At 44.7% G+C, this 72,089-nt stretch overlaps 1 protein-coding gene, 2 non-coding genes and 2 pseudogenes across 3 annotated transcripts; 1 reads left to right on the top strand and 4 right to left on the bottom strand.

Annotated features, from left to right (window-relative positions):
- Positions 1–19,240: 19,240 nt before the first annotated feature.
- Positions 19,241–19,313, bottom strand: TRNAA-AGC (transfer RNA alanine (anticodon AGC)). The gene has a single exon. It is a non-coding gene; the product is annotated as a tRNA-Ala (tRNA).
- A 1,608-nt stretch (positions 19,314–20,921) lies between these two features.
- LOC147957760 (uncharacterized) lies at positions 20,922–22,588 on the bottom strand (annotated as a pseudogene).
- A 12,851-nt stretch (positions 22,589–35,439) lies between these two features.
- Positions 35,440–36,584, top strand: LOC147957759 (F-box/LRR-repeat/kelch-repeat protein At2g27520-like; annotated as a pseudogene).
- A 5,242-nt stretch (positions 36,585–41,826) lies between these two features.
- TRNAA-AGC (transfer RNA alanine (anticodon AGC)) lies at positions 41,827–41,899 on the bottom strand. Its single transcript has one exon. It is a non-coding gene; the product is annotated as a tRNA-Ala (tRNA).
- Positions 41,900–42,912: 1,013 nt separating this feature from the next.
- Positions 42,913–56,373, bottom strand: LOC147957757 (uncharacterized). The gene is made up of 5 exons (XM_087535473.1): positions 56,306–56,373; positions 46,171–46,173; positions 44,653–45,106; positions 44,172–44,457; positions 42,913–42,953 (listed from the first exon to the last, which is right to left on the bottom strand). Exons 1-5 carry the CDS (start codon positions 56,371–56,373, stop codon positions 42,913–42,915), a joined length of 852 nt encoding a protein of 283 aa, XP_087391599.1.
- Between the last annotated feature and the right edge of the window lie 15,716 nt (positions 56,374–72,089).

Here is a 72,089-nt window from a genome sequence, read left to right as displayed (position 1 = left end):
AAATCCGGCCTTGCAACCACTCAGGGTGGGATGGATGCCTCTGAAATTTTTGTTGTTCTTCTCTTTCCAGATATTCCAAGCAGTAGTGGCGAAGCATTCAGTGAAAAGAGTCCCTGACCAAGCAACTCGTCCAGCATACAACTTAGCCTGTCTCCCCCACTAGGCCAGCTAACTTGGAGTTTGTCCCAACAGTAGGCACTGAACTGGCAGTCAAAGAAAAGACGCTCTGCTATTTCTCTGGCAGCTCCACACAGCAGACAGTTAAGATCAGTGCCTATGTTGTAGTGTCTCCTACGAAGCATGTCTTTGGGGTTCAATCTATCAGCCATTAGGAGCCAGGGGAAGACTTTAATTTTCATGGCGCACTTGGATTTCCAAATCAGTTTAAACTCTGGGTCAACCTGAACATCTCAGAAGCAGAAGTTGTAATATTTCTTGGCAGAGAAATCTCCCCAGACACAGGACCAGGCATCTATCTGATGGGGGTTCAGACCAACCGAACTGGTTAGCATCTGTAACTGTTTCTCTTGCCTGGATCGACAGTGGCAAGTGGAACAGGTGTTTGAGCGATGCGGAAGTGAGCATAGCTTGAACAGAAATGTCAGGCGAGATGGCAAAAGAAGCACGCGAACATTTTCTGAACTCGTGGACATTTGAAATCATGAACATTTAATTATTTTGCAAACTTTTTTTAAATTAGGAACATTTTTTTAAATTTGCAAGCATTCTTTGAAATTTTGAACACTTTTTTAGAACCCGTAAACATTTTTTGAATCAAAAACCATTTTTATGAACATTTTTCGAATACATGAACATTTTTTTAATTAGCAAACATCTGTTTTGAATTGGTGAACTTTTTTGCAATTCACGGATTTTTCTTAAAAATCGATGAACATTTTTTGAGTTTGTGAACATGTTCAATTATACTAACTTTTATGAATACATGAACATTTTTTCAAAATCATGAACATGGGCCGGCCCAAAATGCCGCGCTGGGGTAGCGAGGGGTGCACGCTACGTCTCGTCCCATCGCGCAACACATGGTATATGTTAAAACTTCACGCTGATAAACATAACATGCGGGTAAAAATAGACCAAAGAAGCCTAGGTTTGAGCACCAAAACAAGTACCAGGCATTCATAAAATTGCCACGATGTACAATACTCTAAAAAACAGCATGCAATTATTTTTAATTTTCCATGAACGTTGAGAATTTTTTTTCAAAAAAAAATGCCTTGTGAAGTAGGTCGCACAATTTCTATGTAATTTTCCAAAAAGTTGGTTACAACTAAAAGTGTTGTCATGCAAAAGGAAAAATTGCCATCCTACATGATCGAGAAAAAGAATCCCCCCTCCCCATGCCACATCAAAGGTGTGTGGACAATTGCCATGGGGATAAACCTAAAATTGTCGCCACAGATAAAAGTAGACACGATTTTGTACCAAAAAATGCCACACATTTTTTTTATAAATTTACATGCGTTAGAAACTAATTTTTCCATAACTTAAAAACATACAAGAAAACTGAAAGATATATGTTTGAACCAAAGTTTTTTAAAATTTGCCATGCGAATATTTACAAACTCTCCCAAAAACCATTTATGGAAATATTTGTGACTATTTGCCATGCAAATATTTACAAAACTCCCCAATAATTCCATCATGGCAAAATATAATTTGTAGCACAGAAATTTTCCTTTTATGTACCATGGGAAATATCTTTCTTTTGGAAAGTGGCAAATTTCCTTCGTTTGTACCATGGCAAATTTACCTAGTGGGACATTGATTTTTTTAGACCATGGAAAATTTACTTCATGAAACACGGTAATTATTATTTTTTGACCATGGCAAATTTACTTCGTGGACCGTGGTATTTTCTTTTTGTGTGTGATGGCAAATTTTATGCATAGAGCAAGGATTTTTTTTTTTGTATCATGGAAAATTTAGTTCATGGGCCATGGCAAAATTATTGAAGAATCCTTTTTATATTTTTGATTTTGTTCTCTAACACGGCAAACTTATTTTTGGCGCCATTGCAATTTTATTTTGTACCATGGAAAAAAATCAATTTCGAAACCTATGCACCATAACGAAAAATTACCATCAATTTTATACGGTAAAAAATGATGGAGTTTTTGTTTTTTGAGGAAAATGAACTAGGGAGGTAGCAAAAACTAACTAGATGGGACTGGCGGATGTCGTTTATTTGCCACTTACATCCCTAGTTTCATCTTACCATTTTAATTTCTTTTCGGCTGATGCTGCTTCGAACCATTTAAATATAGTTTTCCATGCTCGGCAATAATTCGTCCATCGTTTACCATGTAAGCTTACTGCCTGGATCATACGATAACGATCTCTTACTGATGTCCAGCGGAAACCTTTCAGGATGCCATTCACACTAGGACACAATGTACAACCCCAGAATCTATTTGTCGAAGCAGTGCGCCATCCATGTTACCAGATGGTAGCAGTTCAGAGGCAACACCGCCGGAGAGCAGTCTGAGCACAGATATTATAGTGCTTGAGGCTCTACTAGAGACAGAAAGAGATGGTGTGGCTGCCATGAATGAGGTAATCTTTATCTTGAGCTTGGAAATTACGGAATTAGCGGCACGCATTATGCAAGCAACCCAAGAATAGGAGGAAGTAAGAATGTTGCATTTGAAGACGGAGGAGGTCCTGCTGTTTCTGCTATCTGAAGCCCAAGATAATCCCGGTTCTTCTTTAGATACCAGTTGAAATTTTCATTAGATTATTGTACTTGCATGTTGTTTCATGTCTCTGAATGGATTATGTTACAAGAATTTTTTAGGTTATGTTACGGAATTTCCATGTGTTGTAATGATCCGAATTTTTTAGGCGAGGTAATCCTCAGTACTTGTATGATTGACATAAGGTGAACTGTTTTTCGTGTGAGCATATTGTATTGGATGAAATAACTGTTTGACTCAAAGTGTATCCAACCTACTGAATTCGAAGATCACGGCATATCTAAATCATAATCATATATAAAGGTGGAATAAATCTTTGTTGTGGTTTTGAAGAAATAAATAACAAAACGTATAATTATCTATGGATATTCGTAATCGAATACGAATTGGATTTGAATTTAGTTTGCCAGGTCCCAGGGCAAACGTGAATGCTAATTCTCCCAAGTTTTGAACGAAGCGGCTAAACACCCACTATAATTTGTGGGCTGCCCGAAGCAAGTGTTTGCGATATGGAAATTACTGTCTACCCCTGACACTTGACATCCTTATCGACCGGATTTACACTACTGTCAATAGGGGTAGACTAGTAACTTCAATCAGACGTGACACGATGGCCTCTGAGCCCATTCAGACACGGTGGGCGCCAAACGGGGGCGGCAAAACAAACTCTCCTTGTCCGAAATCGATGTAGGCTAATATTTTAAATAGGGGCAGATATGTAATTTCCATCAGACGTGACACAACCGCCCTGCCTGTCAGCCCTGTTCATACACCGTGGGCGCCAACCGTGGGCGGCAAAACACCCTCTCCTCGCCCGAAATAGTTACCGGAAAATATTTGGGAGATACGAGATTACCGTCCTATCCCCAACCGACGCGATGTCCGAAATTTTAAACGGGGGATAAGTTCGTAACTTTCCCCCATTTCAGAGAAGCGCGTCCCAAAGTTTGAGATCCCCCTCCCCTCCATTTCCCCATTCATACACCATCGGCGGCACGACAACCTCCGCACTGCGGCCAGCATCCTCCGTCTACCACCCCATCCTCCACCTTGCCAGAGCCGCTACCCCTACCCCGTCGTCCACTCCAAGAGATGGGCGTCTCTCATCCACGGCGCTGGACCAGGATCCTTTCATCGCCTCCTCTCTCTTCATCGGCGCCGTCGTCCACCTTGCCGATGCCGCTCCTACGACCGCCTCGTCCACGGCAATAGGATATATCCCCCGACCCGGTCGTCTGCCGTCTAAAGTCTTCTTCCCCGCCGCCAACAGCCATCACAACCGCAACACCCTCAACGTATCAGCATAGGCCTACACGGCGTCGCAAGAGAGGTGGTACTCTTTCATATGTGCTTAAGTTATTGATCTCACCCGGAAAATAGATCGTAATTTGTTTACTGTACTTTTCTTGTCCGTACCAAATCGTAGTGGCTAGTTGAAAGCAAACATTGGTTGCGAAGTAGCTTTGTCCGGTTTGCACCTTCAGATCCGCCATGGCACGAGCACTATACTCGTAAAGCTTATGGTTTCCCCCTTTATATTCACTACCATCATCGTAGGTGCTTCGTGTTGTGCTAGCACTGCTCCTCAAGACCTCAACCCAAAGCTTATGTGTTGAAATACGAATCTGATATGATGCTCATATCACTAAAACAAAGAACGTTTAATTGGTCACCTAATGTTCCTATATTCGTTTCGAAAAGCATGTGCACCATCCACTGGCCCAGCTAGTTCCACTTTCCTGATTTTTCTCTTGATGCATAGGGTTTTCCCCTTTTATCTACTCTACTATGATCTGCGTAGGTGCTTTATGTTGTACTAGCATTACTCCACCCTTCAAGCTAAACAACACAACACTCAGAATTCGAAAGCTTAGTTGTTCAAATATGATTGTGATATGATACTGATATTAGTTAACCGACATATTTAATTGGTGAGCTAAAGGTCCCACTTGAGTTTCCAAATGCATGTCGCGACATATAGAGAGACAGCACAATTGCATTTCTTTATCACTTGTTGACCATACTTTCTTGTGCATACCAAATCTTAGTTGTTATTTCAAAGCAAACACCGGTTGCTAACTACCCTTTGCATGGTTTGCAGCTTTAGATCTTCCATCCCACTGCCACGGTCAACACTGTACTCATCATGCTTATGTTTTCCCCATTTTATGATGACCACAATCAGCCTACGTGGTTCGTGTCGTAATAGCACTGCTCCACCTATCGAGCTAAACAAGCTTAGTTGTACAAATTCATATATGATATTATTGCTGATATTAGTAAAACTGAGAGATGTTTAATTGGTTAGCTAAATGTTCCTACTTTAGTTTCGAAATGCATGTCAGCCACATATGGAGAGACCGGAAAGAATAGTATTTCTCTTTGCGCTCTGGTTCATCATGGGTGGCCAACCGACATTGTATTGAAAGACTTGTAATATCTTCAATCTGCTTACTCTTCTACTCTTCTTTAAGATGATACTCTTCTCTTGCAGTCGACTGGTCAGGTCGAGTTGTTCTCCCTTAGTATATTTTAAATCTGTCAGGTCAGGTCGACTTGTTCTTCTTTATTATATGTTGAAGCTATCATCTGCGAAGTGTCATCACTTCTGGAGCTCTCATATTTTGAGTAGTAGGCCACATTATATTAATGCACACAACAAATTACAGCATGCATGGCATCTTTTAAAAGAATTGCAGAGATAGCACAAAGGGGTTTACAGGGAGGCAGTATTGGATTAGAATCACTTCTGCATTACAAAGAAAATCTCACTTGTTTTTATGTTTTCATGCATGTCAGATATTGAACATTATCAAAATGAATATGAGAATGGGCGCATGAGAGGAATATTGTGGAACGATCCACTGGCTATCAAACTTGGCATGGTGGAGGATGGCCTATCTTATTCACCCATCAAGGTGCTTGCTCTAACTTTGCAAAGTTGTATTGGTCGCACATATTTTGCATCTGACCTCTTGCATTACTTCTACTTTGTTACACCATCTGCTTAGTTTAAGCATCATATATGAGTATATGCCATACCTATCCATTTTCTGTACCTATTCCATGTGTTGTCACACTATGTTTTTCTAGTCAAATGTTGTTCTTTCGTAATAGGTGTCCAAAAGGAAGAGGGTGAGTGCAGGTCGTCAAGGAGTACAAACTAGGTATTTGGAAAAGGTAGTGATACATGTTAAATCAGATAGATCAGCAGCCACAGAAAACACAGGCCCAACTGTACCACACTTTACCCCTACTCCAGTGGCCAAACCCCTATTAGAACTACTGGGAGCCCAGCGTCAGGTACTGTCTATGATATCAATTCAAAATTTGAACTCCTAAATTTCTGCTTGTGCCTTACCTTCTCTCTTGTATGAAAACTAATTTCAGATGAATCTCCTTGCTCAAAGGATCATACGATCTCAAAACAATAATGGGCTCTGCATTGCTCTTGTCAGTACCTCTCTCCCTTTTGCCTTGTAACGATGTACTTAATTAATTGCTATTTGATTATGTATCATCAGTCTGCACCTGAGCTTCATTATCCTCTGTTTCTTCCAATATTATTTGATCTATATTTACTCTTTGCAAAATATAGAATAATGGCAATGCTTATAAAGAATTTTCTTTGGGGAATTTATTGAATTATCCTTCCATCAACATGGAGAAGGGCTTTGTCCAGCCCGTGTTAACATGTAATGTAATTTCATCCTTCTCAAGCCTTCAAACTTTGTTCTAGTATAGATTTGGATAGGCATCATTTCCTCCACTGCTGTCTGCTTTGCTGTTTACATCTGATTGGATGTTTGCAACAACTACCAGTTTCAAATTGTAGTTGTAAAAACATGTTCCTTATGCAGAACAGATCCATTTATTTGCTTATATAACTGTGAAACCTGTGACATGTCTCCTTGTTTCTCTTTCAGACTCGTATCTCTTACGCCAGGCAGAACTTTAGGGAAGATAGTGAGCCAAACCATCTTGAGGACAGCGAGATGACCCCAAGGTCCTGTCTTGATGAAGACAGTGAGTTGAAGCTACTCACCAGCAGGTGTGAGACAACCTCTGTGCAGTCGCTACCTCAATCAGTTCGACTTCTTCAGTCTCAACTTAAAGCGGAAAGGCTTGCTTTAGCTCAGCTCCGACTTGAAGTCAAAGATGCAATGAAGATGTCAGAGGACTGCCGTGCACACCATCATGACTTAAATCTAGTGTTGATGCATCTATCGTTGCAACAACTGAGGTCTACTCAGCTTCTTCAGCTGTTTGGGGGGCCCGACCTGGCCAGGCCTAGTGCCTTCTGAAGTGCTCTCAGTTTTGTATATTCTTTTGTCGGCGCATTTATTTGCACTGGTGGCGAATTTTGATGCCCAGCGGATGTAATATGTGTGATGGCCGTGATAGCCTAGCGTAAGTTACTTGCTTATTTATTTCCTTGTTGTCTTGTTTATTTGTTTGCTTGTAGTCATTGCAGTTCTTTTTCCGCGGTTTGCTAGTGGTTGCAATAACCTATTTTTTAAAACTAGGCCACAATAACCATGGGCTAATATTTACTGTAGTGACACTGGGCCTCCTACGGGCCATAGAAACAGTGGGCCTTCTACGGGCCGTAGAATCAATGGGCCTTCTACGGGCCATAGAAACAATGGGCCTTCTACGGGCCGTATCATTAATGGGCCTTATACGGGCAGTATGATCAATTGGCCAAACATGGGCCAATAACAGGCTGCATTATGGCCGTAAACGGGCTAGAGTTGGAATCGTCCGTTCATGGGCCGACGATAACGGGTCATCGTTAATAGGCCGTATTTGATGACGCTATGAAAACGGCCCAACGTATTTACAGACCACAAACGGGCCGACTGTAACCACGGGCTGAATTTGGCCCACAAGCAGAAAGTGACAGTAACGGGTCGTAAGTAAACGAATGCTGGAAATGAGCCCAAGAATAAATGGGCTCTGAGATGGCCGAAAGATAACATGGGCTGGAAACGGCCCAATGGAATAACGGGCCGTTAATGGGTATAAAGTGATACATTGTTCTTTACGGGCCAGTTTCACCACGGGCCGTTAATGGGTGTAAAGTGATACACTGTTCATTACAGGGTAGTTTCACCACGGGTCGTTAGTAGGCCAAGAGTTACATAGGGCCTCATATGGGCCGAAAGACGTCATGGGCCATACATGGGCCAGAAGTGAAAACAGGCTGGAATCATATTGGATGGCCCAGATGACGCTACTCGGCCTAATTTGAATAGGGCGTAATGGGCCTTGGGTTAGCGGGCTGTAAATGGGCTATATGCGAACAGGCCGTTAACAGGCTTTCCATGGGCCGGCCGCCACCTTTTGACCAAGTCAAACGGGCCGGCCCGCCACCTTTTGACCAAGTCAACCGGGCCGGCCCGCCACCTTTTGACCAAGTCAAACGGGCCGGCCTTTTCACAGGAATGGGCCTCTATTGGGCCGTGCCACGTGTCGACGTATCATAGGCGCCTATTTGACCAACTGACGAGCTGACACGTGTTTCGTCTGGCCAATAAGAATTTTACACGTGGAAATTTCCCATTGGTCGGGGCTGTTAACGGGTTATCGGATCCAAAACCCGACCTGATAGCTTAACGGCGTTCCATTACGGTGGATGCCACGTGTTGGTCACCCTTGACGAAAGCACTTCTGTGACGCGCGATTTATCGTCATGGAAGTGGACACTTCCGTGATGATAATTTTGGCAATGTCATAGAATACTTCTACGACAGCACAGGTATGACTATCTTGATTCTGTCATAAATTTTTCATGGATGTACATGCATGACGGAAAACGCGACCTACTGTGACAAACACGTATCATCACAGAAGTGTATTTTTTTGTAGTGTATGTTGTGTGCTATGCTTACTGTCAATGCGTGCTACGATTGTAGTGAAGGAAATATGCCCTAGAGGCAATAATAAAGTTATTATTTATTTCCTTATATCATGATAAATGTTTATTATTCATGCTAGAATTGTATTAACCGGAAACATAATACATGTGTGAATACATAGACCAACAGAGTGTCACTAGTATGCCTCTACTTGACTAGCTCGTTAATCAAAGATGGTTATGTTTCCTAACCATGAACAAAGAGTTGTTATTTGATTAACGAGGTCACATCATTAGTAGAATGATCTGATTGACATGACCCATTCCATTAGCTTAGCACCCGATCGTTTAGTATGTTGCTATTGCTTTCTTCATGACTTATACATGTTCCTATAACTATGAGATTATGCAACTCCCGTTTACCGGAGGAACACTTTGGGTACTACCAAACGTCACAACGTAACTGGGTGATTATAAAGGAGTACTACAGGTGTCTCCAATGGCAGATGTTGGGTTGGCGTATTTCAAGATTAGGGTTTGTCACTCCGATTGTCGGAGAGGTATCTCTGGGCCCTCTCGGTAATGCACATCACATAAGCCTTGCAAGCACTGCAACTAATATGTTAGTTGTGAGATGATGTATTACGGAACGAGTAAAGAGACTTACCGATAACGAGATTGAACTAGGTATTGGATACCGACGATCGAATCTCGGGCAAGTAACATACCGATGACAAAGGGAACAACGTATGTTGTTATGCGGTCTGACCGATAAAGATCTTCGTAGAATATGTAGGAGCCAATATGGGCATCCAGGTCCCGCTATTGGTTATTGACCGGAGACGTGTCTCGGTCATGTCTACATTGTTCGCGAACCGTAGGGTCCGCACGCTTAACGTTACGATGACAGTTATTATGAGTTTATGCATTTTGATGTACCGAAGGTTGTTCGGAGTCCCGGATGAGATCACGGACATGACGAGGAGTCTCAAAATGGTCGAGACATAAAGATTGATATATTGGAAGCCTATGTTTGGACATAGGAAGTGTTCCGGGTGAAATCGGGATTTTACCGGAATACCGGGAGGGTTACCGGAACCCCCCGGGAGACTAATGGGCCTATTGGGCCTTAGTGGAAAAGAGAAAAGGGGCAGCCCATAGCTGGCCGGCGCCCCCCCCTTCCCCAAGTCCTAGTAGGACTAGGAGAAGGGGCCGACCCCCCTCTCTCTCCTTTCCCCCTTGAGAGTCCTAGTTGGAATAGGATTGGAGGGGGGAGTCCTACTCCCGGTAGGAGTAGGACTCCCCCTGCGCCTCCCTCTCTCTGGCCGGCCGGCCCCCTCCCTCCAACCTTTATATACGGGGGCAGGGGACACCCCAAGACACACAAGTTGATCCTTGAGATCGTTCCTTAGCCGTGTGCGGTGCCCCCTGCCACCAAATTCCACCTCGATCATACCGTTGTAGTGCTTAGGCGAAGCCCTGCGTCGGTGGTACATCAAGATCGTCACCATGCCGTCGTGCTGACGGAACTCTTCCTCGACGCTTTGCTGGATCGGAGCCCGAGGATCGTCATCGAGCTGAACGTGTGCTAAGAACTCGGAGGTGCCGGAGTAACGGTGCTTGGATCGGTCGGATCGGGAAGAAGACGTACGACTACTTCCTCTACGGTGTGTGATCGCTTCCGCAGTCGGTCTGCGTTGGTACGTAGACAACACTCTCCCCTCTCGTTGCTGTGCATCACCATGATCTTGCGTGTGCGTAGGAAAATTTTCGAAATTACTGCGTTCCCCAACAGTGGCATCCGAGCCTAGGTTTTATGGTTTGATGTTATTTGCACGAGTAGAACACAAGTGAGTTGTGGGCGATACAAGTCATACTGCCTACCAGCATGTCATACTTTGGTTCGGCGGTATTGTTGGGTGAGACGATCCGGACCAACCTTACGCGTACTCTTACGCGAGACCGGTTCCCTCGATGTGCTTCGCACATAGATGGCTTGCGGAAGACTGTCTCTCCAACTTTAGTTGAACCAAGTGTGACTACGCCCGGTCCTTGAGAAGGTTAAAACGGAGTCTATTTGACGAACTATCGTTGTGGTTTTGATGCGTAGGTGAGATGAGTTCTTACTTAAGCCCGTAGCAGCCACGTAAAACTTGCAACAACAAAGTAGAGGACGTCTAACTTGTTTTTGCAGGGCATGTTGTGATGTGATATGGTCAAGGCATGATGCTGATTTTATTGTATGAGATGATCATGTTTTGTAACCGAGTTATCGGCAACTGGCAGGAGCCATATGGTTGTCGCTTTATTGTATGCAATGCAATCGCGATGTAATGCTTTAGTTTATTACTAAGCGGTAGTGATAGTCGTGGAAGCATTAGATTGGCGAGACGACAACGATGCTACGATGGAGATCAAGGTGTCGAGCCGGTGACGATGGTGATCATGACGGTGCTTCGGAGATGGAGATCACAAGCACAAGATGATGATGGCCATATCATATCACTTATATTGATTGCATGTGATGTTTATCCTTTTATGCATCTTATCTTGCTTTGATTGACGGTAGCATTATAAGATGATCTCTCACTAAATTATCAAGAAGTGTTCTCCCTGAGTATGCACCGTTGCCAAAGTTCGTCGTGCCCAGACACCACGTGATGATCGGGTGTGATAAGCTCTACGTCCAAATACAACGGGTGCAAAACAGTTGCACACGCAGAATACTCAGGTTATACTTGATGAGCCAAGCATATACAGATATGGCCTCGGAACACGGAGACCGAAAGGTCGAGCATGAATCATATAGTAGATATGATCAACATAACGATGTTCACCATTGAAAACTACTCCATCTCACGTGATGATCGGTTATGGTTTAGTTGATTTGGATCACGTGATCACTTAGAGGATTAGAGGGATGTCCATCTAAGTGGGAGTTCTTAAGTAATTTGATTAACTGAACTTAAACTTATCATGAACTTAGTACCTGATAGTATCTTGCTTGTTTATGTTGATTGTAGATACATGGCTCGTGCTGTTGTTTCGTTAAATTTTAATGCGTTCCGTGAGAAAGCAAAGTTGAAAGATGATGGTAGCAATTACACGGACTGGGTTCGTAACCTGAGGATTATCCTCATTGCTGCACAGAAGAATTACGTCCTGGAAGCACCGCTGGGTGACAGGCCTGCTGCTGGAGCAACGCCAGATGTTGTGAACGTCTAGAAGAGCAAAGCTGATGACTACTCGATAGTTCAGTGTGCCATGCTTTACGGCTTAGAATCGGGACTTCAACGACGTTTTGAACGTCATGGAGCATATGAGATGTTCCAGGAGTTGAAGTTAATATTTCAAGCAAATGCCCGAATTGAGAGATATGAAGTCTCCAATAAGTTCTATAGCTGGAAGATGGAGGAGAACAGTTCTGTCAGTGAGCATATACTCAAAATGTCTGGGTATAATAATCACTTGATTCAGATGGGAGTTAATCTTCCAGATGACTGCGTCATTGACAGAATTCTCCAATCACTGCCACCAAGCTACAAGAGCTTCGTGATGAACTATAATATGCAAGGGATGAACAAGACTATTCCCGAGCTCTTCGCAATGCTGAAAGCTACGGAGGTAGAAATCAAGAAGGAGCATCAAGTGTTGATGGTTAGCAAAACCACTAGTTTCAAGAAAAAGGGCAAAGGGAAGAAGAAGGGAAACTTCAAGAAGAACAACAAGCAAGTTGCTGCTCAAGAGAAGAAACCCAAGTCTGGACCTAAGCCTGAAACTGAGTGCTTCTACTGCAAGCAGACTGGTCACTGGAAGCGGAACTGCCCCAAGTATTTGGCGGATAAGAAGGATTGCAAGGTGAACAAAGGTATATGTGATATACATGTTATTGATGTGTACCTTACTAGAGCTCGCAGTAGCACCTGGGTATTTGATACTGGTTCTGTTGCTAATATTTGCAACTCGAAACAGGGACTACGGAATAAGCGGACGCTAGCAAAGGACAAGGTGACGATGCGCGTGGGAAACGGTTCCAAAGTCGATGTGATCGCGGTCGGCATGCTACCTCTACATCTACCTTCGGGATTAATATTAGACCTAAATAATTGTTATTTGGTGCCAGCGTTGAGCATGAACATTATATCTGGATCTTGTTTGATGCGAGACGGTTATTCATTTAAATCAGAGAATAATGGTTGTTCTATTTATATGAGTAATATCTTTTATGGTCATGCACCTTTGAAGAGTGGTCTATTCTTGTTGAATCTCGATAGTAGTAATACACATATTCATAATGTAGAAGCCAAAAGATGCAAAGTTAATAATGATAGTGCAACTTATTTGTGGCACTGCCGTTTAGGTCATATCGTTGTAAAGCGCATGAAGAAACTCCATACTGATGGGCTTTTGGAACCACTTGATTATGAATCACTTGGTACTTGCGAACCGTGCCTCATAGGCAAGATGACTAAAACACCGTTCTACGGTACTATGGAGAGAGCAACAGATTTATTGGAAATCATACATACCGATGTATGTGGTCCGATGAATATTGAGGCTCGTGGCGGATATCGTTATTTTCTCACCTTCACAGATGATTTATGCAGATATGGGTATATCTACTTAATGAAACATAAGTCTGAAGCATTTGAAAAGTTCAAAGAATTTCAGAGTGAGGTTGAAAATCATCGTAACAAGAAAATAAAGTTTCTACGATCTGATCGTGGAGGAGAATATTTGAGTTACGAGTTTGGTGTACATTTGAAAAATTGTGGAATAGTTTCGCAACTCACGCCACCCGGAACACCACAGCGTAATGGTGTGTCCGAACGTCGTAATCGTACTTTACTAGATATGGTGCGATCTATGATGTCTCTTACTGATTTACCGCTATCGTTTTGGGGTTATGCTTTAGAGACGGCCGCATTCACGTTAAATAGGGCACCATCAAAATCCGTTGAGACGACACCTTATGAACTATGGTTTGGCAAGAAACCAAAGTTGTCGTTTCTTAAAGTTTGGGGCTGCGATGCTTATGTGAAAAAGCTTCAACCTGATAAGCTTGAACCCAAATCGGAGAAGTGTGTCTTCATAGGATATCCAAAGGAAACTATTGGATACACCTTCTATCACAGATCCGAAGGCAAGACTTTTGTTGCCAAATTCGGAAACTTTCTAGAGAAGGAGTTTCTCTCGAAAGAAGTGAGTGGGAGGAAAGTAGGACTTGACGAGATAACTGTACCTGCTCCCTTATTGGAAAATAGTACATCACAGAAAACTGTTTCTGCGACACCTATACCAATCAGTGAGGAAGCTAATGATGATGATCATGAAGCTTCAGAACAAGATACTACTGAACCACGTAGATCAACCAGAGTGAGATCCGCACCTGAGTGGTACGGTAATCCAGTTCTGAAAGTCATGCTACTAGATCATGATGAACCTACGAACTATGAAGAAGCGATGGTGAGCCCAGATTCCGCAAAGTGGCTTGAGGCCATGAAATCTGAGATGGGATCCATGTATGAGAACAAAGTATGGACTTTGGTTGACTTGCCCGATGATCGGCAAGCAATTGAGAATAAATGGATCTTCAAGAAAAAGACTGACGCTGACGGTAATATTACTGTCTATAAAGCTCGACTTGTCGCGAAAGGTTTTCGACAAGTTCAAGGGGTTGACTATGATGAGACCTTCTCACCCGTAGCGATGCTTAAGTCCGTCAGAATTATGTTAGCAATTGCCGCATTTTATGATTATGAAATATGGCAGATGGATGTCAAAACTGCATTCCTGAATGGATTTCTGGAAGAAGAGTTGTATATGATACAACCAGAAGGTTTTGTCGATCCAAAGGGAGCTAACAAAGTATGCAAACTCCAGCGATCCATTTATGGACTGGTGCAAGCATCTCGGAGTTGGAATAAACACTTTGATAGTGTGATCAAAGCATTTGGCTTTATACAGACTTTTGGAGAAGCCTGTATTTACAAGAAAGTGAGTGGGAGCTCTGTAGCATTTCTGATATTATATGTGGATGACATATTGCTGATTGGAAATGATATAGAATTTCTGGATAGCATAAAGGGATACTTGAATAAAAGTTTTTCGATGAAAGACCTCGGGGAAGCTGCTTACATATTGGGCATAAAGATCTATAGAGATAGATCAAAACGCTTAATTGGACTTTCACAATGCACATACCTTGACAAATTTTTGAAGAAGTTCAAAATGGATCAAGCAAAGAAAGGGTTCTTGCCTGTGTTACAAGGTGTGAAGTTGAGTCAGACTCAATGCCCGACCACTGCAGAAGATAGAGAGAAAATGAAAGATGTTCCCTATGCTTCAGCCATAGGCTCTATCATGTATGCAATGCTGTGTACCAGACCTGATGTGTGCCTTGCTATAAATTTAGCAGGGAGGTACCAAAGTAATCCAGGAATGGATCACTGGACAGCGGTCAAGAACATCCTGAAATACCTGAAAAGGACTAAGGATATGTTTCTCGTATATGGAGGTGACAAAGAGCTCACCGTAAGAGGTTACGTTGATGCAAGCTTTGACACTGATCCGGACGATTCTAAATCGCAAACCGGATACGTGTTTATTTTAAACGGTGGAGCTGTCAGTTGGTGCAGTTCTAAACAAAGCGTCGTAGCGGGATCTACATGTGAAGCGGAGTACATAGCTGCTTCGGAAGCAGCAAACGAAGGAGTCTGGATGAAGGAGTTCATATCCGATCTAGGTGTCATACCTAGTGCATCGGGTCCAATGAAAATCTTCTGTGACAATACTGGTGCAATTGCCTTGGCAAAGGAATCCAGATTTCACAAAGAACCAAACACATCAAGAGACGCTTCAACTCCATCCGGGATTTAGTCCAGGTGGGAGACATAGAGATTTGCAAGATACATACGGATCTGAATGTTGCAGACCCGTTGACTAAGCCTCTTCCACGAGCAAAACATGATCAGCACCAAGGCTCCATGGGTGTTAGAATCATTACTGTGTAATCTAGATTATTGACTCTAGTGCAAGTGGGAGACTGAAGGAAATATGCCCTAGAGGCAATAATAAAGTTATTATTTATTTCCTTATATCATGATAAATGTTTATTATTCATGCTAGAATTGTATTAACCGGAAACATAATACATGTGTGAATACATAGACCAACAGAGTGTCACTAGTATGCCTCTACTTGACTAGCTCGTTAATCAAAGATGGTTATGTTTCCTAACCATGAACAAAGAGTTGTTATTTGATTAACGAGGTCACATCATTAGTAGAATGATCTGATTGACATGACCCATTCCATTAGCTTAGCACCCGATCGTTTAGTATGTTGCTATTGCTTTCTTCATGACTTATACATGTTCCTATAACTATGAGATTATGCAACTCCCGTTTACCGGAGGAACACTTTGGGTACTACCAAACGTCACAACGTAACTGGGTGATTATAAAGGAGTACTACAGGTGTCTCCAATGGCAGATGTTGGGTTGGCGTATTTCACTCCGATTGTCGGAGAGGTATCTCTGGGCCCTCTCGGTAATGCACATCACATAAGCCTTGCAAGCACTGCAACTAATATGTTAGTTGTGAGATGATGTATTACGGAACGAGTAAAGAGACTTACCGATAACGAGATTGAACTAGGTATTGGATACCGACGATCGAATCTCGGGCAAGTAACATACCGATGACAAAGGGAACAACGTATGTTGTTATGCGGTCTGACCGATAAAGATCTTCGTAGAATATGTAGGAGCCAATATGGGCATCCAGGTCCCGCTATTGGCTATTGACCGGAGACGTGTCTCGGTCATGTCTACATTGTTCTCGAACCGTAGGGTCCGCACGCTTAACGTTACGATGACAGTTATTATGAGTTTATGCATTTTGATGTACCGAAGGTTGTTCGGAGTCCCGGATGAGATCACGGACATGACGAGGAGTCTCGAAATGGTCGAGACGTAAAGATTGATATATTGGAAGCCTATGTTTGGACATAGGAAGTGTTCCGGGTGAAATCGGGATTTTACCGGAATACCGGGAGGGTTACCGGAACCCCCCGGGAGACTAATGGGCCTATTGGGCCTTAGTGGAAAAGAGAAAAGGGGCAGCCCATAGCTGGCCGGCGCCCCCCCCTTCCCCAAGTCCTAGTAGGACTAGGAGAAGGGGCCGGCCCCCCTCTCTCTCCTTTCCCCCTTGAGAGTCCTAGTTGGAATAGGATTGGAGGGGGGAGTCCTACTCCCGGTAGGAGTAGGACTCCCCCTGCGCCTCCCTCTCTCTGGCCGGCCGGCCCCCTCCCTCCAACCTTTATATACGGGGGCAGGGGACACCCCAAGACACACAAGTTGATCCTTGAGATCGTTCCTTAGCCGTGTGCGGTGCCCCCTGCCACCAAATTCCACCTCGATCATACCGTTGTAGTGCTTAGGCGAAGCCCTGCGTCGGTGGTACATCAAGATCGTCACCACGCCGTCGTGCTGACGGAACTCTTCCTCGACGCTTTGCTGGATCGGAGCCCGAGGATCGTCATCGAGCTGAACGTGTGCTAAGAACTCGGAGGTGCCGGAGTAACGGTGCTTGGATCGGTCGGATCGGGAAGAAGACGTACGACTACTTCCTCTACGGTGTGTGATCGCTTCCGCAGTCGGTCTGCGTTGGTACGTAGACAACACTCTCCCCTCTCGTTGCTGTGCATCACCATGATCTTGCGTGTGCGTAGGAAAATTTTCGAAATTACTGCGTTCCCCAACATGTAGGACATGACCACGCAGACGCAAGATCTTAGTCAGGCCCTTGTCGTGTCCGACAGCCAGTTTGCTCCATCGTTTGTCGAGGACTCGCAGCCTATGTCCCACCCTGATCTGTATGGCGCTGTCATGAACCAGGGTGGCTTAAGCGACGAGGCTCTCATGGCAGCTCTCAGCCACCTGCTTGACAACAAGGCCCAGGGTGTTGGGTTCATTGCCATGGCCGAAGCTCACAGGGTGCTGTGGCCCAGGAGCTGGTTGGGCAAGCACTACTACTAGAGTAGTGATGTATGTGAGTGTGCACGATCCCCGACGATGATGGCGGTGGCGACGACGACGACGATGACGATGACGACATACATTTTGTGTAGCTAGGGCTCAAAAACTATTTGATGGTCTGTATATTTTGGTGAGGTGGTATATACTAGCCCCTCACGCTGATGGTGAACTTGCGGTGGTAGGACGACACCCTCTTTTGAATGTGGTGGTAGGTTAACACCAAGGTAGTGCTAGGAAGAACTTGCTATGCCGTATGATCATGCATGTTTTACTTCTCTTCTGCTCCATTGTTGTTTGTGTGCTACTTTACTTGCTACTTGTGTGCTCCATTGATTTGCTGCTTCAACTCTTGCTCTTGTGCATTGCTAGGGCAAGTGGTATGCCGTGTTCATCGGTAAGGTCCCAGGGGTTTATAGTTCATGGGAAGAAGCCAGTGCATATGTGGCATCGTATAGCAACAACACACATAGAGGGTTCAAGGCTAGGCAGGCAGCAAAACAAGCTTACTCCGAGTGGGTGCAAAAGCACGACAGCACTGTTGACAATTACAAGGTTAGAGGTGTCAAGGTGGATCGCCAGTTTGGGCCGAAGATGAAGAACTTCATCATCTTCGCCCAGTTCATCGCCATTGCTATGCTGTGGCGTTGGTGTGCTAGGTGTGGGTAAGCTCACCAACTAGGGTCAAGGTAAGCACAACATGTACGCCGTATGCAACCAAACGCCGTGTTCATGTGCCGCTCGGGCCAATGCAGGCAACCAAACAAAATGCACTTGGATATTACCTAATGCAGGGACACTAGATGCAGGCAACCAAACAACTGGCAGATGGCGTATTAGAGCCTGTTTTTGCTAAACCAGGCTGGTTTGAGAAGTGTATGCGATGCAAGCCCTGTAGCAAACGGCAACCAAACACGTCCTAAGTGACCAGAGAAACCCGAGCGGCATGAGCTACTACTGGCGGGCACTAGGTACCAGAAAAATGTGAGAAACAGAGGAGCACCTCCTCTTTCTCGATTCCTCATGGCTATATCTCACGTTTCATCCCTTGAGCCAGCATTTGAGGAACTGAATTTACTGATGGATACGGTAGCAGAAGCCCACTGGTGTAGATAATAGCCGGTCTTTTTACCGGAATGCTATAATTGTGTCCTGATGTTGATACTGCATTGCCGAGATTTGGCGACTGAATGAACCAAATGCAGAAGAATTTGGATACAACCTGATTATTTCTCAAGGAAACTATTATTCTTACAGTATTATGGAGAAGAATTTGTACAGTACATATGTGCAAAAACAAAACAAAACAAAAAGCAGATATTGGAGAAGTAGAGAAACTATTATTCTTACAGTATTATGGGGATACAACCTGATTATTGCTCAAGGAAAGGCACACCAGGCACGGGATATGCTAAATCGAGCATACAAAGGACGGCACACTAGGCACGCAGCCATGTTTAGAATGTTGCACTGCTTTGGCTTGCAGAAAAGATATATTTGTGCGCATATTTTTGTTTTTACTTTTATGTCTAGAAGGATTTTTCGCGTGTTTGGGAGATTTGGAGTTTGCAAAAGTGAAGTCAAGAATCAAGTTAGTTTTTCTTTACAGAGAATTGCAGAATTTTTTTTGGAGAAGTGGGGTATCGATCCCCATGCCTCTCGCATGCTAAGCGAGCGCTCTACCATCTGAGCTACATCCCCTTTCTGTTCACTGTACAAATCCTTCCGGAGGCAAGGTTCATACAAAAACAATGTTAACCAAAGCAGGTGCAGAACTGCAAATGGACACCCATTTTCACTGAAGACTGTTCAATTTGGATGAAATCGTGACAATGAGTAATTCCAACTTTCTCTTCCTCTCTTATTTTTGATGCAAGATTAGTGGAATTCGTCTTGTACGCGAGATATACATTTCAGACACCGGGGTTTGCCTCCCTTTCACAAAAAGAAAGAAAACAATCCAAAAACATACTCCCTCCTTAAAGAAATGTAGGAGGGTTTAGATTTGTTTATAGAGGGAGTACATTTTAGTGACTCTGCAACGTTTTCAGTGTCCGTCAATGTAACAAGAGAAGCAAAATGTCGTCGTGTGAATGTGCAGAAACCAGTATTATTACAACATTGTGGGATACGATCTGAATTTTGTTCAAAAAATATCCCAGCAAAATGCAGCAAGTCGTGTCCGGGCACATTAGCATCACCATGTTCAGAATTCGATATCTATCAACAAATTCAGTTTCTGCTGGTGTAAAAAATATATATTTACTCCCTGCTGATAGACTGAAACTTTAAGCAAAACAACAGAACTCAATTTCCCACTCAGTGCAAGAACCACCACATTTGTACCGACACCATCTAACAGAGATGCAGCTAGCAAAGTTCAAGTAGTGGCCATTGTCGACGCATTTTTACAGACTAATGGCAAGTGTCATGGTTAAACAGTTTCAGAATTTCAGAATCGTGATGGCAAAGCTAATAGTTTCATATACTGTCTTTTTTTTAGAAAAGGAGGTTAAAACCCCCGGCCTCTGCAATAGTTTCATATACTGTCAGAAGAAGAAACCAAGCCTAGCTAAGCAGAAACTCAAGACTGCATGCTGAGTTTTTCTGAATCCACATCTCAACGAAAGGAACTGGATTCTAATGTCATCGCGTCCGAGGCGGTGACACTTCTGAAGAGGTGGACAGGAAGGCGACTTCTAGGGCGGTGTCTCTCTACTCTGCATCGACATCCGCATACCGCAGCACCGTGTGGGCTGAATTAGCATAAAACTCTTGGACTGGTTTGGGTTTTCATGCGTAACTGGTGCAGCAACAAGTTTAGATAAGAATATAAAAAAGAAAAACACAAAACTCAAGGTTAAAACACAAAATGTTCAGAATTCGATCTCTGTCAAAACACAAAATTCAGTCTCTGCTGATGAACTAAGACTCTAAGCAGAACAACAAAACTCAAGTGCTCAACTCATTGCAAGGACCACCACATTTGTGCTTCATCTAAGAAAAAAATGCTGCTAGCAAAGTTGAAGTACTGGCCATTGTCAACTCATTACAGACAAATATATGTCACGCACCATTTTTCGAACAGTTTCAGGATTTTAGAACCGCGATGCCAGAGCAAATACTTGCCCTACTGTCAGTTGAGGAAAGCAAGTTTAGCTAGCAGAAACACAAGAAACTGCTGGGTTTTCATGAACCCATATATCAACAAAAGGAACTGGGTTCTAATGTCATCATGTCCGAGGCGACGCTGCTTCTGAAGAGGTGGACAGGAAGGCGACTTCAAGAGGTCCTGGCTCTGGTTTCTATCTACTCTGCATCGACATCCACGTACCGCAGCGCCGCGTGGGCTGAATTAGCAGAAAAATAGATAAGCAGTTAGGCATCATGTGTCATAGGTACTGCAACAGGTTCAGATAACACAAGAACAAAAAGAAAGATGATGTACAAAACCTCAAAACAATGTAGAGAATGTGTTGTGGAACAGAACCTGAATTTTGTCCATGCGTTACTCGAAACAATTACAGTAGGCTAAAAAACAGAAATATTTATCTTCTCTGTGAAACTGAACTAGGCAGACTAAACTGGTTTGGGTTTTCAAGTTCCCAAGTATTCCACTAACTAGCTACCGGCACATATATGGTATTAAACAGAATAACTGGATCATCTGAATCAAAGTAGAGCAGAATGGAAAGCAATACTCTCCATATCAAGTTTCAGTGTGGATTTTAGCAACTGTCACAATGTCTACAATCCTAAAATTGTTCAGAGTCTTGAGACCATTACCAAGTCAGAACTCGTAATTAACTGAAACAGATCAGCAAAAGTTTCAAACTAGACCGGTTTCAGTAAATTCTCATAATTTTCAGACTAGCAGAGTACTCCGGCAGAGGAGAGGCAGATTGGCAGTCAACTGAATTGAGAATCAAAATATCCGAACAAGCCAAAGGAGAAGTTTATGGCTTCTCACCAGGCGAGCCGGCGTTGACGACGACGACGCGGAAGTCCTGCTCGCTGCTGGGCAGGTCGACGACGAGTGGGAGAAGGCGGCCACTGCGGGCAGGGAGGCATATGACGATGTCGGGGATGCCCTCCATGCCCGACTCCACGGACAGATGCAGGGCCAGCTTGGTGTTGAGGCGGGGCAAGGACCTCCCATCGAATGGGTACCAGCCATCGGTGATGCTGTCCTCGTCGGCGTTCAGCCACACGTATTCGATCTCCCGCGACGTCAACGTGGCGACGGGGAGGGGAACCTGCAGTTGGAGTTGGGTTGCAAAGAAGGAAAGAACCATCATCACATCAAAGAATCGCTCTCATCCCAAGCAATCGAAATTTACATGATTTGCAATCAAATTCCGATGCATCTTCGCGCAAATTCAACTATCCAAGAACCAAATTCGCGCAAATTCGGGAAGAATCAAGAAGCGGACATGGCATGGCGGACTCACCTCTGTCGGAAGTTCAGGCGGAATCGCCATGGCGGGGATGGGCTCCACGACCCAGTTCATCATCGTGCTGATGACCTGGGTGTCCTCGGCGCTGACACCATTGCCACGGTAGTGGCCGAGCACTTCAGTGGCGAGGAGACATCCCCCGTTGACGTTGCGAAGGTGCACGCCGTCTCTGCCCTGCATCTGGAATATGCGCCATAGAAGGGCATCCCTCTCCGGATCGTGCTACTCGACGTCGCCATCCGAATCCGTATCATCGTAGTTGCGCTGCTCGACGCGGAGCCCGCGGCCGAGCAGCGCCTGCGCATCCGTGGCGGCGAGGTAGCGGCCGTAGGCGGCGCTGCAGAGGAGCACGTGCAGGCCATAATCATCCAGGTTGTATAACTCGACTGCCCAAGCCGAGTTCACCGAAGCCCGGCGGTCCTGGAGGGATACGCTATCCCCGTCCTCGTCGGCGTGGAGGTACCTGCTGAGCAAGGTGCTCCGCAGCCGCACGTGCTGGCCTTCGACGAAGTGCTCCATCGTTCGTCGGTGTTGGACCGCTGGAGAGCAACGGCGTCGGGGCCCTGCACGGCGAAGAGGGGGAGAGGGAGGTGGGGAGGATGGGTTCTTGGTTTCTTGGCGCTCCGGCGAGGGGAAGAAGGGGAGAAGCCAAAGCTGTTGGTTGTCGGTTATGTTCGGGCGCCAAGCCGGAGTATTTCAAGGTGGGTGACGGACGAGAGGAGCTTTCGCACAAATGGGCCAGCCCACTTTATACGAGACCAAATTTCTATTTTTTTCCTTGGGTTTTAGTCAGGGTTTTCACCCCCAAAACACCGATTTGAGAAGCTACATATTTTAAAAATCTTTTTAAAAATTATACGGAAATGATAAATCCCGAACGTTCGGATTTTAAGCACGACAACCCGAAAGTTTTTCATGGCAACTTTAGTTCACGCGAGGTTGTCAAATATGACAATTTTCTGACAAAAAAGAAACGAACTGGGACAAAGTTATCATGTCTTAACAATTAAACTTGCCACCTAGCGTCAACTAAAGTTGCCATGTGGTTTGTTTTTGAATTCAGAACAATGTTTTTGAATTATGATTTTTTAAGTGATTTTTTTTGAAAAGCGTGAAGATTTTATGAAAATGTGAACATTTCGCAAAATCGCAAAAAAAATTCAAATTCTGAATAGGTTTTTGAATTGTGAACAAGTTTTAAATTCCTTTTTTTGAATTGTGAACAAATTTTAAAAAACTTGGTTCCAAACAATGTTTTTTAGTTGTGATTTTTTTTCCAAAATGTGAATAAAACATTTTTTGAAACACGTGAAAAAATTGACGCCCTTCGCCTCCATGAGCTATGCCGTTCGAGTTACACCGCTAGAAATTCATACACACAGATAATCATGAACAACCACACGGGACGCCCAACCTGTAGCCGAATACCCCCCCCCCCCCCCCCCCCCGGCCACAAACAAATGTCGTTCATGGTGTTCTAGAGGGAAACAACCGCCACACCACCATCGCAAACAAAGTGGTCAACATGGGATTTTAAGGGAGTGGCCAACTCGGCCGGCAACAAGCCTGACCTTCCTCCGAGATCATCCCAAATATGATACCAACTGTCACACCCCTTGCCATCGAGACATCGTGACATGAGCCAACACACATAGCTGCACAAATTTTGAATTAAATCAAGAACGGAGAGTAGAATAAAAATTGAAGAGGTAGAACAAACAAGTTTTTCCCCTTCATTTCTTTTCTGCACTGTTCTTTTGTACGTACGACCTAGTCATGTGCCAAGATCGGCTTACAGTTGGACCCCAATTAAACACCCTTACAGTGTTATAGGTTTCGCAGTGCCCATGTTCCTCCTTGCATAGTACGCCAAGGTTTTTCCCCTCATCTTGCATTAGGATTTCGATGCCTCGCCATGAGGTCGCTAACTGCTTTCTTCCCGAGGAAGCCTTGCATAGTACAACATGTTTTTTTGTCAGTTTATCCTTGCCCCTTTCAGATCGTTCTTGTCTTCATGTCATTACTGTAATCGCCTACTTTGCCGAGTTTCAAGGGAACTCCGCAGCGCATTTGCCGAGTTCCACCCTCGACGAACGGACTCGGTTGACTGGGTTGACAATCATTAATATTGTCGAGTTCTTTTTATCGGGAGCTCAGCAAAATGTCATATAACTACTGCCGAGTATGTAAAAGTTAGAACTCATCAAACTGAGGGTGACGGACGGGATATACCGTTAATGGTGATGCCACGTGACACGCATGCTTGCAAAGTTCTTTTTGTCGCCGAGTTTCTTTTAGGCACTGGGAAATGATGATGTTTGCCGAGTTGTTCAATACTACCAAGTTTTATTATTGGTGTACACAACATATGTCCTCCACTACCGATCTCCTGATAAAGGAAACTCGACAAACCTTGAGAACTTGGCAAACACAATTCCAGTAGTGTGTCTAGAGTGTTGGATATTTCAAACTACTCCCTCCGCCCAAAAATACTTGTCGCTCAAACAAAACGACACCGAAGTAGCAGCATTTTAGATTAAAAAGGAGTCAAATACACCACCAATGCTTAAACTTGGCGAGGAAAATCACTTTAATACCAAAACTAGCAGCATACATTAAACTGGTGCCACAACTTGGCTCATCGTGCAAATAAGATGTAAAACTCGTTTGTATATGCATGTGGCACTGCCGAGGCATGACAGTGACGTGGGGGCTCATTTTCAGTATCGGGCGATGTAGACCATGTGTGTGGCGTGTTTTTTTTTGCAAAAACACCCCTGACTTTTATTTTTCATGCAAAAAAGAAAACCTGACAGTTGCGGGACCCGCCTGTCAGCGAAAACGCACAAGTTTTGTTAGAATGAAAAATTACATGCTCGAGGAATCAAACCGCGACCAAAAGCAAACTGATGCGCACAGCTAGCCAACCCACCACGATAACGCTTGAGGTCCTATAAGCATACTCAGTTCTTATATTAAGGACATAAATTAAGAGTTTTAATTCCAACAAAAAATATGCGGTCATGAGGGTTCAAACACGGGACCCGAGGCACACAAGCTTACGGACCTGCCACCCCAACAAAGGCATTTTAGTATCTACATCGGATTGTTACTTTTTATGTCTACAACCGACCGCGCCCATGGGCGAAAATAGACTGCCGTTAGTGCGGCCCATTTTCAACATGTGTTTTGTTTTTCTTCTATTTTGGAAAATTGTAAAAAGAATACAATAATCCTAATTATAAATAATATACATATAATTGTACATACATCTTCATTTGAGAATCTGCAGATGACACATTAGGTTCATTTTTTTCCCATACATCTATTTGTTTTTATTTAATTTATTTTTCAAAACACACAAACTTTATCAAAACACATACAAACTTTTAAAGAAAAATTAAAAAAAATCTAGCATGAAATTTTTATATACTAATGAATATTTTATTAAAAAACTTGTAAAATTTTGAACTTACAAGTATATATATAATTACTTTAGTATTTCTATCTTATATGCAAACATTTTTTAAATTTATACAAACATTTGTATAAGTGATAATCGAATTTTATGGATTTTTGTTAAATTAATAGGTGGGCATTTTTTGGAATTAGATGAGCATATTTTTGTGTAATTTATTTTATTTGTATGTATATTATTTGTAATTAGTATTTCAATATTTTTCACAAATTTCTTAAAATGAAAAAACACAGTGTGTTTTAGCCCATGAGTGCGGTGTATTAGTGAGAAAATGGATAAAAATCGCAACAATGATCAAATGAATGTGGATGCAGTGGCCAGCTCATCTTGTTTTTTGCGAAGTCGCGGGTTCAAACCCCCACGGCAGCATTTTTTTGGAATTATTAAAATTCTTAATTTATGTTGTTTATGGAAAAAATATATAAGAAATGTGTATCCACCTAGGTCATCAAGTGGTATCGATGTAGGGTAACTAGCCGAGCGAGCGGGATGACTCGAAGTCGCCAGTATGAATCTTCAAGGGTGCAATTTTTCATTCTAATGTAAAATTTGTGATGTTTCCCTAACAGGTTGGTCCCGTGCCTGTCATGGTTTTTCCCTTGCGGGAAAAAGATTCGAGGGTGGTTTTGCAAAAATAACACGCCACAACCCTAGTTTACACCCGGAGGTCACTGACAATGGGCCCCACGCCACGCTGTCACGTCTCGTCAGCTCCGCATGCATATTCGAACGAGTTTTGCACCGTATTTGCACACCCAAGCCTAGTTGTGACACCAGTTCAATGTGTGCCGCAAGTTTTGTCACTAAAGTGATTTTTTTTACCAAGTTTAAGCATCAGTAGTGTAATTGACCCATTCAAAAGTTTCGTACTCATACATATATGTGTTGGTGTAGTCAAGGGCGGAGCCAGAAAATTTAGCCATTGGGTTCACTCATTGACTTGGTGTCATGATTTGATACAAATTAACTATGTGTAAAATCTCATAATCAACATCTTACAACAAGAGTATAGCACTAAAAGATAACATCACGAATAAGGGCATGAAGTACCGCATTTAATGCACTTTGCCTACGGCCCATGGGTGGCTTTGAATTATCAGAGCATCTCTAGTGGCTTGTGCAAATGGTGGTCTATACCAAATTTAGACTACCACATGCCAAAAAACGTCTTCAATGGCTTGTCTATTGCATTGTGTAAAATTTAGACAATGTCCAAACCTGCTACCCGTCGTCCACATTTGGACAACCAAGCCACGATGTCTAAATGTAACATCCCAATTTTATTAAATTTGGATGTTAATAGAATCATTCAATGCATATCATATTTCTTTGCATTTTGGAGTTTTTGAAATATTCACATAACAGTTTTCCACTCGAGAAGAACAAATGAGAGGGGATAAGATGACTTCCTCACAATATAAAAAAAAGTGGGAAATTTTATTTTGAATATTATTATTAGTTTTGGAGTTGTTTGGTATTTATTTTATTTGCAAAGAGTGCATTAATTGCATTAGGGAAAATATTTTTAAAATGTTCTATGCTCAAGTTAATGTTCATTAGGCTCTAAATATTAAATAGTTATTTTAGAAATTAATTTAGTGTTTTTATTAATTCAATTGAATTAGTTTTAGGCCATTTTAGTTCGGTAAAAAAAAACATGCACGCACGCGCTGGCCAGCCGGCCCAGCAGCCATCCAGCCGTGCGGTCCACTGGCCTACTGGCCAGCTGGCCCAACCCAACCCGACCGGCGAGGCCGTCCCAGGCCGGCCAGCGCCTCAACTCCCAGCGCCCGAAGGCTTCGCCCTCGCTCGCCCGCTTCTCGTCTCCCTCTCTGTCCCGCTGACCCGTGGGCCCCGCGCCCGTCATCCCCAACCTCCCGCTCGCCCTGCACGGGATCAGGAAGCCCTAGCCGCACGCCGAAACCGCCGGGCGAAGCCCTCGCGGATAAGCTTATCCCTCGATCCCGAGCCCTCTCTCCGCGCCTATAAGAAGCCCTCAACTCCCTCTCTCCGTTCTGCCAGTTCGTTCGCCCTCAAACCACCCGCAGCCGCCGTAGTTGCCGATTGGATCTCACCGGCCGGAGCTCCGTTTGCCGGAGGAGCTCGACGACCGTAAGCCACCCGAGGCCTCAAACACCGTCAAACTACTCCCCATGATTCTTCCACACCTAATTGACATCTTATTTTGCCCCTAGGTTCGCCGGAGACGCGGTTCCCACGACCTGTGCCCTCGCCGGAGAACCGGAGCCGCTGCCCTCTACCTCGCTGTCCCGGACCCCCCCCCCCCCCCGACGCGCGCCGCCACCACCACCGGACCGCCCACCTCGCACCCGTCCCGTCCGTCCTCCTTCCCCGCCGCCGAGGAGCACCGCAGCCGCCGCACCGTCCACGCCCGACGCCTGCGCCACCATCTCATGTTCGTCGTCGTTGCCACAGTGAGCTAACCCCATTTCTGTTTAGTTTTTTTATCGGTTAACCGCGGTTTTTATTTAACTGTGCGGTTTTAGTTAAACCGTGCAGTTTTATTTTAAACCGATGTCGTTTTTTCCTAGTTAGCCGCCGCGGCTGTTTTGCTTAAAGTCCGAGCGTCCGCTGTATAAGCTACGCGGCAAACAACTTTCGGCCACTAGGAATTTGCCACGTGTTAGTGACCTGTTTGTAGTTATTTCTTTTTCTGTTTAGTCCCTGAGTTTTATAGATTAGTCCCTGAACTTCCGTTAGCCGTATCTTTTTAACCGTTGATCCAAATTCGATGAAACCAGCGCCAAAATGTTCATCTCGAATAGCTTTATCCAGAAAGCCAACTTTGAAAACTTTTGGCCAAATTCAAATTTGAACTTCATTCATATTTGAATTCAAACTTCAAATGGCCATATCTCCTACACCGTAGCTCCGGTTGACATGATTCTTTTTGCACCGTGTCACTGTAGCTAAACCCTATCACCTAGACCTTTCTCAAAATATTTTCACACACTAGATTCTGCCCCTTATATTTTTTTACTAGTATGCATAGTATGCACTATACTTCACATCACTTCCTGGACCATAGGCCCATGTTGTTTTACACTTAGAATATTTTTCATGCTAGGGTGATGTTTGTTCATTTAGTTTTTCCGAGACTTTTCCTTTGCATGTTCTTCTTGGTTCTCTGGATTGTTGCTTATGTTTGTTTATCTTCCTTGCGATAGATTGCCCGGAGTGCGAAGCAGAATATTATCAGTCTTTAGAATTCAACCAGCAGTACCAAGGCAAGTTGCATCTTGATCATATTTCATTACCTATGTTTTTATTATGCACTTAGTTCTTTGCGGTAGGACTGCATGGTAGGAATTGATGCCGCATGACTATGCTTTTCACCCAGTAGTTCGTTGAGGTAGGTCTGAACCATATAATATTGTCGCCATCGTTTTACATTATTGATGCTTCGCTAAGTAGACGTGGATTGGGGAGTGATCATCGTAAAGTATGAGTGACAATGTAGTAAATAGGACCTAAGATAATTAATGAACTACCTGGGCGGAAACTTGATGGAATGGTGGCGAAGTACAGTGGGGCACGCATCGGAAATCCATGGTGGTGCACCACTAGTGGACCGTCCGCTCAGGCTCAAAGAGATCAATCGTATTCTCATGTCTAGAAGCTTACGTGTGCAGCCACAAGCCAATATGGGCTCTGGCTTAGTTGAGTAGTTAGTGTGACCCCTTCCGGGATGGGCTAGCAGATGTAGAATGATGTAGGTGTACCGGCCTATCCGTGGGTTAAGGGGAAACATTTTCGAAAGACTATGTCTCGATCTTCCGATCATGGAGGTGCTCGAGTCTTGTGGGGAAAAGTGCACAACCTCTGCAGAGTTTTCAACCTAATCGATTAGCCGTGTCCCCGGTTACGGACAACTTGAGCATCTAGTAGTGGAAATGTCGGGAGATCTCCTCACCTTTAAATTAAACAGTTGGGTTTTAAATGAAACTTGGGGATGGATAGAGTTGGGTTTGCCAACTCATCCTATGCAAATGTGTAGTAGTAGAATAACATCTTCTCTAATAGGGAAAAACTAGCTTTATGCAAAAAAAACTAAACTTAGAACTTTCCACCAGCCAAATTGCATGTACAGATAGGTTCTTTACACTTATGATGTGACTTGCCAGTACATTCAATGTACTGACCTATATGGCTGCAACTTATCACGTTGCAGATATATCCGACGAGGATTAAGGTGCGATAGGTCGATGTTCTACACTCAACCTTGCTCGTGGAGTTGGACTCATTTACTACTTTGCTTCCACAGTATTTGTTTACTAGCTCTATGCCCTATTTTGTAATAAATGTATTGCTCCTGGACTATCGATGTAATAAAGAGATGTGTGTTATTTCTGTTATTTCATCGAGTACTGTGTGTGGTAGCAAGTCGATCCAGGGACTAGCACGGTAAGCACAGAGACTTCGACTCTTATCGAGTCGGGTCACTAAACTAAACCAAAAATGTTGGCTCATGAGCTCAGCCATTCACCAATGCGGAGCAATTGGAGGACGTCGGCAGGGAGGCGGTCGCGCCGGCGCAGGACACGGAGGTCGTTGCGCCTGCACCGCCGCCTCATCAGGGTTGAACCTGTTGCTATTGTTTATTTCTCGTAAATTATATAGGGTGTCGCTAGTGTTGAACCTAAAATAATTTCGCGGCTGGTTTATTTTCTCCTTTATATGTCTTGCGGATGAAAATAAATAAATGAGAACAACTTAGAAATGACCAACATAAGATTTTCAAAAAATATAGCTGCTATAAGATACTATTAAAATATATGAAAGAGAATATAGACATCATGTATATAGACAATCCGCTGGAAAACTTAGGTTGTCTAAAAGAAAATCTTTTTACACCATTGTGTATATGTAGATATAGACTATCAAATTTAGACAAGCCACTAGAGATGCTCTCACATCATTATCTGGATCCTCGAGGAAACCCTTGAACCTGTGTGATAGGACGATGACGGTGCCTTGGTGTCGTATTCATCTTCGAGGGCTTCATTTTTGGAGTTGGGCATTGCCGAGTGCAGTGGAAGGCGATAGTGTTGGCGTCAAGGCCTATGTGGCAATGACGATGGGAGGAGCGATGTCGGAGATGCGGCAAATGGTTGAGGTAGTTGGCTCTTCTTCGGCATGTCAGTAGGATTGCCTTGGCTTGTTTGTTTTTGTGAAGTCGAATCTGCGGTGGTGGGGTCCTGGTGGCATATGATGCTGGACAACAACTGGTCCGCTCGGTGATCTTCCACGGCACCAGCCTTGCCTAGTTCTCTTTCGTTGTTCTTCTTTAGAGTCGGAGTTGCGATGTCCTGTCGCAGGTCACTGAGTTCTAGAGCGATTTTTCGTATGACTCCACATGGCCTTTACAATGTGGGTTGGATCGACAGGTGTCTTTGGTGAAGTCCAAGTTGTTTGTCAAGTTTTGCCGATGGCAATGTCGTCTTCTAGAGGAGTAGTTATGACGATGATGCCTGCATGTTGTCTTGACGAGGCCTTATTTGAAGAAGTGTGTGTGAGATATTTGTGTGTGTCGCTCAACGGTTTGCGATGGCTTTCATCCATTTTTTCTTTAATTAATTGAATAACTCTCTTGTACTTAATTAATGATCAAGGCAAAAAACGAAAATGCCTCCTTTTCCAAAAAATTAAAACCGGATCTGTGACCTCTTTGAGAATCTCCATTTGATTGTTTAGATCAATCAAAGTACGCGGAATAAGAAATTAGAAAGATAGGGCGTTGCACAACAGAGAGAAGATGACTAGATGTGATGATGTGATATCGATAGTCAGCTTCGCCTTGTTCTAGTCAGCCTCGCGTTGTCGCTTCGTCGCTGCACGAAACCTCGAACGGGCCTGTCACAAAGCCGATTCACTTTGTGGGCCTTTGGCCTTTCCATTGAGCGTTGCTTTCAAAATTGATGGGGTCATCTCTTATTTTTTTTGTTGGGTTCAGAGCACATACGTATCTCTATAGCATACGTGACAAGGAAAACCCGTTGGGTTCAGTTGAACCCAATGCCAGTACGCTAGTCATGTTGGACGCCGAGTCGGCTAGACCTAGTCGATGTAATCTGTTCTATCTCTAAATTTAAATTACTACTAGTATAACGCCCCTGCGTTGCCACGGGCTCTTCAAAATTTATAATCAGTATCTTTCATTTATCATCCCCTCATATTGGGTGATTATGGGATGCTCTAATTAGAAACACAACAATCAAATATTAGGAAATTTCACCGAACGAACAACAACGAATAATACGATATCTATCAAACGAATAAAATGAGGTCATATTTTTGGTCCGTCATGCACTTCTGTTGAAAAGTGTCTATCCCTATTAGAATCAACCCACTGTTTGCTCGCACGCAAAAAAATACATCTCTAAAGTGGGGAACCGATCGGTGCCAAAAGGAAATCAAACTCCTATCCAATCTCGACTTCGTGCTCTTCCACTTCCATTGATAAAGATGGGACGTCAAGGGTTTTATCATGATGACCTCGAGCAGCCGCCGACATCCCTCCCCACATCTACCCCTACCCCCTGCTGCCGCTTGCACTGTCCTTGCTCCTCGAGGAAGCTAGGGACACAATGTTCTCTAGGATGGGCATGACCAGATCCACGAGGAGGCCACATTCTTCCATGGGAACCCAACCAAGCACACCACCCTCCGCAACCATCCAATCCCAGCCTAACAAAGTCAAGACCCGCCATCGATCCACAAATCAGGCTCGCCGCATCCAGGTTCACTGCAAGTCTGCGTCGAGTCTGTAGTCGACATCTTGACTTTGGCTATCCCCACGGAAGAATCATCGGATCCTGCTTACTTTTACCATCACTTCGTCTCTTCCCAAGTCAGCGACACCACCCAGCCAATCACCACCACCGCTTGCGGCTTGCCTACATAAAATCATGAGAAATCCCCACGGCGGTGCTGTAAGATCACCTTGGCGACCTCGACAGTGACCGACTGGTCTAAGATCTAAGCTAGCCGCTCTTTGTAGAAACCAATAGAAGTAGGCATGTGACTCAGATTTGTTCTTTGGTGTGCATGCGTTTCTTGCTGCCCACCAGCTCTTGTCTACAACTCGCCTATCTCTGTACCAGCTCTTGGTCTACAACTCGCCTATCTCCATGCTCGAGACGACCAAGCTCGATGCGCAAGCCACATACGTCTGCTAGAGCTATATACAGGCCCTATGATTTTTGGATCACTGGCACTATGGGTGCCAGGACCGGAGTCGCCCTCATCCACCATGTGGATCAAGGAGGCCCACCACCTAGACTCTACATCGCAACATTTTGTGTTTCCTATAAAAAGTAAAGAACCTTCTCTAATAAACATAAATATAACCTTTTGGTTCTATAGTCTCAACTTTCCTACACTCCAATACCAGAAGGATTTCTTGGTTTTATTTAATGACCTTCTTGAATGTCATTCACTTAGAAAGGTAGTAATACAATCTGTGATATTAAGGCAAATTATTAGTCATATTAAAGTGCAAAAGGCCCTATAGGAGTCAAAGCATGACTTTTATGGTTATACTGTAATTTGCAAGATCTGAGATTTATGCAAGTGTACAATTAGAGAAGAGCCAATTAAATAGATTTTCACATTCAGAATAGTACGATTAGCAGTAGCACTTCAATTTTTTCATGTTTGATCAGCTTGCTAGGTGGTTATCACTAAGCATGTTGGAACGATGAGCATAACCTAACTTAGTTCAGTACGTGTTGCTGCAAATTAGTTCAGTACGTACGAAGTTGTTGCTAATTTCAATGCCTGGCTGTTGCAAGTTTCTAATGAAAAAGTACTTCAGGTCAAAGGTCAGGGAATATACACTTTTGTAATCATGGTTGTTTCCTTATAGTGAACAACTTTGATCACCACTTCAGCAGCTACTATCTATAAGAAGACATTAGCTAAGTAGATACAGGCAAAGAAAGCATGTAGGCAAAACCAGAATTAAAAACATCCTTCTCAATGGAGCTCGTGCAGTTCGGAAGACCCTAATCATCGATGAGGGACCCCTCCGATGGTAGCATGGCGTGACAATTGCCGTCAATGACGACACCCAAAGTACCTTGCACAATCCATCGATCCAGTTTGGAACAATCAAGCACATACCTTGCAAAGTGATGTGGATCTGAAGCAGAGGTGGGAAGGTAAAGGCTCAGGTGAGGTGGAATGAGACGTTGATATAGACGTGCACGCATGAGAATAAGGCGGTGCCCAGGATGGATCTCCATCGGAGGAGGCCAGATCCGCTGGGGAGGAGGTCGCTGTAGTACCTGCCATCGGTGCGATGGATCACGGGGCTGGCAGGCAGGGGGAGGGGATAGGAGGGAGCGGGTGGGCTAGAGCGCAGATGGCGGGTGCCCCCGACGACGGCTAGGAAGGATGGTGGAGGAGGTGGATGAGGATGGCGGCGGCGGCGTCTGTGGTTGCGCCTCGTCCGCAGCCGTGCTGGTGGTGGTCGATGCGAGAGCCGTATGGCGTCGACCAGAATCAGGGAGGGGCGACAAAGATTTAGAGGAGAGAGAATGGAGGCGCTGAGCGATGGGAGGAAGGGCCACCGGCGATTGGGGTGGCATCAGATCCGCCCTCCGTGGCCGCCTATTTCATGGGACGAACACCCGTGCTCACCGTCGGGCTCGCCTTCGGCCGCTGCCTCGCCGACATTCACGACGTAGAGCCCCTTCCTCCGATCCCATTTGCCAGGGAGGCAGCGCCATCCTTCATCGCAGAGAACGAGTCCACACTGAGATCCCAACCAGATCATGATTGCGCCTCCCCAAACCGCAGCGGCACATCCCACTCCATCAACGACCAACCTATATGAGGCGGAGGGTCAGTGTAGGACGCGAGCGCCGTCACCATGGATGTGGGGGACGCCGTAGGTGGGAAGGAGGCGGCGACGGCGTCTGTGTTAGGAAGATCGCACGACGGTGGCGGCCTTTACTCGAGGGGATCGAGAGGAGCTGCGTTTGGTGCCGGGTGGGTTCTTTGGTGCGTGCGTGGGGCTGGAGATTGTGATTGGTGATCAGGTGAGGGCGTGCCATACCTGGATCGATAGCCTTACCATACCTGGTGGTAATTTAAATTTATTATCATATCGATATTTCCCGAGTTATGGCCTTACCATACCTGAATTGATAGCCTTTGGAGTAATTTAAATTTATTACCATATAATTACCATATTCAAAATTTCATGAGTTATGACCTTACCATACCTGGATTGATTTATTACTATACGGTAAATAAAAATTTCCTGAGTTATGACCTTACCGTACCTGGATTGATTTATTACTATACGTGGATTAATTATGATTGATTACCATAAATACGTTGGGTATTGCCGGTCAGACGAGAAAAGAGAAAAACTGGTGGGAGGGGCTGGTGGGAGGTGGGACGAAGAAAAACCGGTTGAAAATAAACCGGTTGAAAATAAACCAGTTGAAAGTGGGGGGACTATTCAACCAAGTTGTCCATTAGGAGTAGAGATAAAGGAAAGGAAAACTTTGAAGCCCACCTAGTATAGGGGTGGAGGAAGAAAAGGAAATAGCGCGTGTACGTGAGTTGCGGCCGTCCGGTGAAATCGGTTGTTAGTTTAGCTTTCCCTGCATGCGTATAGTCTCTCCAAGGAGCAGCCAAGCTCCTCGCTGGAAGACGGCGCGGCAGCCTAGGCTGTGTCGTCAAGGTCGAGGCTGCACCAACACATAGGCGCCGCCCTCGCTCTCTCCGTCCATTCTCCAGAGTAGAGTAAATCCCTTCAGCTTTTCTTTTCTAGGAACACTTTTCCAAGCTTCGACGCATCCTACTAAACGTTTGCTTCTTCTTCATCCTCTTTTCTTGTTCCCATCTAGGAATCAGTATGCTCGTCGTCGGCTCGACTGTCTTGGACGACCTGCCCGAGTGGCTCGTCGTCGATGAGATCCTTGTCCGCTTTCCTGTCAAAGACGTACTCCACTGCCGCGCTGTTCGCAAGTCGTGGCGCAGCGGTACTTCCACCGATGCCTTCATCCTCGGCCACCACCGCCGCCAGCACTCGCTCCCCATCATCAGACCCCTAAAGGACACCTACCGCGTCCTCGGAGACTCCAATGATCTAAAGCTGTGACCTGTCCTCGGATACGCATTCGCTACCATTGTACACCGTGCCACCTGTGATGGCCTCCTCATCTTGTCGCAGCAATCCAATTACTACATCTGCAACCCGGCCACCCACAAGTGGGCGTCCATGCCACATCCTCCTCAATGACAACCAAACACCATGGCTGTCAGCCTAGTCGGCTTCTATCGACACCACCCATCTGGAGAACACCGAGTGCTATGGGTGCCATACCCAATAAACGCCGCCGTGAAGGGCGATGTAGCAGTTGAGTTGCTTGAGTACTTCGTCTTCACAGTGGGATCGGACCAGCCAAGATGCATCCAATGGCCAGCAGTTTCAGAACAAAGGTTTGTTCCTGCTATCTGGTCCTACCACCGCCCACCAATCCTCCATCGTGGTAACCTGCATTGGCTAACGGATTTCAACATAATGGTATTTGACACCATATAGCTGAGACATTCCGAAAAATGAGCCGCCCAGCACAACTCGGCGATTGTGTGTCATTGTTGGATACGGGCAGCACCCTTGCTTTGTGTCGCACTGATCATAACTGTGGAACTTTAGATGTTTGGGTGTTGCAGGACTATGATGCCGAGACATGGAGCTTTCAATTTCAGATTAACTTGTTAGCAATGGAGGCATCACCACCGCTTAATTTGAAGGGGATAGACACTCCTAAAATGGCTATGATCAACGAGCGCGAGCTGTTGATTCAGCAGTGTCCTCGCCGTATTTTGCATTGCGACATTGATGGTGTGTTTTTAGGCAATGTAGAAAGCAAATGGCATGGTGACTTCTTGATACTTACTAGGCATCGCCTCCAAGAGAGCATGATTTCAGTTCCATTGTTTGAGCCGCAAAAAGAAGCTGTGAACAAGAAGCCTCCATTCTCCTTTGTGCTATAAGATGTCGTGCTCCATCTTAATGCTTTGGACTACTTGTTTGCTGTGCGCTTGGAGAGTATCATTTTTTTTGTCCAGTCATGTCTACGATTTGGTACTTCTAGTAGGACTGAACACTTTGGATGATGGAATCATTTGGTGCTTGTAATTTTTCATGTTACCTTGAGCATCATGTTGATGGTGTAAACAATGGAGTATCTATGCCATAGAACTGTTTTCCCCATGATTACTTTTAGTTTGCATGTTAAGAAAACACAAAAGGCATGGCGACAATTTTGCGCCCATGATTTTTTTAAATTTTGCAGGAGTAAGTCACAAGATGTGCAATCTTAATCACCTTGTTGTAGTCTGCTGGAAGGCTGGTGATATTTTAGTTAGCTAGGCTGCTGTTAGCTAGTGTTATTTTAGTGTATGGTTGTGGTCTTTTGCTCTTATTGTTAGTGACTTCTTTACTGATATATTTGCTGGCGCCTCCATTCTCACGTACGGCGCGGCAGCCGGACGAGGATGTCGGCGACGACGAGCCACTTGGGCAGGGCGTCCAACACGGCCGCGCCGCCCCTGTCCGGCATGCTGATTGCTCGCTGATATATTAATAATACCTGAAATCTTAAAAGTGCGCACGCGCTCATTGGAGAGAACGAGCGGCCGCTTTGTCACTCGCATGCATACATGCATGTATTGTCTGCTAGTGCATGTGACTACTAGCATTAAATGCGGTCAGACTTGTCACATGTGATGAAAAACAGATCCACGTCTATTTATTTTGGGTTTTTCAAATTTTTAAAAAGTCGTATCTTTCAAACCATACGTCGGAATTTAGATCCGTCTTCACCGTTGGATTTCTCGTGACAAGATCTTTGAAACTAGATCCCACATGGGTATGTTTCGACGAATTTTTTTCGATGCCAACTTTCGTGCTATATGGTGCAACTAGTCTACTGTCCCGACCAACTACCTAGTAGTCGTTGTGCAACCCTCCTCCCTACTCGTGGATGCGTAGTTTTTCACTGTTGGCACACCCTACCCCCACCTCCCCTGCAAGGGATATGTGCAACTTAGTCTATCGTTGAAGCCAACTGCCTATTAGTCAATGTGCAACTCCTTACGCTCTCTATTTGTGGACCTGTATTTTCAGTTGGCGGGACCAACAAATAGAGTTGCACATAGTCTGCTAGGTAGTTGGCCAGGGGCAATCTACGAAGTTGCACATCTCACAGGCAGGGACAGTTGAATGGTAAAAAATTGACATTCATGAGGGTTGTAAAAAGTTTGCATATAAACAGAGTGCTAAAGTTGCAAAACTCACTAGGGGGTGGTTTGGGCCGTGTGCTAGCAGGAAAACTACACATCCATGGGGTACGAGAGAAAGTTGCAAATCACGGTTAGACAGTTGGCCGTGGCAGTATACGAAGTTGCACATCCACTGTTAGGTTGTTGGTCGATGCAGCAAATAGTGAAGCACATCCACGGGCAGGGAAAAATTGTAGATCAACTACTATGCAGTTGGCCTAGGTAACAGACGAAGTTGCACATCTCATTGGAAGGAGTTAGTTTTGCACCATCAATGAGAAGGAGTTAGTTTGCACCATCAATGAAATCTGCATGTTTATGGTATAGGAGAAAAGTTGCACATCCCTGTCAGGTAGTTGCACACCGACGGCTAGGCAGTTGCACAAAACGGAGAGAAAATTGCACAATTTTTTTGTCAAAACATAGCCATGCGGGATCTAGTTTCGAAGAGCATGCCACGAGGGTTCCAAAAGTGAAAACGGATCTTAATTTCGACACGCGGTTTGAAAGTTATGATTTTTTAAAAAACTGAAAACACAAATTAAATGCGTTCACATTTGTTTACATGGATGCTTTGCAATTATTTATACTCTTCACATATGTCCACACATGTTTACTTTTTTTACTACGAGCCAGGAAGACAAAAACTTACCTTTTTCGGACGGCCACCACGGAGTGCTAGTGGGCAACCGGCCACCGGTTAGACGCGTCCATAAATAATAATGAAAAAAACAAGCAGGATACGTGAATCAAAAAGGGGAAAGATAAAAAAATGCAACGGATATGATATTGGTATTAGGAAGCTAGCTAGGAATTGACTGCTTGAGTTGAGATTGTGCCGGCCACGTGTCATCAAACTGGATGGGTCTAAACCTCCAATGAATGAGACTCGGTCAAATTTTTTTCCAGATCCGAGAGGGTTTACTCTGCTTTGGAGGGCGACGGTGTTCGTTCCAGCGTCTCTAGAGGACAGATTTCTGAGACACTTCGGCAAGCAGTGGGCAACTGCGAGCGGAAATCTGGATGCGGAATGAGGAGCACGACCGGCGGTGGGATTCTTTTTCCTGCGCCATATTAGCACCGGTACTAATTGCCTTTGTTAATTAGAGGTGACTATTCAGGGGATGTAGCACAGATGGTAGAGCGCTCGCTTAGCATGCGAGAGGTATGGGGATTGATACCCCACTTCTCCAAGTTTTTTTTTCGTTTGTTTTTTGTTTTTGCAGATCTGAATTCTGTACAATATAAATTGGGAGTCCGCCGGCTGATCCGTATGAAACATCCGCCACCTCGACGGCTGTTTGATGTACGCGCGCGCAGCCGTCCGATCTACTTCTGGCGTGCGGCTAAGTCGTCTTCCCCGACCCATTAATTTTCGAAACAACGGTCGAGTTGTAGAAACAAGCGCTTTGTTGCAGAATAACTTTGCAACATAGATAAGGTTGTATAAACCTTTGCAGTAGAGTTTATGTTGCAGAAAAACTTTTGCAATAAAAAGCATGTTGCGGAATTTTTCAAAAAAAAGATTATATTACATAAAAACTTTTGCAACAAAAGAGCATGTTACGTACAAACTTCTGCAACATGGGTGTTGTTGCGGAAGGAATTTTTGCAACATAGATGGTTTTGCAACATGGGTGGCACGGTCTGGCACAGGCAAACTTCCACTGGTGAAGTTGGAAAAAAATTGTTCGTCTTCATTTTTGTACTAACATAGGTGTTGTTGCGGAAGAAATTTTTGTAACACAGATGATGTTGTAGAAAACAGGGGTCGCACAAAACCATGAGAAATAGTACTGGAGGAACTCATGCAGGACACGTGTCGTAAAGAGGAGAAGGAGGCGGATGCGCGAAAGATCCACCTGTTGAAAACCAAGCATTGTCCTTAAACTAGCTATGCCCAAGGGACCATGCACGTGAAAAAGAAAAACATGCCACGCGCGATAGCACTACCGAATCACGCGGCCGATCGGATGGTGCACCAGGCGGCGGACGCGTGCGTTATAATCAGCCGGATGAATTGAAGACTTTTTCATATAAATTCCTCTACACCAAATATTCCCATCTATAGTGAACACACAAAACAAAGACTGAAATTACTGAAAAATCTGGATTGTCCATCTGGTCTTGCAAGAACCCCAGAAAGAAACTTAACTGGTCAAGTTACAGCAGTTTTCGGCTTTTCACAGGTAAAACCGTCACCGTGTGAGCTACAAGTCTTGATGCAGACATGGATGACTTGAATTTGCATATTTACCAGGTTTATTAGAGGGAACAAAATGGAAACAGAGACGATGCATCTAGAGGTGTTGCTGCGAAAACTGTGAATCAGCAAAATTATGAGTGTGCATGATCCCCGACGACGATGGCGGTGGCGACGACGATGACGATGACGATGACGACGTACATTTTGTGTAGCTAGGGCTCAAAAACTATTTGATGGTCTATATATTTTGGTGAGGTGGTATATACTAGCCCCTCACGCTGATGGTGAACTTGCGGTGGTAGGACGACACCCTCTTTTGAATGTGGTGGTAGGTTAACGCCAAGGTAGTGCTAGGAAGAACTTGCTATGCCGTATGATCATGCATGTTTTACTTCTCTTCTGCTCCATTGTTGTTTGTGTGCTACTTTACTTGGTACTTGTGTGCTCCATTGATTTGCTGCTTCAACTCTTGCTCTTGTGCATTGCTAGGGCAAGTGGTATGCCGTGTTCATCGGTAAGGTCCCAGGGGTTTATAGTTCATGGGAAGAAGCCAGTGCATATGTGGCATCGTATAGCAACAACACACATAGAGGGTTCAAGGCTAGGCAGGCAGCAAAACAAGCTTACTCCGAGTGGGTGTAAAAGCACGACAGCACTGTTGACAATTGCAAGGTTAGAGGTGTCAAGGTGGATCGCCAGTTTGGGCCGAAGATGAAGAACTTCATCATCTTCGCCCAGTTCATCGCCATTGCTATGTTGTGGCGTTGGTGTGCTAGGTGTGGGTAAGCTCACCAACTAGGGTACAAGGTAAGCACAACATGTACGCCGTATGCAACCAAACACCGTGTTCATGTGCCGCTCGGGCCAATGCAGGCAACCAAACAAAATGCACTTGGGTATTACCTAATGCAGGGACACTAGATGCAGGCAACCAAACAACTGGCAGATGGCGTATTAGAGCCTGTTTTTGCTAAACCAGGCTGGTTTGAGAAGTGTATGCGATGCAAGCCCTGTAGCAAACGGCAACCAAACACGTCCTAAGTGACCAGAGAAACCCGAGCGGTATGAGCTACTGCTGGCGGGCACTAGGTACCAAAAAAATGTGAGAAACAGAGGAGCACCTCCTCTTTCTCGATTCCTCATGGCTATATCTCATGTTTCATCCCTTGAGCCCAGCATTTGAGGAACTGAATTTACTGATGGATACGGTAGCAGAAGCCCACTGGTGTAGATAATAGCCAGTCTTTTTACTGGAATGCTGTAATTGTGTCCTGATGTTGATACTGCATTGCCGAGATTTGGCAACTGAATGAACCAAATGCAGAAGAATTTGGATACAACCTGATTATTGCTCAAGGAAAATATTATTCTTACAGTATTATGGAGAAGAATTTGTACATTACATATGTGCAAAAACAAAACAAAACAAAAAGCAGATATTGGAGAAGTACAGAAACTATTATTCTTACAGTATTATGGGGATACAACCTGATTATTGCTCAAGGAAAGGCACACCAGGCACGGGATATGCTAAATCGAGCATACAAAGGACGGCACACCAGGCACGCAGCCATGTTCAGAATGTTGCACTGCTTTGGCTTGCAGAAAAGATATATTTGTGCGCATATTTTTGTTTTTACTTTTATGTCTAGAAGGATTTTTCGCGTGTTTGGGAGATTTGGAGTTTGCAAAAGTGAAGTCAAGAATCAAGTTAGTTTTTCTTTACAGAGAATTGCATACAAAAATTGGAGAAGTGGGGTATCGATCCCCATACCTCTCGCATGCTAAGCGAGCGCTCTACCATCTGAGCTACATCCCCTTTCTGTTCACTGTACAAATCCTTCCGGAGGCAAGGTTCATACAAAAACAATGTTAACCAAAGCAGGTGCAGAACTGCAAATGGACACCCATTTTCACTGAAGACTGTTCAATTTGGATGTAAATCGTGACAATGAGTAATTCCAACTTTCTCTTCCTCTCTTATTTTTGATGCAAGATTAGTGGAATTCGTCTTGTACGCGAGATATACATTTCAGACACCGGGGTTTGCCTCCCTTTCACAAAAAGAAAGAAAATAATCCAAAAACATACTCCCTCCTTAAAGAAATGTAGGAGGGTTTAGATTTGTTTACAGAGGGAGTACATTTTAGTGACTCTGCAACGTTTCCAGTGTCCGTCAATGTAACAAGAGAAGCAAAATGTCGTCATGTGAATGTGCAGAAACAAGTATTATTACAGCATTGTGGGATATGATCTGAATTTTGTTCAAAAAATATCCCAGCAAAATGCAGCAAGTCGTGTCCGGGCACATTAGCATTGCCATGTTCAGAATTCGATATCTGTCAACAAATTCAGTTTCTGCTGGTGTAAAAAATATATATTTACTCCCTGCTGATAGACTGAAACTTTAAGCAAAACAACAGAACTCAAGTTCCCACTCAGTGCAAGAACCACCACATCTGTACCGACACCATCTAACAGAGATGCAGCTAGCAAAGTTCAAGTAGTGGCCATTGTCGACGCATTTTTACAGACTAATGGCAAGTGTCATGGTCAAACAGTTTCAGAATTTCAGAATGTGATGGCAAAGCTAATAGTTTCATATACTGTCTTTTTTTAGAAAAGGAGGTTAAAACCCCCGTCCTCTGCAATAGTTTCATATACTGTCAGAAGAAGAAACCAAGCCTAGCTAAGCAGAAACTCAAGACTGCATGCTGAGTTTTTCTGAATCCACATCTCAATGAAAGGAACTGGATTCTAATGTCATCGCGTCCGAGGCGGTGACACTTCTGAAGAGGTGGACAGGAAGGCGACTTCTAGGGCGGTGTCTCTCTACTCTGCATCGACATCCGCATACCGCAGCACCGTGTGGGCTGAATTAGCATAAAACTCTTGGACTGGTTTGGGTTTTCATGCGTAACTGGTGCTGCAACAAGTTTAGATAAGAATATAAAAAAGAAAAACACAAAACTCAAGGTTAAAACACAAAATGTTCAGAATTCAATCTCTGTCAAAACACAAAATTCAGTCTCTGCTGATGAACTAAAACTCTAAGCAGAACAACAAAACTCAAGTGCTCAACTCATTGTAAGGACCAGCACATATGTGCTTCATCTAAGAAAAAAATGCTGCTAGCAATGTTGAAGTACTGGCCATTGTCAACTCATTACAGACAAATATATGTCACGCACTATTTTTTGAACACTTTCAGGATTTTAGAACCGTGATGCCAGAGCAAATACTTGCCCTACTGTCAGTTGAGGAAAGCAAGTTTAGCTAGCAGAAACACAAGAAACTGCTGGGTTTTCATGAACCCATATATCAACAAAAGGAACTGGGTTCTAATGTCATCGTGTCCGAGGCGACGCTGCTTCTGAAGAGGTGGACAGGAAGGCGACTTCAAGAGGTCCTGACTCTGGTTTCTATCTACTCTGCATCGACATCCGCGTACCACAGCGCCGTGTGGGCTGAATTAGCAGAAAAAGAGATAAGCAGTTAGGCATCATGTGTCATAGGTACTACAACAGGTTCAGATAACACAAGATCAAAAAGAAAGATGATGTACAAAACCTCAAAACAATGTAGAGAATGTGCTGTGGAACAGAACCTGAATTTTGTCCACGCGTTACTCGAAACAATTACAGTAGGCTAAAAACAGAAAGATTTATCTTCTCTGTGAAACTGAACTAGGCAGACTAAACTGGTTTGGGTTTTCAAGTTCCCAAGTATTCCACTAGCTAGCTACCGGCACATATATGGTATTAAACAGAATAACTGGATCATCTGAATCAAAGCAGAGCAGAATGGAAAGCAATACTCTCCATATCAAGTTTCAGTGTGGATTTTAGCAACTGTCACGATGTCTACAATCCTAATATTGTTCAGAGTCTTGAGACCATTACCAAGTCAGAACTCGTAATTAACTGAAACAGATCAGCAAAAGTTTCAGACTAGACCGGTTTCAGTAAATTCTCATAATTTTCAGACTAGCAGAGTACTCCAGCAGAGGAGAGGCAGATTAGCAGTCAACTGAACTGAGAATCAAAATATCGAAACAACTGAAGCCAAAGGAGAAGTTTATGGCTTCTCACCAGGCGAGCCGACGTTGATGATGACGACGCGGAAGTCCTGCTCGCTGCTGGGCAGGTCGACGACGAGTGTGAGAAGCCGGCCACTGCGGGCAGGGAGGCATATGACGATGTCGGGGATGCCCTCCATGCCCGACTCCACGGACAGATGCAGGGCTAGCTTGGTGCTGAGGTGGAGCAAGGACCTCTCATCGAATGGGTACCAGCCATCGGTGACACTGTCCTCGTCGGCGTTCAGCCACACGTATTCGATCTCCCGCGACGTCAACATGGCGACGGGGAGGGGAACCTGCAGTTGGAGTTGGGTTGCAAAGAATGAAAGAACCATCATCACATCAAAGAATCGCTCCCATCCCAAGCAATCGAAATTTACACGATTTGCAATCAAATTCCGATGCATCTTCGCGCAAATTCAACTATCCAAGAACCAAATTCGCGCAAATTCGGGAAGAATCAAGAAGCGGACATGGCATGGCGGACTCACCTCTACCGGAAGTTCAGGCAGAATCGCCATGGCGGGGATGGGCTCCACGACCCAGTTCATCATCGTGCTGATGACCTGGGTGTCCTCGGCACTGACACCATTGCCACGGTAGTGGCCGAGCACTTCAGTGGCGAGGAGACATCCCCCGTTGACGTTGCGAAGGTGCACACCGTCTCTGCCCTGCATCCGGAATACGCGCCATAGAAGGGCATTCATCTCCAGATCGTCCTGCTTGACGTCGCCATCCGAATCCGTATCATCGTAGTTGCGCTGCTCGACGCGGAGCCCACGGCCGACCAGCGCCCGCGCATCCGTGGCGGCGAGGTAGCGACCGTAGGCGACGCTGCAGAGGAGCACGTGCGGGCCATAATCATCCAGGTTGTGTAACTCGACTGCCCAAGCCGAGTTCACTGACGCCCGGCGGTCCTGGAGGGATACGCTATCCCCGTCCTCACTATTTATATTTATATTTATATATATATAGAATTTCTAGTAGAACCAATCATATATATATCATCAATCATGTCTCACAAACCAACATATTAATTCACACATACACACATGTATAGCTATATACACAATTTCTCCTACATATGCATATGTTGCCTTCGGAGCCAGTGGCATTATAGCCTGATTGGTGCCTTCGGAGCACGAGACAATTGGAAGTGGTTCATGACTTGGTCGATGGGGGCGGTAGCGGGTAATAGTATTCTCCCTTCGGATTTATGACCTGGTCGAGCAAAAATCCCGCTATTTCCTCTTGAAGTGCTTGTACGCGCTCCGTTGGTAGGAGCTTGTCCCGCACCTCATTGAACTGTTAAGAAGGAGATCAATATGCATGTGTATTAGTTGTGTGACTAGATATCGATAATGGTGTAAAAATTGTAAATAGTGTTCTGACAAGCGTACCCATTCCTGTCTTTGAGATCTGCTCCTTTCGGACACCATCATGCGAATGTTCTCGCAAACACATTATACACACAGATCAGTCCCCTGCGCCTGCTTCAGGGCCTTTATTACGAGAATGAAATTTAATTTGATTAGATAATAATTAATCAAGCATGATAATTAAAGAGATGGTAGCTAGCTAGCTAGCTATAGTACTACTTAATTACTTACCTTGGATCGAAACCATTTCAGTTGTGGTTTCCATTCGCCTTCCGTGACACTGATGAACCTTGCCCAAGCCCTACCCGCCAACAAAGAAAATGAATAAAGGGGTTATTAAATAGTTCATATCATGAAATGACGAACTAAATAGGCCGAGATATGTAGTTATAAATAATGATTAAAATTACCTGTTGACTATCCCATACAAGATGTTGTAGTTAGCTTTTGTTGTGAGTAGCGAGTCCAGTATTTCAACTGTTCCGGTGTCAACTTTAATGATACACAAGATCCAGTGAAATCTGCATGCACACACGTTTGCATGTCTTAATTAAGTGGGCATATGTAAGCAAAAACATGTAGCTAGCTAGTAGGCAAAAACAGAGAATTTGTAGTACAAGAAAGTGTGACTCACTCGAAGTTGTAAGGAAGTAGTATATCTTCATTGTATTTGAGGCGCTTCAAGAACTCTAGCATGCTCTCCTCTACCTCTTTTTCATAATATGGATCTAATTTCCATGTGTATTGATTAACGGTGTTTGGGTCAATGAGCCCAATGCCATAGCGTCCACCTTTTCTCATTTCATACATCTTCATCCTGCATAATACCACAGAAAAGAATATAGTGAGGATAATTACACGTAATGATTGATCAAAAGGATCACTACAGCTAGCTTGAGACTTAAATTACAGAAAGAAATCACTTACAGACAATAGCAACTGATGATAGATTTGTCGAGTGCGTCTTGATTGTATAACTGAAACAGTTCAGAATACTCAACGGCCACAGCTTTCTCATGGTAGTAATCATCCTTCTTGACATATACCATGAGGGACTCTCGATCGGATCTCTTGCAAATGTCCATGTACCATTGATGCAATTCATACATTCTCGTTGGGAGCTTCTTGACATCTTCTGGCTCGATCAAAGGTTGGCCCCGGACAAATTTCCGTTTTATTTCCTCCTCTGTAATCGGAGGCATGTCCTCGATCTCAAGGAGTTGTCCAACAGTGATCTTGAGTTCTTCAGCCTGCATTATATGCTCCTGGGTTATTACCACATCGCCCACCTCGGGAACGTAAACTGTTTGGCCACAATAATATTGGGCGCGCGTACTGTCACGTGTTGTTGGCGGCACAACAAGCGGGGGGATCGATTGCGCCGCCTGTTTTCCCAGCTGGGCAACGGTTTTCCCGCATTTTTTGACAGCTGCTTGTTGTTTGCTCGAGCTCGAGCTCGCCTCCTTCTGTAGACGTTGTCGATGTAACTTCCTGATGTGGCGCTCATAGTCTGAGTCAACAGGCTTAGGAGCTGGTGGTTGAGCCATACGAATGAAGTGGTCAACTACTTCCACAGGCACTTTCTCCCTTGGCGGCGGTGGCGGTTTCGGTCCAAAATGGGCGTCAACTTCTGCCCGCACTATGGAATTGGTTTGCTCCTCGGTCCTATCGTAAGCCCTCACAGGAAGAGGAGTACTGAGGTTTGGACCATATTTATATCGCTTGGCTCCGCCTGTACTTCCTGTACTATGACCTCGACTCGTACCGCTACGCACCATAGCTGCGGGGTGTCTCTTCTGCGATTGCTGAGGCGGCGAAGACGGCTGACGGGGCTGAGTTGGACGAGGAGGAGTGGCCTGAAGCTGTGCCGGACTTGGAGGAGGAGTGGACGTCTGACGCTGTGTCGGACTTGGAGGAGGAGTGGCCTGACACTTTGCCGGACTTGGAGGAGGAGGAGTGGCCTCACGCGTTGGTGGACTTGGAGGAGCGGGAGTCTGCTGACTCGATGGCGGACTTCGACGAGGAGTCGGGTGACGCGGTGTCGGTGGCCTTCGAAAAATGATGCAATCCTTTCTCCATAGGATGATACGATGTTTGGCATCTCCGAGTGTGTGCTCCTCGTCACCTCCAGGAATGTCAAGCTCTAGCCCCGAATATTGGTCCGCCACCTCATCAACCAAGACACGAGCATAGCCCGCTGGAATCGGGTTGCAATGGAAGGTTGCCTCGGGGGAATTTGAAAAAGCAACGGCGTCCGCCACCTTCATGGATATGTTCTTCATTTTGAAGTGTAGCTCGCAGTTAGTGTTCTCCGTGATGTCATCCATGGGGTATCTATCCAGCACTACTGCGTCGCCCGGGGCAGAACCCACGCTGCTTCTCGGCATGGATGGGGCGGTGGTATCCAAGGCTGGATCATCCGCTAGCTGCTGCAGCTGCTGAGACCCCCTTTGCTGGCTAAGTGAGTCGATCTGCTCCTGCTGCCGCTGGAATTTAGCTGCCAATTCCGCTTGACTTGCTTCTAGGCCTTGAAGGCGTTCATAGTCCCGCTTCCTCTGCTCCTCCTCCATCTTCCTCTTCTTGTCCTCCGCAATCTTCTTTCTCGCACGGGTTCTGTAGTCCGCGTTCCAGTCCGAAAACCCCTCATACCACGGAATAGCGCCCTTGCCTCGTGTTCTTCCCGGGTGTTCAGGATTTCCCAGGGCACGCGTAAGCTCGTCGTTCTCTCTGTTGGGCTGGAACACCCCCGATCGAGCCTCTTCTATTGCAACAAGTAGCGCATCCTCGGCTCCCTTCAGACATGCCTTCCTCGAAACATTGCCTGTCTTCGGGTCCAACTCCCCCCCATGCGCATAGAACCAAGTCCTGCACCTGGGGGGCCAGTTCTTAGTAACCGGAGTGACACTTGCATCCTCCATCCCTTTCTCAGACTTATCCCACTTAGGCATTGCCACCGCGTAGCCACCTGGCCCCAGCTTATGGAACTTATCCTTTTTTCCGGCATTGGCCTTGTTTATTCTCGACCGTTCCTTAGCTAATTCTGAATCCCTGAATTTCACGAAATCGTCCCAATGAGCACTTTGATTCTCTAGTATCCCCTCGAATACTGGAGTCTTCCTTCCTCCCTTGACGTACTTCTCCCACGTCATTCTCTTGTGGTTCTTGAATGCAACCGCCATCTTCCTAAAAGCAGCGTCCTTGACTTTCCGCACATCTGCTTCTGTCATATTATCTGGTAGGGTGAAATGTTCCATGAGAGTATCCCAAAGCAGTTTTTTTTATTGTCGTCGACAAAAGTAACATCTGGACGTGGCTTCGCTGGCTTTCTCCATTCTTGAAGGGAGATCGGGAGTAGGTCCTTCACAAGAACTCCGCACTGACGAACGAACTTGTCCGCAATCTTCTTAGGCGCTAATGGTTCGCCATTAGGTTTGAATGCCTCGATATTGTACTTTACGCCCTCCTTCAACTTTTTGTTCGGGCCTCGTTTCGTCCTTTTGCTCGATCTGGATGGCTGAAAGAAGAAAGATCGATTCGTTAATATATCTTCAACTCATTTAAAACATGCGATGATCACCAGATTCCTGCTTATATAAATATATATACCTCGTCGTAGTTCATGACTTCATCTTCTCGGTCGTCGCGATCGAATATCATATCACCCTCTCCGGTGTTGTTTAGAAATTCGGAGCCGTCAAAATCTTCTTCATTCTGATCATCATCTGGCCCGCGTATGATATCGAACATGGTCTATTCTCTCTCTCTGTCGGTATTGTCCGCCATAGCTTTTATTTAACTATGCCAAAAGAAATATAAAACAATTTAGTATAATCACGAATACATCATCTCGAATAATAGATATAATCTCGAATACATGCATCATCTCGAATAATAGATTTAATCTCGAATACGTCGTCTCAAATAATAGATATAATCTCAATACATCGTCTCGAATAATAGATATATATAGTCTCGAATACATCGTCTCAAATAATATATCACTAGCTAGCTAGCTAATAAAGATCGAATACTACAGAGTAATCTAGGTGCGGGCGGTTGACACCCAAAGAGAAGGAACCATCACTGGATCATAGCTCGGGTGATCTCCCCAAAGAACCTGCCAGGTATTGGAGAACCTGACGTCCATAGCAGCCATGTAGCAACGGACGTGCTCGTCCTCCTCCCTGACACGGCGACGTACCACCTCCGGCGGGGCCGGCTCCCTCCGCACCGAAAGTGCCCCACATGAATGCCACCAAAGGAGATGAGGGTCGACGACGGGACCCGGGTTCCTCACCAAGCGTCGCGCCCCTGAACGTAGCACCTCCCAGTGCCAGCCCGGCGGAGCCCAGTCCCGGACATGGGTCCTCTGAAGTAGGACGTCGTCGAGAACGGGTCGACGGCGAGGATGCGGGCCGGGCATCGTCGACAACAAATACTATATGCAAATTAAATGTAACACTAATTATGCTATCATTGCATATGTCAAAATTCTATATGCTATTTCATACTAATTAAGCATCTAACACTAAAAACAGGAAAAACTACTTCTATACATCCATTAAAAACAGAAAAACAACATTATATAAAAAAATTCCATACTAATTAAACACTAATTATATCCGGGCTCACTAAAAACACTAAGCATCTAACACTAAGCATTGCATATGTCAAAATTCTATATATATATGCTATTCCATACTAATTAAACACTAAGCATCGATCTAATTAACACTAAAAACAGTGTCTGTGTGTTCATCATGCATGCTTGTGTGTGTATATATGGGCTCGGGGAGCGGCGCCCATGGTGGCCACTGGGGGCGAGGGAGAGGGGTTAGAGGGGGAGAGCTCACAGCGGGGGGACGGCGACGGCGAGGCGACGAGCCGGGGCGGCGACGGGCCGGGGCGTGACGGGGGCGCGGCGACGCGGGGACGGCGCGAGGACGGGCCCGGGGCGGCGACGAAGACGAGGGCGGCGACGGCGACAGGGGCGGCGATGGGGATGAGGGCGGCGACGAGGATGGGGTTGGCGACGGCAACGGCGCGCGACGGGGGCGGCATAGGATGGGGGCGACGACGGCGTCGAACGATCGGGAAGAAAACAGAGGGAGAATGAAATTTTGCGAAGTGCTGTATATATAGAAGCCACCTTTAGTACCGGTTGGAGCCACCAACCGGTACTAAAGGCCTGTTTTGGCCAGGCCAAGCAGCGGGAAGGGCAGGCCTTTAGTACCGGGTGGTGGTTCCAACCGGTACTAAAGCCCCCCCCTTTAGTACCGGTTGGTGCCATGAACCGGTACTAAAGGGGGTGCGCTTGCGCAGGTGCGGTGTGCAAGTTTAGTCCCACATCGCTAGCCGAGGGGCGACCGCACTGGTTTATAAACCCCCGTGCGGTAGCTCTCTCGAGCTCCTCTCCAAAGCAGGCCTACTGGGCCTACATGTTCTATGCTGCCCTGTGGGGCCTATTGGGCTTGCGGGCCTGCATCCTGGCCCAATAACAGGTTGGGTTTCTAGTCGTATGCAGGCCGCTGTGGCCCAGTAGGTGGGCTTTTTTTTCATTTAGTTTTTCTTTTCTGCTTTATTTATTTTGTTTTATTTATTTTTAGTTGTTTTTTTGCTGTATTTAGAGTTTCTTTGTGAATATTTTTGATAGTTTTTAGAAACTTTCAGTTAGTGCCGGTAGTTTTTTAATTTGAATAGTTTATATTTTGAATTATTTGAAATTTGTGTGAATCACTAGTTTGTGAATAACTTAACTTTAAAAATACATTTTCCAGTGATTCTTTTTTGTTATGTTTAATATTAGTTTGTTTTATCATTATATTCAATTTGGTAATGCCTAAGTTATTTAAAAAATGAAATGACTTTGTAACGGATGAGTTTTCGTCCGAAACCCTGATACTTCGAAACAGATTGACCATTTTGTACACGAAGTGCATTCAGTTTTTGCGGTAACCCTCTCTACTTTTTTGCACATGCTATGTGGGTGAAATTATGATGCCATGCCAACTTTCATCCTTTTCTGAGTTCATTAGAAATTCTTTTCAACTTCAGGGTCATTTAGCTGAAAAAACAGTAAATGCATGAAAGAATTTGCTTGCATCCCAGATCACATCCCAGATCTTTGGGTGTGAAACTTTTTCTTCGCGTCTGTCCCTTTGCGTCGTAGCCATGGAAAATCTTCATCATTTAACGAGATGCTCGGGTCAATATTCACTGTGAATGGAGCAATTTCATCAAACTTTTCATAATCTTCTGACTTGTCTGTCTTGTCATCCACTCCCACGATGTTTCTCTTCCCAGAAAGAACTATGTGCCGCTTTGGCTCATCGTACGATGCATTTGCTTCCTTATCTTTTCTTTTTCTTGGCTTGGTAGACATGTCCTTCACATAGAAAACCTGTGCCACATCATTGGCTAGGACGAATGGTTCGTCTGCATACGCAAGATTGTTGAGGTCCACTGTTGTCATTCCGTACTGCGGGTCTTCCGTTACCCCGCCTCGTGTCATATTGACCCATTTTCACCGAAACAAAGGGACCTTCAAACCACGTCGATAGTCAAGTTCCCATATGTCCTGTATATAACCATAATATGTTTCCTTTCCCGTCTTGGTTTCTGCATCAAAGCGGACACCACTGTTTTGGTTGGTGCTCTTCTTATCTTGGGCGATCGTGTAAAATGTATTACCATTTATCTCGTACCATTTGAAAGTTATTATATTCAAAGATGGTAACTGGGACAGCAAGTACAGGTCATCTTCAATAGAGGTGTCATGCATGGTACGTGCTTGCAACCAGCTGGCGAAACTCCTGGTTTGTTCATGTGTAATCCAGTCATCAGACCGCTCCGGGTGTTTGGAGCGTAGCAAATTCTTGTGTTCATCCATATACAGAGCTACCAATGCGGAATTCTGTAGAACTGTGTAGTGTGCTTCAGTGAGAGAATGTCCGTCCATACATATTATTTGTTCCCCTCCTAGCGTGCCTTTTCCATCCAGTCTGCCCTTATGCCGCGATTCAGGAACACCAATCGGCTTAAGGTCAGGAATAAAGTCAATACAAAACTCAATGACCTCCTCATTTTGACGGCCCTTGGAGATGCTTCCTTCTGGCCTAGCACGGTTATGAACATATTTCTTTAAGACTCCCATGAACCTCTCAAAGGGGAACATATTGTGTAGAAATACAGGACCCAAAACATTAATCTCTTCGCATAGGTGAACTAGGACGTGCGTCATGATGTTGAAGAAGGATAGTGGGAACACCAACTCGAAACTGACAAGACATTGCACCAAATCATTCTGTAACCTTGGTATGATTTCTGGATCGATTACCTTCTGAGAGATTGCATTGAGAAATGCACATAGCTTCACAATGGCTAATCGAACGTTCTCCGGTAGAAGCCCCCTCAATGCAACCGGAAGCAGTTGCATCATAATCACGTGGCAGTCATGAGACTTTAGGTTCTGGAACTTTTTCTCTGCCATGTTTATTATTCCCTTTATATTCGACGAGAAGCCAGACGGTACCTTAATACTGAGCAGGCATTCAAAGAAGATTTCCTTCTCTTCTTTGGTAAGAGCGTAGCTTGCATGACCCTGATGTATGCCGTCTTTTCCGTGCATACATTGTTGGTCCTCCCGTGCCTCAGGTGTATCTTTTGTCTTCCCATACACGCCCAAGAAGCCAAGCAGGGTCACACAAAGATTCTTCATCACGTGCATCACATCGATTGCGGAGCGGACCTCGAGGTCTTTCCAATAGGGCAGGTCCCAAAATATAGATTTCTTCTTCCACATGGGTGAGCGCTCGTCAGCGTCATTCGGAACAGGTTGTCCACCAGGACCCTTTCCAAAGACCACCTTCAAATCCTTGACCATATCATGTACATCAGCACCAGTACAGTGGCGAGGCTTCGTCCGGTGATCCGCCTCACCTTTGAAATGCTTGCCTTTCTTTCTTACGGGATGCCTGCTCGGAAGAAATCGACGATGTCCCAGGTACACATTCTTCTTACAATTAGCCAAATATATACTGTCGGTATCGTCCAAACAGTGCGTGCATGCGCGGTATCCCTTGTTTGTCTGTCCTGAAAGGTTACTAGGAGCAGGCCAATCATTGATGGTCACGAACAGCAATGCCTTTAGGTCAAATTCTTCCCCCATGTGCTCATCCCATGCACGTACACCTGTTCCATTCCACAGTTGTAAGAGTTCTTCAACTAATGGCCTTAGGTACACATCAATGTCGTTGCCGGGTTGCTTAGGGCCTTGGATGAGCACTGGCATCATAATGAACTTCCGCTTCATGCACAACCAAGGTGGAAGGTTATATAAACATAGAGTCACAGGCCAGGTGCTATGGTTGCTGCTCTGCTCCCCAAAAGGATTAATGCCATCTGCGCTTAGACCAAACCATACACTCCTTGTGTCATCTGCAAACTCCTTCCCGTACTTCCTTTCGATTTTTCTCCACTGCGACCCGTCAGCGGGTACTCTCAACTTTCCGTCTTTCTTACGGTCTTCTCTGTGCCATCGCATCGCCTTGGCATGCTCTTTGTTTTGGAACAAACGTTTCAACCGTGGTATTATAGGAGCGTACCACATCACCTTGGCAGGAATCTTCTTCCTGGGGCGCCGGCCCTCGACACCACCAGGGTCATCGCGGCAGATCTTATAGCGCAATGCACCACATACCGGGCAAGCGTTTAAATCCTCGTACTCACCGCGGTAGAGGATGCAATCATTAGGGCATGCATGTATCTTCTGCACCTCTAACCCTAGAGGGCAGACAACCTTCTTTGCTTCGTATGTACTCTCGGGCAATTCGTTGTCCTTTGGAAGCATATCCTTTATCATTACGAGCAACTTTCCAAATCCCTTGTCAGATACAGCATTCTCTGCCTTCCATTGCAGCAAATCCAGTGTGGTGCCCAGCTTTTTCTTGTCACCTACGCAATTCGGGTACAACAATTTTTTGTGATCCTCTAACATGCGCTGCAACTTCTTCTTCTCCAAATCACTTGCGCAGTTTCTCTTTGCATCAGCAATGGCCCGACCTAGATCATCAACGGGCTCATCTGATGCCTCTTCTTCAGCTTCTTCCCGCATTGCTGGCTCAGCTTCTTCCCGCATTACCGGCTCAGCTTCTTCCCCCATTGTTGTATCATCGTATTCAGGGAACCCATGGCCAGGATAGCTGTCGTCGTCCTCTTCTTCTTCATTGTCTTCCATCATAACCCCTCTTTCTCCATGCTTGGTCCAAACATTATAATGGGGCATGAAACCGGACTTAAACAGGTGGACGTGAATGGTTCTTGACGTAGAGTAATTGTGACCATTCTTACAACGAGCACATGGACAAGGCATAAAACCATCCACCCGCTTGTTTGCCTCAGCCGCAAGCAGAAAAGTATGCACGCCATTAATGAACTCGGGAGAGCATCGGTCATCGTACATCCATTGCCGGCTCATCTTCATTACACAACACCGAATAGACCAAAATAATACAAGTTCATACAATTAATACAAGTTCATACATAAAGTTCATACAACACTTAAATCCAACAAACAAATAACTCTCTAGCTAAAGCATTTAAATGCAACAACAAATATGATCAAGATCGCAACTAAGGTAACAATGGATCCAACAGCATAATGATACCAAGCCTCACTATCGATGGCATATTTTCTAATCTTTCTAATCTTCAAGCGCATTTTCTCCATCTTGATCTTGTGATCATCGACGACATCGGCAACATGCAACTCCAATTCCATCTTCTCCCCCTCAATTCTTTTCAATTTTTCTTTCAAGTACTCGTTTTCTCTTTCAACTAAATTTAACCTCTCGGCAATAGGGTCGGTTGGAATTTTCGGTTCACATACCTCCTAGAAAAAATTTCTATGTCAACTTGATGGGCATAATTTGTCATAAACACGAAATGCAACTAGTTTTAAAAGAGAATATACATACCACATCCGAATCATAACAAGGACTAGGGCCGACGGGGACGGATATCAAAACCATGGCACTATATGTATAACAAACAACGTATTATACGAGTAACTATATATCCAAATCACACAAACATCAATTTTTATATAAAATTTCATGAACAAGAGGCTCACCACAAGGTGGTGCCGGCAACGAGACGGTGCGGGCGATCGACGGTGGCTACGATGGAGATTTAGAAGGCACTAAGTAAACCACACCTACATATGCAAACTAAGTGTTATTTTTGACCTCAAATTGCATATAAATCAAATACTAGCACATATATATATCCTCCCAAATTAATCACTATATAAACCAATGCAAGAGCTAATCTAGCAATATGAGATGAAAGGACAAAGTTGCTAACCTTTGTGATCATTTGAATGGATGAGGGCCTTCAAATCTTGACAAATTTTGGGCAAATTTTGTGATGAACTCGAGAGGAAGAAGGGAAGAACAGAGGAGAGGGAGAGGGGAAAGGGGGAAGAACAGAGTGCTGGTGGACGAAGGGTTTATATAGGACGACCTTTAGTACCGGTTCGTGCCAAGAACCGGTACTAAAGGGGCTGGAGGGGCCCCATTCTGTCAACATCCTGCCACCACTCTCATTAGTACCGATTCGTGGCACGAACCGGTGCTAAAGGTTCGCCACGAACCGGTACTAATGATGGAGGCCTGGCTAGCCGTTGGAACCGGCACTAATGTATACATTAGTGCTGGCTCAAATACAAACCGGCACTAATGTGCTTCACATTTGACCCTTTTTCTACTAGTGGAGGTACCTGCCGAGCAAGGTGCTCCGCAGGCGCACGTGCTGGCCCTTGACGAAGTGCTCCATCGGTCGTCGGTGTTGGACCGCTGGAGAGCAAAGGCGTCGGGGCCCTGCACGGCGAAGAGGGGGAGAGGAAGGTGGGGAGGATGGGTTCTTGGTTTCTTGGCGCTCCGGCGAGGGGAAGAAGGGGAGAAGCCAAAGCTGTTGGTTGTCGGTTATGTTCGGGCACCAAGCCGGAGTATTTCAAGGTGGGTGACGGACGAGAGGAGCTTTCGCACAAATGGGCTGGCCCACTTTATACGAGACCAAATTTCTATTTTTTTCCTTAGGTTTTAGTCGGGGTTTTCACCCCCAAAACACCGATTTGAGAAGCTACATATTTTAAAAATCTTTTTAAAAATTATACGGAAATGATAAATCCCGAACGTTCGGATTTTAAGCACGACAACCCGAAAGTTTTTCATGGCAACTTTAGTTCACGCGAGGTTGTCAAATATGACAATTTTCTGACAAAAAAGAAACGAACTGGGACAAAGTTATCATGTCTTAACAATTAAACTTGCCACCTAGCGTCAACTAAAGTTGCCATGTGATTTGTTTTTGAATTCAGAACAATATTTTTGAATTATGATTTTTTAAGTGAATTTTTTTGAAAAGCGTGAAGATTTTATGAAAATGTGAACATTTCTCAAAATCGCAAAAAAAATTCAAATTCTGAATAGGTTTTTGAATTGTGAACAAGTTTTAAATTCCTTTTTTTGAATTGTGAACAAATTTTAAAAAACTTGGTTCCAAACAATGTTTTTTAGTTGTGATTTTTTTTCCAAAATGTGAATAAAACATTTTTTGAAACACGTGAAAAAATTGACGCCCTTCGCCTCCATGAGCTATGCCGTTCGAGTTACACCGCTAGAAATTCATACACACACAGATAATCATGAACAACCACGCGGGACGCCCAACCTGTAGCCGAATAACACCCCCCCCCCCCCCCCCCGGCCACAAACAAATGTCGTTCGTGGTGTTCTAGAGGGAAACAACCGCCACACCACCATCGCAAACAAAGTGGTCAACATGGGATTTTAAGGGAGTGGCCAACTCGGCCGGCAACAAGCCTGACCTTCCTCCGAGATCATTCCAAATATGATACCAACTGTCACACCCCTTGCCATCGAGAGATCGTGACATGAGCCAACACACATAGCTGCACAAATTTTGAATTAAATCAAGAACGGAGAGTAGAATAAAAATGCAAGAGGTAGAACAAACAAGTTTTTCCCCTTCATTTCTTTTCTGCACTATTCTTTTGTACGTACAACCTAGTCATGTGCCAAGATCGGCTTACAGTTGGACCCCAATTGAACACCCTTATAGTGTTATAGGTTTCGCAGTGCCCATGTTCCTCCTTGCATAGTACGCCAAGGTTTTTCCCCTCATCTTGCATTAGGATTTCGATGCCTCGCCATGAGGTCGCTAACTGCTTTCTTCCCGAGGAAGCCTTGCATAGTACAACATGTTTTTTTGTCAATTTATCCTTGCCCCTTTCAGATCGTTCTTGTCTTCATGTCATTACTATAATCGCCTACTTTGCCGAGTTTCAAGGGAACTCAGCAGCGCATTTTCCGAGTTCCACCCTCGACGAATGGACTCAGTTGACTGGGTCGACAATCATTAATATTGTCGAGTTCTTTTTATCGGGAGCTCAGCAAAATGTCATATAACTACTGCCGAGTATGTAAAAGGTAGAACTCGTCAAACTGAGGGTGACGGACGGGATATACCGTTAATGGTGATGCCACGTGACACGCATGCTTGCAAAGTTCTTTTTGTCGCCGAGTTTCTTTTAGGCACTGGGAAATGATGATGTTTGCCGAGTTGTTCAATACTACCGAGTTTTATTATTGGTGTACACAACATATGTCGTCCACTACCGATCTCCCGATAAAAGAAACTCGACAAACCTTGAGAACTTGGCAAACACAATTCCAGTAGTGTGTCTAGAGTGTTGGATATTTCAAACTACTCCCTCCGCCCAAAAATACTTGTCGCTCAAACAGAACGACACTGAAGTAGCAGCATTTTAGATTAAAAAGGAGTCAAATACACCACCGGTGCTTAAACTTGGCGAGGAAAATCACTTTAGTACCAAAACTAGCGGCATACATTAAACTGGTGCCACAACTTGGCTCATCGTGCAAATAAGATGTAAAATTCGTTTGTATATGCATGTGGCACTGCCGAGGCATGACAGTGATGTGGGGGCTCATTTTCAGTATCGGGCGATGTAGACCAGGTGTGTGGCGTGTTTTTTTTTTGCAAAAACACCCCTGACTTTTATTTTTCATGCAAAAAAGAAAACCTGACAGTTGCGGGACCCGCCTGTCAGCGAAAACGCACAAGTTTTGTTAGAATGAAAAATTACATGCTCGAGGAATCAAACCGTGACCAAAAGCAAACTGATGCGCACAGCTAGCCAACCCACCACGATAACGCTTGATGTCCTATAAGCATACTCAGTTCTTATATTAAGGACATAAATTAAGAGTTTTAGTTCCAACAAAAAAAATATGCGGTCATGAGGGTTCAAACACGGGACCCGAGGCACACAAGCTGACGGACCTGCCACCCCAACAAAGGCATTTTAGTATCTATATCGAATTGTTACTTTTTGGGTCGCGCTAACTGCCACACGTGTGGTGCGAAGGGAGACGCACCACACGTCTCTAATGTAAATAGACTGCCATCTCATCGCATGCATGCATGCAGGAATCTTTTTAGATTTTTAGTTTTTATCTCTTAAACGAAAAATCCGATTTAGTTTTAAAGATCTCGTCGAGACGGATTTAATGGTGAAAACGGATTTTTAGTTCGCTTTTTTATTTAGGAGATACAACATTTTTAAGCCGAAAACCAAAAAAAAATCTGCTGATCTCATCTATTCATACGTGGCAAAATGAGTGGTGGTGGAGGCGTGTGAGTGATGTGCAAACGCCCACACGTGTGGGCGTTAACATTTCCATACTTTTTATGTCTACAACCGACCGCACCCATGGGCGAAAATAGACTGCCGTTAGTGCGGCCCATTTCTCAACATGTGTTTCGTTTTTCTTCTATTTTGGAAAATTGTAAAAAGAATACGATAATCCTAATTATAAATAATATACATATAATTGTACATACATCTTTATTTGAGAATCTGCAGATGACACATTAGGTTCATTTTTTTCCCATACATATATTTGTTTTTATTTAATTTATTTTTCAAAACACACAAACTTTATCAAAACACATACAAACTTTTAAAGCAAAATTAAAAAAAAATTAGCATGAAATTTTTATATACTAATGATTATTTTATTTAAAAACTTGTAAAAGTTTGAACTTACAAGTATATATATAATTACTTTAGTATTTCTATCTTATATGCAAACACTTTTTAAATTTATACAAACATTTGTATAAGTGGTAATCGAATTTTATGGATTTTTGTTAAATTAATAGGTGGGCATTTTTTGGAATTAGATGAGCATATTTTTGTGTAATTTATTTTATTTGTATGTATATTATTTGTAATTAGTATTTCAATATTTTTCACAAATTTCTTAAAATGAAAAAACACAGTGTGTTTTAGCCCATGAGTGCGGTGTATTAGTGAGAAAATGGATAAAAATCGCAACAAGGATCAAATGAATGTGGATGCAGTGGCCAGCTCATCTTGTTTTTTGCCCAAGTCGCAGGTTCAAACCCACACGGCAGCATTTTTTTGGAATTATTAAAATTCTTAATTTATGTTGTTTATGGAAAAAATATATAAGAAATGTGTATCCACCTAGGTCATCAAATGGTATCGATGTAGGGTAACTAGCCGAGCGAGCGGGATTACTCAAAGTCGCCAGTCTGAATCTTCAAGGGTGCAATTTTTCATTCTAATGTAAAATTTGTGATGTTTCCCTAACAGGTTGGTCCCATGCCTGTCATGGTTTTTCCCTTGCGGGAAAAAGATTCGAGGGTGTTTTTGCAAAAATAACACGCCACAACCCTAGTTTACACCGGGAGGTCACTGACAATGGGCCCCACGCCACGCTGTCACGTCTCGTCAGCTCCGCATGCATATTCGAACGAGTTTTGCACCGTATTTGCACACCCAAGCCTAGTTGTGACACCAGTTAAATGTATGCCGCAAGTTTTGTCACTAAAGTGATTTTCTTTTTACCAAGTTTAAGAATCGGTGGTGTAATTGACCCATTCAAAAGTTTCGTAGTCATACATATATGTGTTGGTGTCGTCGAGGGCGGAGCCAGAAAATTTAGCCATTGGGTTCACTCATTGACTTGGTGTCATGATTTGATACAAATTAACTATGTGTAAAATCTCATAATCAACATCTTACAACAAGAGTATAGCACTAAAACATAACATCACGAATAAGGGCACGAAGTACCGCATTTAATGCACTTTGCCTACGGCCCATGGGTGGCCTTGAATTATCAGAGCATCTCTAGTGGCTTGTGCAAATGGTGGTCTATACCAAATTTAGACTACCACATGCCAAAAAACGTCTTCAATGGCTTCTCTATTGCGTTGTGTAAAATTTAGACAATGTCCAAACTAGCTACCCGTCGTCCACATTTGGACAACCAAGCCACAATGTCTAAACAAAAATGTTGGCTCATGAGCTCAGCCATTCACCAATTCGGAGCAATTGGAGGACGTCGGCAGGGAGGCGGTCGCGCCGGCGCTGGACACGGAGGTCGTTGCGCCTGGACCGCCGCCTCATCAGGGTTGAACCTGTTGCTATTGTTTATTTCTCGTAAATTATATAGGGTGTTGCTAGTGTTGAACCTAAAATAATTTCGCGGCTGGTTTATTTTCTCCTTTATATGTCTTGCGGATGAAAATAAATAAAATGAGAACAACTCATAAATGACCAACATAAGATTTTTAGAAAATATAGCTGCTATAAGATACTATTAAAATATATGAAAGAGAATATAGACATCATGTATATAGACAATCCGCTGGAATACTTAGGTTGTCTAAAATAAAATCTTTTTACACCATTGTGTATATGTAGATATAGACTATCAAATTTAGACAAGCCACTAGAGATGCTCTCACATCATTATCCGGATCCTCGAGGAAACCCTTGAACCTGTGTGATAGGACGATGACGGTGCCTTGGTGTCGTATTCATCTTCGAGGGCTTCATTTTTGGAGTTGGGCATTGCCGAGTGTAGTGGAAGGCGATAGTGTTGGCGTCAAGGCCTATGTGGCAATGACGATGGGAGGAGCGATGTCGGAGATGCGGCAAATGGTTGAGGTAGTTGGCTCTTCTTCGGCATGTCAGTAGGATTGCCTCGGCTTGTTTGTTTATGTGAAGTCGAATCTGCGGTGGTGGGGTCCTGGTGGCATATGATGCTGGACAACAACTGGTCCGCTCGGTGATCTTCCACGGCACCAGCCTTGCCTAGTTCTCTTTCGTTGTTCTTCTTTAGAGTCGGAGTTGCGATGTCCTGTCGCAGGTCACTGAGTTCTAGAGTGATTTTTCGTATGACTCCACATGGCCTTTACAATGTGGGTTGGATCGACAGGTGTCTTTGGTGAAGTCCAAGTTGTTTGTCAAGGTTTAACGATGGCAATGTCGTCTTCTAGAGGAGTAGTTATGACGACGATGCCTGCATGTTGTCTTGATGAGGCCTTATTTGAAGAAGTGTGTGTGAGATATTTGTGTGTGTCGCTCAACGGTTTGCGATGGCTTTCATCCATTTTTTCTTTAATTAATTGAATAACTCTCTTGTACTTAATTAATGGTCAAGGCAAAAAATGAAAATGCCTCCTTTTCCAAAAAATTAAAACCGGATCTGTGACCTCTTTGAGAATCCCCATTTGATTGTTTAGATCAATCAAAGTACGCAGAATTAGAAATTAGAAAGATAGGGCGTTGCACAACAGAGAGAAGATGACTAGATGTGATGATGTGATATCGATAGTCAGCTCCGCCTTGTTCTAGTCAGCCTCGCGTTGTCACTTCGTCGCTGCACGAAACCTCGAACGGGCCTTTCACAAAGCCGATTCACTTTGTGGGCCTTTGGCCTTTCCATTGAGCGTTGCTTTCAAAATTGATGGGGTCATCCCTTATTTTTTGTTGGGTTCAGAGCACATACGTATCTCTATAGCATACGTGACAAGGAAAACCCGTTGGGTTCAGTTGAACCCAATGCCAGTACGCTAGTCATGTTGGACGCCGAGTCGGCTAGTTGTCGGGACCCCGATCCTAGGCCACATCGATCTAGCATGTAACACATCATATCACTTTGCGGCCTCACGCACGGTATTCCCACGGGTGCCACCTTACCTGGCCCGGGACCGTTTGCGCCTTTTGGCTCACATATATGATAGCGTCGCTAGCATCCATATGACAAAGAACCCGGGCCGACATGGCTAGTCGTGAACCCAAAGCGGCACAGACCTATGGAGACAGGCATACATGAATCACATCGAACATGTCGGTCATCAACGAGTGATTCCGGGCTGTAGCACTGGGCTAACAGGACTCGGGGGATCCCGGGCTGTAGCAGGCTAGGCAGGACTCCGGAAATCACCGCGTGACATTTCCCCGAAGGGACAGACATAGGGACGAAGTGAAACACATGCCGGCCAGTCAAGTGTCCTGAACAGTAGTGCTGGGCTAGCAGGACTCCGGTGATCCGGGCTGTAGCGGACTACTATCGCTCAGAAGCACTAGACTACATTTCCCCATATGATAGGCTGCCAAGGGTAAACAACTAGATAGTCGGATCCCACACATACCAAGCATTTCAATCATACACACAATATGCTCGATATGTGTGAATACAACATGGCATCACAACATAACTCTACAACTCAAGTATTTATTCATTAGGCTTCGAGGAGTGAGATATTACAAACATGGGTCTCATGACCCAACATACAGAGCATACAAGCAACAAGCACATGCGGAAGCTTAACTTGTCTGAGTACAGACAACTACAAATGAAAAAGGCTGAGAAGCCTGACTATCTACCAGATCCTGCCGAGGGCACAAGATCGTAGCTGAGGTATCAAGCTAAACGTCGAAGTCCACGCGGAACTACTAGCGAGACTGAAGTCTCTCTGCAAAACATAAATTAAGCAAACGTGAGTACAAAGGTACTCAGCAAGACTTACATCAAAACTAGCTACATATGCATCGGTATCAACAAAAGGGGGTGGTGGAGTTTAACTGCAGCAAGCCAGCTTTGACTCAGTGGCTAACCTGAACTACGATTGCAAGCAACTCTTTTGAGGTGGCGCACACGAGTCCACATATTCACCAATCAATACACCACTATGGATCCGCTCCCGTCTCCCTACGAGAAGGCCATCCATAGCACTCACACTTATCTTGCGAGTTTTAGAGTATCCACTTTCATTTGTCTATGAACTGTTATAGGCAACCCAGAAGTCCATTACCGCGGACACGGCTATTCGAATAGATCATTTATAACCCTGCAGGGGTGTACTTCGTCACACATGTTTCCACCACTTAGCGTCTGCACACGACATGTGCTCGGCAGACTTCAAGCGAAAGCCGACGTGGGTGTAGACCACGACCTGACTAACCACACAAGTCTCTAGTCCAGGTTTATCGCCTATTCGGGTTCCATCCGCAAGGAGATCCGGCCGGAGTTTCGCTCACAGCCCCAAATGATGTGTGCAGTGTTCCCGAGACACCAAACGGGCGCCCGGTACACCGTGCCACAGTGTATCTACCGCATCATAGCCCACCCCTAGGGTCAGCGCTATGCACGGCCGCCAACACATATCCTATAAACACCAGAAACTAATTGCAACTCCTAGACAGAGGACGAGAGGGGTCAGTAAGTCGAGCGGGGTCATATTTCAGGGCCCAACGTGTGGTAGTAGCTGTTTCATGGATCACAAACACAGAACTCAGTTCCTGAGGACGGTTTCAATGAGACAACCCACCATGTACTCCTACATGGCCTCTCACCGCTACCTTTACCAAAACGTGTTCACACACTTAGCTCACACACAATAGGACATGTTTACACACCTCCGATCCATCCCCGATGAATCAGACCTGACTCAACTCTAAGCAATAGCAGGCATGACAAACAAGCATGAATGAGTAGGCACATCAGGGCTCAAACAACTCCTACTCATGCTAGTGGGTTTCATCTAATTACTGTGGCAATGACAGGTCATGCAGAGGATAAGGGGTTCAACTACCGCAACAAGTAACAGATGAATCGTTGTTGTCCTAATGCAGTAAAAGAGAGCAGGAGCGAGAGAGTGGGCTTGTATCGGAATGAACAAGGGGGTTTTTCTTGCCTGGCACTTCTGAAGATATCATTGGGTCTTCATCAGTGTCAACGATCACATCGTCGGTACAACGTCTATCGAGAGGGGACAAATACCGGCAACAGAGAAAGAAACACAATCAATGCAATGCACAGTATGATGCATGATCATGACATGTCAATATGCTGTGGTTTGAGCTAATGCAACTAGCTATGATTTAAATGAAGTTGGTTTGAGTACAAAATTCAAATTCCAACCCCATATATGATTATTTAAATGCCCTTTATTTGTTTTGTCCAAAACAGAGGACAAACATTGTTCAAACATGCATGAAAATGGTACAGATGGATTCCTTGAATTTTTCTGATAATTTTTCATATATAAATTATTTCATTTCGAGTTACGGTTGAATTTCTATGATTTTTAGAAGTTTTAACTATTTTCTGGAATTTCTAAATCATTTCAAAATAAGAAAAACTAGAAAAGCATTTACTACGTCAGCATGACGTCCGTGTGACGTCAGCAAGTCAACAGGGTGCGTCCGGGTCAAACCTGACCAGTGGGACCCACTGGTCAGTGACTAATTAACTAACTTAAGTTAATTAGAGCCTGGGCCCGCATGTCAGTGTCTAATTTACTTAACTAAGTTAATTAGGACTAACTAAATCTAACACTAATTAAAAAGGGGCCTGGCCCACACGTCAGTCAACCAGGGGAGGTCAAACCCCTGGTCAACGGGTTCAAACCCGCCGGACTTGGTCCACGGCTCGACGCCGGCGAAGCCCGAGACGGCGGAGGGCTCGGGATTTGCCCACGGTCGATGGTTTGGCGCGCCGTTTGCGGCTACGGATTGCTGGCACACGCACGCATCCATTCCAGCAAGCAGCGGTAGCTGGGATGGCCGGAGCTGACGCCGACGAGCTTGGCTACGGTGGCCGGAGTTCGGACGTCGACCGTTCCGACGTCGCAGGGCACGAGAAGAGCGGCGGATGGTTGCTCCGGTCCCGTGGTGACGCGCTGAGCGCGGTGACGCGCTCAGTTTCGAGCTCCAGTGGGCGTGGCCACGGCGGTGAGGAGCTCAGGCGGTGGCGCGATTTGGTCGGCAAGGGGGCGACGGCTACAGGGCGTAACGAGCTCGGGGGAGAGGGATTTTCGACGCGGGAGCTCACAGTGAGGTCAAAGCGGAGCTCAGCTGGCTCAGGGACGACCGGGAGGCGACGAATTCGTCGATGGAGTCCGGCGGCCGTGCTCGGGGAAGACGACTTGTGGCGGCGATGTGGGGCTCCCGCGGTGGCGTGGCTTGGGGTGGAAGAAAGAGGGGGTCGAGGCAGAGCTCTCGAGCATGTTGGATGGGCTAGGAAGGTACGGTGGTCGCGGCTACGGCCAACGGCGGTGATGGGCGTGTTCGGTGGCGTCGTAGGGAGAGAGCAGAGGAGGGAGAGAGGTCCAGGGAGAGCCAGAGAGGGTCGAGGGGGCCGCGGGCGTCTCCGTGGCGCGATTAGGAGGCCAGGGAGGCTGCCACCGCGAAGCAGGAGGTGGAGACCTCCGGTGTGCGCTGCTGCTGGCACGCAGCTGCTTCGGGGCGAGGGGAGGAAGACGACGGGCGAGGTGCTGGTGGGCTGGGCCGCTGGTGGCCTGGCGCTGGGCCAGGTAGGTCCAGGTAAGTGGCCCAGTGGCCTACTCTCTCTCTCTCTCTCTCTAATTTATCTAATTCTGTTCTGTTTTCTAATTTGCAGGTTTGTTTTGAATTTGGTTTTGAAGCCAAATCAATTTTGTTGCTTCTGGAAATATTTTTAGAAGCTAAAGGAATTAAACCAAAGCTCCACAAAAATATTTCAGAATTATTGGACCTATATTTATTTAATAGTAAATATAAATCCAATTCAAATAGCTATTGATTTAATTCAAATGCCCAGAATAAATATTTCTATGAATCCAAAAATATTGGTTTGAATTTTACCTCTTGCCAATATTTTTATAGCTTAACAGGAACATTTTATTGGGTTATTTGAAGCAATTTTTAATGTTGATCATTTTTTTGAAATGATGTCTGAGGCTTTCAGCTTTCCCCAATTCAACTTTCAGAATTTAGACATGATGCATGATGCTCACTCAGGTAAATAGCTACAAGCAAATTCTAGGGCTGTGACAACTCACCCCCACTAACAAAAATCTCGTCCCGAGATTCAAGACGTGAGGTAAGAAGACAGAGGGGCACAACTAACACGGTCTTCACGATCCAGGTTGCATCTCATAAGGTTGTTGATCCGATCACCATCATTGTCTTGATGTCTTGCTCTGAGAACTCCAACCAACATGACAACGAGAGGGAAGGGAAAACTCTAGAAGGATCGATCTTCTCGAAGATCGAACAACTCAGGATCAACTCATGGAGTGAGACATAGAAACATCTCACGAACTAAGAGGCAAAACTTGCATCAGGAGCGATAGAAGAAATAATTTGACAAGGATTTCAAAGTAGCGAGGGAAATTGCCATGATTCTAAAACAGGGCACCTCGGGGAAGGTGACTCGAGGAACTATTCCCTTAAGTGGCAAAAAGAATTACTTTTGATTCAAAGATCGTTGAAACTCTTCATACCAGCTTAAGGCAATTTACAATCAATCTTTTGAAGGAGTTTGAAAGAATGACATACTCGGACTAGAATGGATGATGTGGACTACCTTGTTGAAGACAACGCAATGGATGATTTTTGCTTATCATCAGAAATGGATGAGACCCATGGTAAGTCCACTTTTGAAGATGACCATGAACAACAACTACTGAGGTGCAAGCTGGGAACAAAATGCAAATGTTGGGAATGATTCTAGTAACTGGGGAGAAGGTTCACCGGCAAAGGTGATTCCACCAATTGGATGGCTATCGAACAACTGAGAGAACGGAGGCACATCCCAGTTAACGACAACAACAGAACCTAGTGCCTGAGCGTGCTCTCAAGAACTTGAGCATTTCCATACTCATCAAGGTCTTACCAACATCCATGTCAAGGATCCTGGCAACACAACATACCACCATGATGAATGGTGATGGATAATGCAGATGCAAAGGAAGATAACACTTTCTCAGATTTCACCTTAGCGAAGCCAAGGAAACAAAATCTGGATGATCGATCGAGAGACATTTAGCACTCCGCTTCTAATGTTCTCCTTGATGTACTGGTTACCACGGTCATGCTTTAAGCATCGGCATAGCCACCAAGTAGTGGTCGGACTTTGGAATACAATAGATCCATAAGGAACAACTTCTGGAGTAAATCCTACGAAATCCTCATGGGAATGTGGCCAACTTTCTTCAATCGAGATACTACAATAATAGGTCTTCCGGCTGGATGTGTTGGCCACGACATCCACTTTACCGGTTATCGAGAGACCAGTATTATAGTTCTTGGAAAATGCTCCAACCATCATATCTGCCTGAGATTCAGATCTGGTTGGTGACAGGATATTCCAGACTCATCGAGTCTAGAAACAAAATGAAAGTTTGCAACACAAATCGTCGAGATGACATTGCGAGATTCTCGGGGGAATGAACTACGGTAGTAAGCTCCAAAACATGAGCCGGTTCTGCTACAAGCATGTGAACACGTTGTCCTAGACAAGCATGGTCACCTGGTAGTCTTAAAATGAAACACTACCGAGTTCAGGGGGAACCATCAACGAGGATATCGAAGTCCTTGCGTAGGTCTAACCCTTAAGAAGAAACTTCTTCTCCTTGAACAAATCAATCAGTGGCTTGGTGTGCTAGGGATACACATATAATGAAGATGATCAGTCTATCAGACCATAGAATACTTCGCACGTGCATGACTAACTTGGGACGATTCCAAAGGAAGCAAAAACAAACTTTCTCGAATTCACGGCGGCAACTTACATCAGATGCACATGAATTAGAGGAAGTCACATCTTTCAACCAGACATATGCTTCATGATCGGGACATGAGGGCAATGCTTATAAAGTTTCCAACACTAGCTGGATGTTCAACACAATCATGGAGGAGACAAAATGCCGCTGATGGGCTCAACAACAACTCATCGTAATTTCCATATCACTGGACTTCCACCACTATGTGAACAATGTGATAGTATTGGTCAGACCAAAGATATAATGGTGTATGCTCAAGGGACAACCGTAAGTAAGAAAACATTACGAACATCGTTGGTTCTGATTTTATTTGACGATAGCCCACACTCAAATCAAGGTTTGGACAAGATAATAGATCCAACAACTGATCACGAGGACCAATTGGTGAAGATATCATCTTTCTTCAACACACACTCACACAAGGATATCCCTTAGGGATGAACTAAGTCGGACAAGTTTTCATCTTCCAACTCTCCAGGTTGTTGTTAAGCTTAACCAACTAGCTCAGGGGTATCCAACACAGATTCTTGGAGAAAAATGGTTTATTGAAAAACCAACTTGATCACGAACTCAACATAACAGTCAGGTGACAACCTGGTAACACTTCCGAGAAGATATTCGAAAAATCACGAACCACCGGTATGTTATTAAGCTCGAGAACAATCTTGCTTTTCAGGGCAAGACGATATGATCAATGAGTGAGGGATTGGCACAATCCTAACCCATTGATCGAAGTGTGCACCAGAAATATGGACTAGGTAGCACGATCAATCTTAGAATGATGATTTGATAACCAACACGCTAAGAATGAGAATAGTGTCCATTAACTACCAAGCAACACAGTTGCTAGGAGTATTGATTTCACACATCACGACTCACGTGCCGGCATTCCGGTTACAATAACACGGGAACCGAGGAATGAACAATGATGGTAAGAAGTATCACTGCGTCAAGAATTCATGAGAGAGGTGCAATTCTCACGACGCTCTTGACATAAAGTGGGCAATACTTCAGGGTAGAACAGAACAAAAGCTAGATTGGCATTTTGATCTGCGGAATACAACCACTTTGACCCGATCCCAGAAATGGATGAGGTACTGGAGTTAGTTTCTCCTAGTCATTCCGAATAGAATGGCTTGACGGACCACAGAAGTAAAAGGCACTGATGAACATGAATGCACGACTACTTCTGACTATCAAGTGATAGACGAAGGTCGGAATATAACTGAAGGCGGGAACAACTCAAGGAACATATAACTTTCTGAGTGGTGGATGCATAGGTTAGCATGTCGAACGAGTTCAACATATTTCTTCCGGATAACCCATGCAGAAAGGTAGAACCGGCAGAGCCACAATATAGAATGGAGAACTCATCAAGAGCACTCTGGTTGTGATCCTTTGGTTCAAGAACTTCTGCCATAAGTGGTTCATAGTATTTGGAAGAAGGAAATACCACAGACCTCGTGGTCTATCGCAAAGGTTACTAATATCTTAAGGGAACTAGCAAATACTAACGACATGAAGCAGGTAGGGTGAGTCTCGGGTTCAAAACCCAGGAATAGGATGCCTACTAACTAAATGGCATCACGGAATGCTTTCGAGAATGATGGCCAGAATCATCACACTGGGAACACAAAACATGGTTCGATTACTAGGTGATCCTCTAAGACACCTAGGGTCATAATAATAGTTCCAACATATATGTCGAGGTAACGGAGTACCTCAACTCACCATTAGTGTGGTTAATCTGACCCAAAAGGATATCAGAAATGGAAAGAAAGGATTTGCAAATGCATCAAACTATTTAGAAACCTGGGATGACTCGGACAACATAACAGCTATAATTGCTCAAAAAGATTTGAGACAATATGCAAAAATGGTGGCATAACCACTTAACAACATCATGCCATGGTTCTGGTGCCAGCTATGAACATATGGAAGTAGTAGGAACTGAACTGAGGCTTGAACTCAACAATCCTAGGCAACTACGGTTTAGTAACACGTCATCCTGATAGATAGATGAGGAGGCCTAATTCTTAATCCCCGTCGAAAAGAAGAGGTTGACTCAGATCAGAAGGGCATAGGGTAAAGGAGTAAAAAGAGCCTTACGTTCCCTTCCCCAATCAATTCCCTTACATAACTAAAGCATTTCTAGACTCAACTTCGACCAGTTTGGCTTGGTAATCCTACAGGCAGTCAGGCTCTGATACCAACGCTGTCGGGACCCCGATCCTAGGCCACATCGATCTAGCATGTAACACATCATATCACTTTGCGGCCTCACGCACGGTATTCCCACGGGTGCCACCTTACCTGGCCCGGGACCGTTTGCGCCTTTTGGCTCACGTATATGATAGCGTCGCTAGCATCCATATGACAAAGAACCCGGGCCGACATGGCTAGTCGTGAACCCAAAGCGGCACAGATCTATGGAGACAGGCATACATGAATCACATCGAACATGTCGGTCATCAACGAGTGATTCCGGGCTGTAGCACTGGGCTAACAGGACTCCGGGGATCCCGGGCTGTAGCAGGCTAGGCAGGACTCCGGAAATCACCGCGTGACATTTCCCCGAAGGGACAGACATAGGGACGAAGTGAAACACATGCCGGCCAGTCAAGTGTCCTGAACAGTAGTGCTGGGCTAGCAGGACTCCGGTGATCCGGGCTGTAGCGGACTACTATCGCTCAGAAGCACTAGACTACATTTCCCCATATGATAGGCTGCCAAGGATAAACAACTAGATAGTCGGATCCCACACATACCAAGCATTTCAATCATACACACAATATGCTCGATATGTGTGAATACAACATGGCATCACAACATAACTCTACAACTCAAGTATTTATTCATTAGGCTCCGAGGAGCGAGATATTACAAACATGGGTCTCATGACCCAACATACAGAGCATACAAGCAACAAGCACATGCGGAAGCTTAACTTGTCTGAGTACAGACAACTACAAATGAAAAAGGCTGAGAAGCCTGACTATCTACCAGATCCTGCCGAGGGCACAAGATCATAGCTGAGGTATCAAGCTAAACGTCGAAGTCCACGCGGAACTACTAGCGAGACTGAAGTCTCTCTGCAAAACATAAATTAAGCAAACGTGAGTACAAAGGTACTCAGCAAGACTTACATCAGAACTAGCTACATATGCATCGGTATCAACAAAAGGGGGTGGTGGAGTTTAACTGCAGCAAGCCAGCTTTGACTCAGTGGCTAACCTGAACTACGATTGCAAGCAACTCTTTTGAGGTGGCGCACACGAGTCCACATATTCACCAATCAATACACCACTATGGATCCGCTCCTGTCTCCCTACGAGAAGGCCATCCATAGCACTCACACTTATCTTGCGAGTTTTAGAGTATCCACTTTCATTTGTCTATGAACTGTTATAGGCAACCCAGAAGTCCATTACCGCGGACACGGCTATTCGAATAGATCATTTATAACCCTGCAGGGGTGTACTTCGTCACACATGTTTCCACCACTTAGCGTTTGCACACGACATGTGCTCGGCAGACTTCAAGCGAAAGCCGACGTGGGTGTAGACCACGACCTG

Source organism: Triticum urartu, chromosome 7A, assembly GCF_056163025.1.
Source record: "Triticum urartu cultivar PI428250 chromosome 7A, HENAU_Tu73, whole genome shotgun sequence".
NCBI lineage: Eukaryota > Viridiplantae > Streptophyta > Magnoliopsida > Poales > Poaceae > Triticum > Triticum urartu.
The sequence above is the reverse complement of the archived record's forward strand: the minus strand, read 5'-3'. Positions and strand labels throughout refer to the sequence as shown.

What these genes read in the sequence shown, in the direction of transcription:
- LOC147957757 (XM_087535473.1), bottom strand. Translation starts at nt 56,373, where the DNA reads ATGGAGCACTTCGTCAAGGGCCAGCACGTGCGCCTGCGGAGCACCTTG. An exon ending in TGCCTGAACTTCCGGTAGAG is followed by an intron (nt 44,458 to 44,652) that starts GTGAGTCCGCCA and finishes CTCCAACTGCAG; the next exon opens with GTTCCCCTCCCCGTCGCCAT. An exon ending in CATCAACGTCGGCTCGCCTG is followed by an intron (nt 42,954 to 44,171) that starts GTGAGAAGCCAT and finishes ATGCTAATTCAG; the next exon opens with CCCACACGGTGCTGCGGTAT.